This window comes from Medicago sativa, chromosome 6 (assembly GCF_051527215.1).
Source record: "Medicago sativa cultivar Bolivia chromosome 6, Bolivia_mono, whole genome shotgun sequence".
NCBI classification, from domain to species: domain Eukaryota; kingdom Viridiplantae; phylum Streptophyta; class Magnoliopsida; order Fabales; family Fabaceae; genus Medicago; species Medicago sativa.
Genome location: NC_140754.1, coordinates 49,322,880 through 49,394,968, shown reverse-complemented (window position 1 = coordinate 49,394,968; position 72,089 = coordinate 49,322,880). Strand labels below are relative to the sequence as shown.

General features: G+C 34.0%; 1 protein-coding gene and 1 pseudogene across 2 annotated transcripts; both read left to right on the top strand.

Annotated features, from left to right (window-relative positions):
* The first annotated feature begins 12,777 nt into the window (after positions 1-12,777).
* Positions 12,778-13,095, top strand: LOC146915522 (uncharacterized). The gene has a single exon (XM_085721368.1). The coding sequence runs from the start codon at positions 12,778-12,780 to the stop codon at positions 13,093-13,095; it is 318 nt and encodes a 105-aa protein (XP_085577494.1).
* Positions 13,096-15,956: 2,861 nt separating this feature from the next.
* On the top strand, positions 15,957-42,698 carry LOC146915521 (vacuolar protein sorting-associated protein 54, chloroplastic-like; annotated as a pseudogene). The gene is made up of 18 exons (XR_015016610.1): positions 15,957-17,265; positions 17,380-17,898; positions 22,943-23,676; positions 24,333-24,395; positions 25,110-25,226; positions 25,782-25,845; positions 26,439-26,570; positions 26,793-26,998; positions 29,721-29,877; positions 30,172-30,260; positions 38,779-39,035; positions 39,627-39,774; positions 39,862-39,945; positions 40,039-40,409; positions 40,963-41,116; positions 42,200-42,281; positions 42,393-42,472; positions 42,613-42,698. The product of XR_015016610.1 is annotated as a vacuolar protein sorting-associated protein 54, chloroplastic-like (transcript).
* The last annotated feature ends 29,391 nt before the right edge of the window (positions 42,699-72,089 follow it).

Sequence of the window (72,089 nt, the reverse complement as noted above, 5' to 3'; positions counted from 1 at the left end):
TAATTATTAATGCCCTTACTTTGTTACACCTGAGATGATGATTTTCATCTAATTAATTATTAACTAGTATGGATACCCGTGTCAAGCACGGGCTAGAATTCAACCATACTTAAGTGAAAAAATGTTGTATGTATCAAGTGTAAGTTACATTTCAACATTGAATAAAAGAGTGGAGGTTGGACAACATATAAATTGGAAGACTCATATACTTAATACCTTAAATATTCGATGAAAATGTAATATTATTCTCACTTGGATGATTGCTCTAGCTCCAATGGATCGATCCACACCACCGCGAGTTCCCCCATAAATTCCAACAGTCGTAACAAAACCCGGTTCGACTTTGTAGCAGAAGCGCGGGTGGGAGAGTTGTTATTGTGTCAAATGTGAGTAAAAGTTCAACATTGAATGCAAAAGTAGATGTTGAGCAACATAATATACCTAATGTCTTAAGATTTAGGGTGAAGATGTAGTGTCAATATCACTTATGTGGTTTCTTTTAGTCTAAAGTGATGATTAAACTAAATGTATGATCCCTGGTAGAAGAAAATTATGAACTATTTTTTTTTTAAGTTTTTAGATGTCATGTATTTCTTTCAAATAATTCTTAATTCATTCTTTCAAACCAGTGGCGGAGTCACACACACAAGGTTGTGTGGGCTCCTGTCTGCACAAATATATCTCCACCCACCATAATTGTAATATACCACTATTAGATTTTGCAGGTAAATTAAATATATGAATTGGAATACACCCCGTATAAATTTTCCACTCAATTTATTAACTTTATTTTGCAGTTTGCAGGCAATTTATCCACACAAACAAAACATGTTACACTCTCTCATATATTTAATTTTTTTAAGTTAAAATAAGTAGTTTTTATTATACCCCGTCTCACTATATGTTAAAATGTCTCACATCGGTTGAGAGATGATATGGATAAGTATTTAAAAGTGTGGGCGATATTCACATCACATCCGTTTTTGTGAGAATTTATTTCTAAACCCACCTATGATCATCTCTTTCTCTATTTCTCAATGAGAAAAATGAAAACTCTTCCTCCTTGTTTCATGGAACCGTAAAATCAACCACACCAACTTTTCCTCCCAACAAATTTCGTGTAATGGTGCCCCCGCTATTCAAAAGTTATGGCTCCGCTACTGTTTCAAACATTAATTTTAAATGAAACATGAATTAAATTTGTATGAATAAAAGCTCTCGCCAATTTGAAATTTTGAATGAGTCGCTTATACACATTAATCATTTATCTTTTAATAATAATACTCAATAAGAACGTAATTTCTTCAACAAATGAGTTCCACAAATAACTATATTTTTATATTCCAACAACACTTATTTATTTTAAAATAATTTATTTATTTAGATATGTATAAAAGTGAAGAGAGTCGTTTCATAAACATTATTCTCTATTAGGCCAACCACTGTTTATTATGGTGTTAACCCTATGGCTTTGAAGGTAAAGGGGTCCTAGTAATCTTAAGTTATGTCGGGAGGTTAATAAAGTTTGACCATTAACTGTTCCACCTAGAATCAAACTCATGTTCTCCATAATAATTCGTCGTTGATGGAGCTAATTAACCACATGAACAAAATTTATTGTTTTATTTATTTAATTTTTTAATTTAACTTCGTGGTGATTTTGTTTGAATCTACAACAATTACTAATCAACATTTATTTTTCCTCTAAAAAAATTAACATTTATTTATTCAATATTGGTATTAGCATTTTCTTTCTATTTTCATAAACTCCTAAAACATACAACACTCATGACATTCATATTTAAAAATGGTTTTTATAATATATTGTTTCCATTTTTTTTGGAGAGAATATCCTTTCCATTTATATAAATTAGAGCAATTAGAAAAATATACGCATGAGCTATTTTGTACTTTTTCTCTCAAGTACTCTAGCGGTTAAATTCACACAATGAGGGGTATAAGTTTGAACATTGACACATGCATATCAATATCAATGGAGCTTCCAACCGAGTTGCAATTATAGGATTGTAAAATTTATTTGAGCATTAATATGAATTATGAAATTAGAATTATTAGAAATATTTTTACTAAAAAAGCATTGATTGTAATGTGATCGAACTCAAGTGGTTAGTGAGTTCCAAATTAATCAGGAAACCTGAGTTTGATTTTTCAGTAGAACAATCTTTCGATCAAACTCCGGCATACAAAGAGTCTTTTACAACGAAAATATTTTTTTCACAAAGAAAAAAATTTCTATTTTGAGAGGTAAAAAATTAATTACTTCACAATTGTTTATAATTTAAATTTAATTTCAATTGAATACCGGTATTAATCTTATTTATGTGGTTAAAGGTCTGCATGAAATATATTAACAATATAATTATAAATTCCATATTAATAAAAAATGGGAATACAATCTTGGTTTAATTTAAAAGTAACTTTTTAAAAATTAGCAACAAATTTGCTTAATTTTTTTTTGTACCAATTCGCATGGTCCAAGACAAAAAATTGTAAATTATAATTAGTAATGATGGTGCTATGAATAAGAAATTTCTATAATAAGTTGAAAAAATTTAATGTATATAATATAATATTTAAGGCTTTAGTAAAAAAAATTAAGGCATTTTTTTTACAAAAGTTTAAGGCATTGTTGTATACTTAGAAATATTTTATCACAAATTAATTTTAGCATATGCGGTCATATCAATGAACAAAGTTCATTTGATTAAATGTCTTAATATTTTTAAATGAAATTCAAGATGATAAAAACAACAATTGGGACAAAGACTATCACTGAAATGAATAGAAAAGACAGTGCTGGCTCTTTTTTTGGATTCGATTTATGTCCCTAATTTTTTATCGGGTTAGATTTACGTCCCCTACTTATTTTTTCTCCATAAATTTTATTTTTATCTTAAAAAAACTTGTTAGTGTAGATCCTTAAAATGTCAATTATTTTCTATTTTTAATTTCCAAAATGTCTTTTTTTGAGAGAATTAGCAAAATGTCTTGAATACTATTTAAAATGAAAGACGTAAGATTTTATTGATTATCATAGTTTAAAAGTTATATATTTAATTAAGAAAAAAGATATCCTATAAAACAAATGTTTTTTTGATGTTAATTGTTAGTAATTAGTTGTTAGATTTTTTTCTTTCCCGAAACAAAATTAATTGTTTTCTTCTTCATCCAATTTTGTACCAAAAACCTATAACATCATGGAAAAACACATTCAAACGAAACCAATAAATACATTGAATTAGACAATTGATATAACATGAGTTTAATTAGAATACTCTGACAGTGTAAAACCACTTTACACTATCAACCAATTAAAATTACTCAATGAGACACATCGACATTTGTGTTAGAATCAGAAAAATAAAATAAAATCTTCTCTATTAACTGCCTCCCATATTTCCTATTATAAGTATATGTTTTTTCGATGCATTATACTTGTGATTGTAAGATGGAACTTTTCCTGATTTAATGATTTTTCTCTGTAATCAAGAGTTACTTGTGAAGAAAATAAAAAAAAAAATTGTGACGAAAACAACACCTGAAAGATTATAAGGGCATTAGACTGCATGTTTTTTTTTAGCATAATTTTGGTCATAGTTATAAGTGACCACATATTTTTTTATGACTATGAACACCTGAGAATTATTTGTCAGTAGATTATGCAATGGCTCCAATTTTTTATGTGAATTTTTCTTTTTTTTGTGTTACTTTTTATATGGCTCCAATTCATGCAATGGCGGCTATGAACATCATGAGAATTGTTTTCTTTATTAAAAAAAAAGAGAATTGTTTGTCAAATAATGTGCCTTAATTTTGTATGTGCTTGAAACATTTCTAAATAAATAACAATTGTGGCATGGATTTTAACAAACAATGGTATAAGGTAAATGAAATCAATTTGGACAAGTATTACATCTTTTTGACTTTATTTGTGCAATATTCTTTGTTTCTTTCTCTACCAGTGCAACCCCAGTTTTACTATGCATGCTAAATAGTGTTAGTATTTAATCAAGAAAAGAGCAACAAATTGAAAAGAAGAGTTGTATATATATCTGGGTTCATAGCTAGTGAAAAGAGGAAGGGGTGAAGAAGCATGAGGACAAGAGTTAAAACAAACGAGGAAGTAGGAGAGAAGAAAAAAGCATTAAGTAAATAGCTAACAAATCAGAAACATGGAAATAAGGCATTTATTAAAAAAGATTTGATTTGATTTTCTCTATTTTTGACACATATGCTGATGTGTCTAATTGAATGATTTTAATTGGTTGAAGGTGTAAAATTATTTTACACCGTCAGAGTATTCCAATCAAAACACCTATTAATACATTTAAAAGTTTCACACTGTAGAAACAAAATCAAGTACCATGGAATAAAGTTGATTATAATAATTGGAAAAGTTTTTAGTAGGGAGTGGCCCACTTAATCATCCTAATAGAGTCTATCTAAAGTGTATTATGATGCTGATTTTTTAATGGTTTAATAAGTAGGCTATACTGCTATAGTGGTAGCATAGTATCTATTGTCAAGAGAAGAAAGGTGGAGAGAGATGAGAAAAGAACTATGCAGAATGGATAAAAGAAGTCATCTTTTACAATGACAAAAATAATAAAATGTCATTCAAGAACATAGAGAATTGTTCAAAAAATTAGAATATAATAGAAGAAAAGGGAGGAAATGAGTATAAAAGAAAAGGGAATAGTTTAAATCTTAACATAGAAAATCAACAAAAAATATGTTGGTTAATTTTCCAACGCGGCTGGGTTGACCTCCGGCGTGGTGGTCCTCGATGAACATACTTTAATTAATATTTTTATTACAGAGTTTTGTTGAGAGCATCAAACTGTTATACTTCAGAACTTAGTTTTATCATGTAAGCTTGTGGTGGTCGAAAAATGAAGAAATTGACAGTCTTAAAAATGAACTTTGTAGAACTGAGAAATAAAGCTAACAATTTTATAGATGACAAAAGGTAGATCAAGATGATGGTTTTATTTTAGCATGAGGCGGTCGGAGTTGATGGAAAAAGAAGAGAGAATGTAGAGATAACAGTGGTAGAGAGGGTGCAGAAATCACATGTGTCCACGAAGCAAAAAATAATATGCCTTCTCTTTTCTTTTTATTTTTAATCTTGAAATATCCCTTTTATTTTCATTTCTTATTTGTTATGTTTATTTATTTATTTTTTAGGAATTTTTGTTATATTTATTTTGAGATATATTTTTTTTACGATTGAGATATATTTTTTTAATAGATTTTGAGATATAATATTATACTTACTAAATCATTTTTTTATCATGATAATGATACAAAGTTTTCACCGTCAATTAACAATGATTAATCTTTGTCGAAGAAACTCTGGAGCACACAAACTAGGTTGTCATCTCTTATTCAGATTTTTTTTCATATGCATAAGACAAAAATTAAACTTCTAACCACATACTTTAAGTGGTTCAAGTGATTTACCAATTGAACTAATCTATTGTTGGTTATTTACTAAATTATTAACGAAATTAAAGTATTGTTGGTTATTTACTAAATTATTAACGAAATTAAAGTAATAGTAAAAGGATCTCCATAAACTTAAGTCAAATGGTATAAATATTATAATATGGAGAGTGGTTTGATCATCTTAAAACAGGGTTGGCTGGCCCTGTGCAAGTGCATCAAGGCCCTTGGCACAGAGCCTCAAACTTGAAGGGGCCTCAAAATTTGAAAAAAAAGGAAAAGAATTGTGAACCTACGAACAAAATCCGTCATTAAATGTCATTTTTACGTAGGTAAAAGTCCAGAATCCAACTATTTTACTGTCAATTATACATTGTCCGCGAGTAAATATCTATTTGTCTGTGGGTAAAAGTTATGTTTAAATCATTGCTCATATATTTAAACAGAACGTAGATGTTTTTCACTTTAAGGGGTGTTAAAATTATCAAGATTACAACGGGGCCTCTGTATTGTCGGAGACGACCCTATCTTAAAAGATAAAATTTTGTCCACTAGACCAAAAGAAACAAAATAGTAAATGGTTAAATATATGAATTAAACTGAGTCAATTGTTAAAATATAAATTTTGGATACTTTTTTGAAATATTCATATTTTTATATTTTATTTAAAAATGCACTATAAAGTGATAAACTAATTTTATGATTTAATTTAACTTTTTTATATTCTTTTATGAATTACCTGTCATAACTCAATCATTATCCAATATGAACTAAATTTATGATCAGGTTGATTGGTTCTAATTGAAATAAGAAATTGAGTATTTTTTTGTAAAAAAAAAAAAATTTGAGTATTTTAATAAAGGCAAATTAATAAATTTTGATTGAATTAGGTAACGACCTTTGTCAAAACTTACCCAACTAAGCACTAAAAATTAGTTTGAAATCAAAGAAACAATTGTATCCTCAATATTAAACCGACCTTATATTATTGATTTTATATACCACACCAAAAATTGTGATGACGTGCTGAGATCCTTACATATTATTGCTTAAGGAGTAGCCAATATCAAGTGTCATTTTTTGGAAGTGATTGGATGGAGTTGTATTGTGAGATTGACTTTCAAGATCCTAATGTGTAGAGTTTCAATTCAATTTTTTTTTTTTTTGACGTTCAATTCAAAAGTTCATTTGTTGTGAACATTGACATTGTTATTATTGTCACTAAACATTAAAAAAATAGTAACAAAAATTAATTGTAGGTATGTGTGGAGATACTAAATTTATTTTTGTATTGTTGGTTGTTTGTTAAATTTCTATATGTTGTTGCATTATATATAGTTTCCATACTCAATCAATTGTTCAGTTTACACAAATGATTGAAATACTTTTTAACAAATTCATCAAACAAACCAAAAAAAAAAAATACTCATTTGCTCATCCAAAAAACTTTTTGACAAAACAATAGATTGATGTACAATTTGGTATAGCAGAGTTGAAAAGTATCGATTACTATAAGGTTCAAGTACTTATTAGATTGCATATTTTATTTAATGTATATATCAATTTTTAATTTTATTTATGTTATTATGTAAGAATTATATAAAAAACCTAACATAATTTTTTAATTGTAGTAATCGGTTCAAATGTGGTTCAACCACAGTTAAACTCTTGAACCTTATAATGGTGCCTTTACCGGTTCAATGATTGGTTGGGTTTTCTAAATATTGGTTAATCATGTTACATGTTCATCACTTAATTTATTACTTTTTCTATGCAAGAGTAAAATTATATTAAATAAAAAGTAAATGATACAATGATTGGGGGTATTATACTTGACACATGTATAACTTGAACGGGAAAGCATCATGATAAAACATACTAAGTGGACCAACTTTAATCTATCATAACAAAAATTCACTCATCACAGGTGCAACCCAGCAAACCTGCGTACGGCCGCGAAACGAGATTGTAAGAAATATGAAGAGTGAACATTTGGAAAGAACAATTAGAGTTAAAAAAATGGTGAATGGATCGACCGCCAACACAAGCAAATTTCAAGTGCCAACAACTTCCTGAACAAAGCAACAAGCATAAAAGCTCTTTCAAACATTAACAATCAATGAATAGTCACATGGACATCACAGATAACCAGTCGATACCAGAGTGAAGGCGAACATGATGCCTTGAAACCTGAAGATTTAAACAAATTTGGAACAACCGATAATCGAAGAGGTCAGACCACCAAACACAACATGCTTTAGTCGACGCATAAAAACATAGATCGAGCAAAGAGTCCAATATGTTAGTAATTAGACTCTTTCGAATTATTAGAACCAGAACTTTCTGGGTTTTTTAAACTAAACCACATCAAAAAGAGGCCATAAATCTTCTATCACTCAATCTCTGGTCCAAAATAGAAGCATAAAAACACATACCAAATAGTAGTAGACCCACGAAAACAAAAAAACACACCAACCACACACGAACACCACCAATGACCCATCTAGAACGAAACAAAACGCACCAAACCAACATTGGTGACAATACTGCCACCAACCTCGCTTAAGCAACGACTCTATCCACTAACAACCATCAACCTTCCGACACGTAGACCAACCTCAATCGAAACTAACCTTGTGAATGACGGATAATATCAAACTAAGGCACGGTGGATGCCAGTATGAAGTAGGAGACAAACTCCAAAACACACGTCGCAAAACCATAGGAACCAAATAAACTCATATCGTAGCACCAAAGGACTAGAAAAGGGTGGTGCAGAGAAGGAAATCTCTCATCGCACCACCGTTAGAAACTATTAAATCTTGGTGGGTGAGATTTAGATCCAAAGGGTAAGGCGGTGGAGGGGTTAGCTTAGAGAGAAGGAAGAGAAAGAAATGTCAAAGAGAAAGAGGAAGAAAAATGAAAAAATCATCACTTAATTTATTACTATTAGTATATCAATAAAAAAAATTATTATTGTTATTAACTACTTTTTACGTCCCTATAAAAAAAGATCTCACACCTACAAAAAAATTCAAGTAGTTAATATTCAATTAATATTAAGTAAAGAAAATCTAAATTTTTATGGAGGAAATTATTATAATGTTCTAAACATATATGTGAAAAAAACAATTCAAAATTTGAAACATAATTAAACATGTTTTGTTCCAATTGAGATTAAACCTACATGCAAGATGATTTTCTTAAGGTTTAAAAAATATGATTTTTTTTAAGATAAAACATGAACTTGATAATTTTACAGAGACAAATGATAAAGTAGGTTTGTTATCATTACTACTACTTTTTTGAGAAAAAAAATATTAATATAGATATTCCTATGGCTTCCTTTTAATATATACAACTTTTTTTATTGAGACAATTATAAGATTGTGTCATGCATTTTAATTTTTTTTAAGAGCAATTCAACCAGTGATTCGATCAACGACTCAACACTTTACCGAGTCAACGATCGAGATGATTTATAAAACATTAGACAAATATTTGTCACAGATAAATTAATAAAAAAACTCAAGTTAGGTATTTATCATTGATAAATATAATAAAAAAGGGGAAAATGTTTGCATTGATAAATATAAAGAAACATGGGATAAGTTTATGTGAATAGTAAATCCAAAAAAAAAATATGGGGCAAACATTTGTTATTAATAAACTATTTGTGAGTGTCTTGAATTTCTATTAAATATGAAAATTATGTCCATGATATTACATATATTAGTAGATTAATCTAACATTGTTGAATGTATTATAAATTTTTTTCTTATTGATTTTGGCATTACCAGGTCATTTTGTTGCGGGAACACTTTGTTCAACATCCAATACTTTGCACTGATAATATGAGCAAATTTTTTTTTTTTAATTCTATATAAGAAAAGTATGACATTTGAAATAGGTCTTTCGTAGGAAGATTTTTGTGCTTCAAATGATTTAAAAGCTCAGAACATTATTCGTTTTAAATTCACAATAAAAAATCCTCATTTGAGATGTAATGTTTTTAAAATCCCCAATTGCTTTGTATTTTCATCGACATCGTGTTTTTTTTTCCAAATTGATTTTAGTCCCTGCACGACTGGTGTTCAATTTCCTTGAACTTTTTATAAACCTGATGATAATTTTGCTCTTTATGAAAAACAAGAAAGACGAAAAGAAACAGAAACGTGACTCACGTGCCTTTCTTACGGGAAATTTATGAACCGTTGGATCAATTTCATTTAATGGTTAAGCTTTGGTATAAGTCTTTTTTCCTTACACCTTGTGTGGATCCTGACTCTTTAATTATAGCTATTTATATTATCATATTTTTATTATATGCTCTAATACGCCAAAAGTTATGTTGAATTGAGATGTGGCTTGATACTTAACCTCTCAACTATTATTTAACGTGGTCTTTTTTTGTGTGTTAACCATTTGGTTTTTAGGAGAATGGATCGTGGTAATTAGGCATGGCACCAAAACTCATATCTGTGGGTACCCGCCTAAACGCACCCCGATTGGACGGGGTTTCCCGCTTTGATTGGATTTAGATATGCGTTAGGCTTTTCCTCGATTTCAAAACATAGATGCGAGACATGTTACATGGATATATATATATATATACCCACTCGGAACCCATACCCAGACTCGTCATTCGGATGTTACAAATTACTATATTACTCTTTTATATAAATAAAATTTCAAATCCTAAACCATTTCACTCAATCAGTAAGAATGTCAGTGTGTCTGGACTCACTCGAGTTCTCTCTCTTCTTTTTCCACATCTCACACCCTCAGTCTCTCATTTCTACAATACAACATTGCTCTAGGGCTAGAGAAAGCTTCTTTTTATATTAAAAGAAATGATTTGCTTTGGGTGCAGGGATGAGATACCCGATCCCGTCGTAGACAAGGATGATATTCAATTTCTCTTCCATGTTGGACCTAAACGACATTATTTTTTACACTAAAAAAGTGATTTTTTATTTTTAGTTGTGTTAAAACATGTAATGTTTTTAGTTAAATGTTTATTCTATGTTGAACGTAGGTTTTGGATGTCATTTTTTTTTAGTATGATGTTTGTAATTTGTATTTCTATTCCAAAATTTCCGTTATTTCATTTGTTTTTGTTTTTATGTCTAACATATAATTTATCTTTCTTTTTATATATGAACTATTTTCTCTTTTTACATTTTTTTTGTGCAAATCAATATTCTATTTTTACATCTGTTTGGGCAAATCAATATTTATCACGGTATGCAGGTTGAAGGAAACCAAATGAGATCCGATTGAAGACAAATGAACAAATAAAATTTAACCGTGCGACGCACGGGTTAGATCACTAGTTAAACTCATAACATTAAATGCTTACATGATTTTGCATCTTTTGTAGAAAAATAAAAGAAAAAAAATGTCAACATGCTATGTTATGGTTGAAAGTTGAGTGGAAAAACATACATTTTGCTTGTTATAAGAATTATATTTGTTGGAAAAAATATTATATTTAGCTTATTGTTAAAAAATACGTGTATGATTGAAACCTTTCATGATTTTATTAAATCTAAATGGTCAAAAATTAAGACAAAGGGTGCATGAATCCATTTGATTGGTTGAAAAATCAAACAATGATAATAATTTGATGGTTGTCATTGAAACAATTTTTTTTTTTGAAGGGGCATAATGCCATTGAAAAATATTAATAGAAATAAAAAATTCATTTAGTTTTGTTATTATAAGACTTTTACAACTTTCCACTTATAAATAAGGTAATTAATAAAAATATTAATGCAGTTTTAAAGCATATGTGATTATTAATTTTAATAATAGAATGAATGATGGATACAAAAATATGACGTTGAATAAAACATTAATTTTTTTCACTTAAAAAACATAATAATTTAATAATCTTTAATTAGGATATTAATTTTAAAAATAGTATAAACTCATTTAAATATTTAATTAGGATGAAGGAAATAAAATATAAATGACTGTAAGGTTTACTATTTTTTTTTGAAAATTCACTTAAAATTTTCTAAACTCATTTAAATATTTAATTAGGATGAAGGAAATAAAATATAAATGATTGTAAGGTTTACTATTTTTTTGAAAATGCACTTAAAATTTTAGGGTAGCACCTTGCTCCCTTTTAGTTAAAGAAAAAGGAAAGTTTTGACTCAAAAAACAAAAATCAAAGGTGCCATAAAATCGATTTTCTATTATGTATTTCTTATCTTTTTCACTCCAAAGTTATCGATTCAATCCATTTTTTGAAAATAGGATGCATTTCTTCTTGTCTATCGACTGGTTTCCATCTCAAGCATAAAGTAGCAAAAAAAAAAACACCAAAATAACATATAAAAGAGCAAGATATTAAAAGTAAAATAACAACATAAAAAACATAAGAAAAATTAAACAAAAAAGAATAGATAGATAGAAAAAGTTGTGAGTATTGAGGGATTAAAATAAAACAAAAGGGGGATGAAAGTGATTATATTTGAATGTGGTAATAGAAATCCTTCGTATATATTCTAATTTATATGTGATACATTTCTTCTTTTCTCTTGATTGACTTCGATGTCCAAAATAAAGATCCAAACAAAAACAAAGAACATATAAACACCAAAACAAAATTGAAAAGAGAATATGAATAAGAAACATCAACCTAAGAAATCACATAAAAAGGAACATAACAATAAGAAATGTTAAAACAAAATAAAGTACAATTGCGGTAATTTGCGATTTGCGGTAATTTGCGATCATCGGTACACAAACAAAATCACAAGAGTGCGATTGCGATTAAACTAATGGTGTGATTGCGATTGCGGTAATTTGCAAAAGATCAATTATTCTCATAGATCAATTAAGGGTGGCTTCTTGATTGGTGAAGCATCTGGTGGACATAGGACATAACACAGTACAAGGTAATCTCTATTCTACCAAATTAATTACTCCTATAGTAGCACGTTAACATGGTTATCAAAATATGCAATTGCGATTATTGATTATTAGTAATTAGCGGTGGGAACTACTACAATTGTTAGCAACTTGCGATTGTGAATCTGAACTTGCGGCGACTGCGATACTGAAGATTTACGATACGATAATTTGCAAAAGTGATACGGTGACTTGTGATTGCTAGTGATTGATTACAAAATTGTGATTCCTATATGTGATTCCATCTATTTGCGTTTCCGGGTTTCTAAATTGCTCGGCTAGGGTTTTCGATTGCTGAAGGTTTTCTCTCCATATCGTTGTGAGAGCTTTTGTGTTTCTCTTCTTGTAAGAGTTTGTGGTGCTTGTATTATTTCATGTGTGGGCATGATGACAGAGGTGAATTTCGAGGACTTATCACTAAGTGACGATGAGGGACTGAGTTTCGACATTGAGGAAGAAGAGAGTTCTGAGCATGATCCTCGCCTATGTTTGGTCGGACGTTTTCTTGTCAACCGTCCTGTTCGGTTAAAGGAGATGAAGATACGGATGTCTGAGGTGTGGCGACCAGTGAAGGGGGTGGCGGTGAAGGAAGCACAATCAGGGTTATTCTTATTTCAATTCTTTCACAAATTGGATATGGAGGAAGTACTGAAGGGCGGTCCGTGGACATATGACAATCATTCTTTGGTTTTGGAAAAGTTGTGAATTGGGGTACCGTTGAAGGATATCCAGTTGAACTATATGAATCTCTGGATTAGAGTTTACAATTTGCCAACTGGTATGATGAAGGAGAAAGTCGGAATGGGGTTAGGGAACTATATTGGAGAATTTTTGGAGTATGATGGAAATAACAATTCTAGTTTCTGGCATGAATATATGAGGTTGAAGGTGAGGTTCGATATCAGGAAACCATTGAAGTTAGGGAAGAAGATCAAGGCGAATGGGGGAGAATGGTGTGTGGTGAATTTTAAGTATGAGAAGTTAGGAACCTTTTGTTTTGTGTGTGGGGTCCTAGGGCATAGCGAGAACAAGTGTGAGGTTAGGTTCTCTCAGCCAGATGTTGCGATTCCAAAACGGTGGTCAAACACTATTAGGGCAGATCTGTGGAAGTCAGGGAGAAGGACGTCATCACAGTGGTTGCGGGAGGATTGGGGATCTAAGGCTAATGTGGAGAAGGAGGGAGGGAGGGGAGCCGAAACAGATGGACATTCTGAGTATAGTAGACATCATACATCTCTGACTCCTGTGGAGAGGGTGACCACGTGTCAGGTACTTGAGGGCAAGCAAATTGGTTCTACGCTTGTGTCAAGTGGGATCATCACTGGTGTGAATGATTTAAGGCATGCAAATGCTCCTTTACTGACTTTTACTAAAGATATAAGGTCGGGTACATCATGTTCAGCCATTCCCTCGACTATTGATAACCAAAACCAGGTGCACAGTACTAGTGAGAAGGATAATAAAGCAGAGATGGAATATCAATTTCAGAGAAAGCGTATGCGAGAGGACAAACAACCTGTAGAGGAATCCACAAATCAGACTAACCAGCATTTTTTATCGGCAAGTCCTGGCAGCCAGGACTGCCGGGACCAATTATTATCTTGAGTTGGAACTGCCGGGGATTGGGCAGACCGAGTGCAGTTCCAAATCTTCAAAACCTGGCCCGGGGACACAAACCAGACATTCTTTTGCTATCTGAAACGTTGGCTAATAAACGAAGCATGGAAAATATTCGTGTCATGTTGGGATATGATTCATGTCTAGCAGTTGATGTGGATGGCAGGAGCGGTGGGCTGGCAGTGTTTTGGAAAGATGTTTCTAATTGTCGTGTGTTAAATTACTCTCGAAATTTCATGAATATGATTGTGGAGGATAGAGAAGCTGGTGATTGGAGATTAACTTGTTATTATGGCTATCCTGAACGTGCTCGTCGTCGTGATGCTTGGGATTTACTTCGAGAATTGCGGGATATGTCATCCCTTCCGTGGTGTATCATTTGGGACTTTAATGATTTGTTGTCTCAACAAGACAAAGCTGGTATTCACCCTCATCCTAATTGGTTGTGTATGGGTTTTCGTGAAGCGGTTGATGATTGTGCCTTATCCGATATTAAATTGCATGGTCACCCATTTACGTGGATCAAGAGCCCGGGTACCAATCGAGTGCTGGAAGAAAGATTGGATATGGCTATGGGAAGCTCTGAATGGCTGCAACGTTTTCCAGAAGTCAAACTTACAAACTTGCTTACTTCTCACTCAGATCACACTCCAATACTGCTTGATATTATACCTACGATTCGTCAAAGGTATAATTATTCTTTTAAATTTGAAAATAGTTGGCTTTTAGAGGATGATATTGAGGAGGTGGTGGTGGATGGTTGGCGTGGTGCAATGGGGTTGGAGCTTGGTGATAGGGTTGTGAATTGTTCTACGAAGTTGCAAAGTTGGGGTGGGAGGAAGAGAGTTCGGTTTAAGGAAGATATTGACCAATGTGTCCGTATTTTAGAGGAATTACGTGCCCAACCAAATGGAATGATGCGTCCGCAATATGTCGCATCCCGAGAGAAGCATGCTCGACTTCTTGTACAAGAGGAGGCCTTTTGGAAGCAGAGAGCGAAAATGCACTGGTTGAAGGAAGGGTTTATGAATACAAAGTTCTTTCATACATCTGCGGTAGCCCGCGACAAAGTGAAGAAGGTTAGTAAGCTCCGCACGGATGATGGGAGGACTGCTACATCGCAAGAGGATTTGTGTGCGGTGGCACAAGGTTATTTTGAGCAACTATTTGCTGCGAATGCGGGTGTTCATGAACCGGTATTGGATTTGATGAGCCAATGTGTTTCGATGGATGACAATATAATGCTTACGACACCTATTACAAAAGAAGAATTGCGTCAAGCCCTTTTTCAAATGCAACCGGACAAGTCCCCAGGTCCAGATGGTTTTAATCCGGCATTTTATCAGAGATTCTGGCATGTGTGTGGTGATGATATTTTTCAGGCAGTTGCTTCTTGGTTGGATCGCGGTTATTTCCCTTCAAACCTTACAGAAACAAATATTTGTTTGATCCCGAAGTGCGAGGAACCAGATAATATGAAGGATCTTAGGCATATATCTCTTTGTAATGTGTTGTATAAGATGGTGTCGAAGTTGCTCGCTAATCGACTGAAACGGTGTTTGGATAAATACGTGTCAGAGGAGCAGTCAGCGTTTGTCGAGGGTCGCTCTATACTGGACAACACGTTAATAGCTACCGAGATAATCCACTCGATGAAGAGGAAGACGAAGGGATGGAGAGGGGAATTGGCTCTCAAGATTGATATTAGCAAGGCTTATGACAGAGTGGATTGAGGGTTTCTTCGTGGTGTGCTTATGCGAATGGGATTCAATGAGAAATGGATCCAATGAATGATGATGTGTGTTAGTTCTGTTACTTATTCGGTGCTTATGAACTTTGACAGGGTGGGGCCTATTGTACCCGGCTGAGGGTTGCGCCAGGGTGACCCGTTATCACCGTATTTATTCATATTGGTGGCTGAAGGCCTCTCGACTCTAATACATAAGGCAATGAATAGAGGTTATATTCATGGGATACAAGTATGTCGTGGCGCACTAGTGGTTTCCCATTTGTTGTTTGCAGACGATTGTTTCTTGTTCTGCAGGGCCAATGTGGTGGAAGCACAACGTCTACTCACTATTCTTAAAACTTATGAGGCAGCATCTGGACAAGAAATTAACTTATCAAAGTCTGAGGTGTTTTTCAGTCGCAATATGAGTGGGGCAGCACAGGAGGATTTGTCACGCATTATTGGTGTCCGACATGTGATGGGTACTGGAAAGTATTTGGGATTACCTTCGATGATTGGTAGAGATAAGAGATCGGTTTTTTCGTTTATCAAGGATCGTATCTGGAAACGAATAAATGCCTGGAGGGGACGAGCATTATCGAAGGCGGGTAAGGAAGTTATGATCAAGTCTGTGTTACAATCTATTCCTTTATACATAATGAGTATTTATCTTCTGCCGAATTTAGTTATAGATGATATTGAGAAGATGATCAATGAGTTTTGGTGGGGAGGTAGGAGTAACAATCGTGGGATTAAATGGATGGCATGGGAACGTGTGGCATGCCCCAAAGAATTTGGTGGTATGGGGTTTAGGAATTTCAAAGCTTTTAATCTCGCCATGGTAGCTAAACAAGGATGGAGTTTTCTGTCTAAACCTGAATCTCTGGTTGCTAGAGTTTTTAAATCGAGGTATTTTCCCCGTTCATCATTTTTAGGTGCTAAACTCGGTTATAATCCGAGCTTTGCTTGGCGGAGTATTTGGAATTCGCGTCAGTTACTTTTATATGGATGTAGATGGACAATAGGAAATGGGCAGCAGGTTAGCGTGATGAATGATCCATGGGTTCGAGGTGCCCACGGAAGCTGGATTCAATCCCCACAAAGCCAAAGTGTTCATAGTTTGAGTGTGTCTGATTTGATAGCTACCGAGGAACGGGTTTCGGATATTAATAAGATTGAATCTTTGTTTCCAGATGATATGGTGCAGGCTATTCTCGACACACCACTATTTGAGGAAGTTCAAAATGATAGAATAGCGTGGATGATGGAACGACACGGGAGGTATACTGTTAAGACTGGTTATAAACTAGCTATGATGGAGTTGTTACATACTGATCGATTCCATGTTAAAGGAGAATGGCATAGAATCTGGAAAGTGAATTCCCTTCATAAAGCTCGTAATTTGTTATGGAGGATTTGTCGAGAGTGTGTTCCGACGCGCCTTCGATTACAATCACGACATGTAAAATGTGAGATGATATGTCCCTGGTGTGAAACGGCTGTTGAGGATGATTGGCATGCTTTTGTAGGTTGTACGGTGGTGCGTGAGAGTTGGTATTGGGCAGGGCTTGCGACTGTAATGCAACCGTGAGTTGGAACTGTGAGCAGTTTGGCAGACTTTATTTTTGATATATGTTGTTCAGAAAGTCGAGACATTGCTGGTCGGGTGGCTTTACTTCTTTGGCAAATTTGGGCTGCACGTAATGATGTCATTTGGAATGACGCTCATCATACATCAACGAGCATTGGGAGGACAGCACTAGATGCATGGCAGCAATGGCAAGATGTTCATAAACAGCCTTCACCACTGGTTGTACAACACGAGCAGAGTAGAGTGCAAGGTAACAATTCAGTTTGGGAGAAACCGAGCGAGACGTGGTTGAAGTTCAATGTAGATGCCTCGTTCCATGATCGTAGCCATATTACATCTTTTGCGTGTTGTGTTAGAGACTCCCGCGGGCAATTTATTCGGGCTAAAACAAAATGGAAGCGGGCAAATATGACAGTTTTGGAGGGGGAGGCATTAGCCTTACTCGAGGCCCTTCACTTTGCTGATGCGAACAGATGGGACCGGGTTGTGTTCGAGTCTGACTCATCTACTCTAGTGCAAGCTTTATCTTCTCCGGGCCATGGTGATTCGGAATTCTATGATATTGTTTCTAGTATTATTTATCAGTTATCTTTACATTCCAACTTCGAGGTGAAGTTTGTTAGGAGACAAGCGAACATGGTTGCTCATAGCTTAGCTAAGGCGGCCTGTTCTTGGGCTAGTCACCGTATTTTTTATTCTTATCCTTCTTGTATTGAACATTGGTTGATTAATGATAATAGTTAACTTTGTTTCTGTCAAAAAAAAAACAATAAGAAATGTTAAATAAACAATAAAACAATAAAAAATAAAAAAATAAAACAAAAAGATAATGAGGTTGAAAGCAATGATTTTTTATGGGAGGAAAGGTAGATGAAAATAATAAAAAATCAAATTGTCTATATATAGGGAAAAAAATCATATCATGATCAATTTTGATTGGTTGGTGAAAAATAAGTGAGTCATGATTCAATTTTGATTGGCTAATAGAAAATGAATGAGTCAAATCCATTTTGATTGGTTGATGAAAAAACATTAAATGAAATGGGGAGTATGAAGATGCCATGTGTACTATTGTTTTTAGATGTAAGCTTTTGTATTATATAAAGATAAAGATAAAGATAAAAATGTATCATATTTTCGTGACTAAAAATATGATTGTGATTGAAAATATGTATGGAAAAGAAGAAGGATAAAAAATATGTTCCGTTTTTCAAGTTTAACCATGAAACAAATTAAAAAAAAAACAATGAAAGTTAATAGCATTTACACGGCATTAAACTATTCATTTTTTAGTCACCATTTACGTTTCAATCACTAAAACAAAAGGAATATGCTTTGATGAGAGAAAAATGTTGTCATAAAATAATTAAATAAGTAATTGCATTTTTAAGTGGCATGTCTACTTTTGCTTCTATGCAAGCCACATCTATCTATATTATAAAGATAAATATTTAAGGTTGACCATTAAATGAGAGAAGCAATGAGAGGCCAAAGATTTGACCTTTGCTAAATATTTGAAATAGATACAATGTGTAAGTGTGAAATAGGAGAGGAGCGGAAAAATAATCATGAGAAAAAGAAGTAATATATATTTTTTCTTAAACAATACTTTTCGATACACAAATTTCATTTCAATTGAAAAGTGAACACTAAACTTAGTCAAATATAAATAACATACATATTCATGTAAGAAAAAATTGTGGGTCGTCATATAGGTGTTCGTGGTGCTGTTTTGATAAGTTGAGGTAAGAACTAATCAAATAATCAAATAAAAAAATGATCTGATCCGAGAAGGTTCCACAAAAGGACATTCAAACATATCCAATAATATTATATTGTGTGATTTTCAATTTTTTGTATCAATTAATGGTTTTGTTTTGAATCTTTTTAGACTTGAACACTCATATCTCGTCATTAAATTTGTTTCCATGATAAAAGTTAAGGGAAATGTTAACTTGTGCCCTCAAGGCACAAGTTAATGATTCAAATATAGAAAAAATTTATTGGAATGTGTGCATTGCATTTAATATTTAACTTTTTTATCATTTAAATGCACAAAATTTTAGAGAAAATTTCTTCTTTTAGGTTTCTTAACATGTGCCCTAAGGGCACAAGTTAACACTACCCAAAAGTTAAACATAATTTCACTAACAGTATGCAACTAATGCAAAAATCATATATTGTTCTGGACCGGCCAAAAGGATTCTTTGCCCATCCACTTAGGCCCAATATCACTCAAAGCCCAAACTCCACGTTTAGCATTATTGCTCGCAACTTACCCCCTCCCTGAGGGGGGTGCACGAAGCAAACGAGACTGGTTCAAACAAACCCCAACGTCTCTCTTGCACATTCTGCACGTTCCCGCAATAAACTCTCTGGCGGTTACACTTCCCACAATTTCGTAACCGCCAGAGCCAGGTGTGCCTCCTCAACGGCTCTGCAGCTCTCCACCTCTATAAATAGGGGACTCACTGCAGTCCCCAAGGTAGAACTTTTTTCTTCCTCTCAAACCCTCACTCTCTGATCTCTACTGACTTGAGCGTCGGAGTGCCTGCAGGTACACACCACCCATCCGCTCCAAGAAGCAGTATGACGTATTCCACCACCGTCACAACCACCGCATTCAAAGCACCGGCAGTCACCTTCTGATCAGGTACGATCATATACTAATATAACTTTTTTTTTTTACAGAAAATGTAAATAATAGTTTTTTAAAGGATATCCTTAAATCATGCAATTGTCTCTAGCAATACGAGAAGCATTTCATAGTCTTCGTGAACTAAACTCAGTTGGTAGGGACAATACATAATATATGCAAGGTTCGAGGTTTGAATCTCGGCCACCACCAAAAAAAGAAGCATTTCACAAAAAATGTATAATAATAGTTGAAAAAAATATTAGTTACGTAAATTTGAAAATTTGAATTTTCTATTATGTATTTTTTTCGTAAATTAAATTCAAAACATATTATAATTTATTTTCAGTTAAATGATTTTTAATATGAATATTTTAAATACCCGTGCAAATATTAGCTATATGATTTTTTTCAAATGCCTGTGATATGTTTGAATTTTAGCTATGTTTATTTTGTAATGAATAAGGTAAAATTAAAAACAACAATTAAGGAAGCAAATCAATAGAGATTTTCTTGCAACATATGGACATGATTACATTTTGGTGTGTATGTGAAAGAAAACATTAAATACACATTTCAATATAAGGTTGCCAAGTTTGCCACACGTACTATCAAAATAAAATAGGGGGTCCTCGTGAGCTTAGCTCAGTTGGTATGGACAATGCATAAAATATGTAAGGTCCGAGTTTCAAACCCCGGCCACCACCAAAAATAAAATAAAATAGGGGAAATGTTTATAATAAAGATGAGACAAAACAATTAAAGATTTTTAATTAATTTTGGTTGAGTTGAGATTTTAGGATGTGCTACAACTATTTGATTATCCTTCTATGCTAATTTCGATAGACTAGTTTGCCTTCTTACAAAGATATATTAATTAATTGTTTTTTAGGTATAAAGAATATTAATTAATTAATTAACTGGATATTAGAGAATTGTTTTTTTTTTGAGTGAGGGATTTGTTGTTTTTATAGGCAATTAATTGGGATATTTTATTCATAAAAAAGAATGGGTCTTGCTAACAAGTGCTCTAAGGACATTGTTTAAGGAACCCACAAAAAGAAACTATGTCTTGAAAATACAAGTCCAACACATATTAAAGTCATAATTGTACAATTTCCAATGCAAAAGTTGCTACTTTTAGATGCTTAAACAATGCCCTTAGGGCACTTGTTAGCATTTTCCAAAAAGAATTAATGCAAGAGATTTGAAGCCACACTGGCACACACTACGGTTAAACCATACCGGTTTAAACTCCCAATCCCAAACCCGGTTCAACCACCGGTTTTTTTTCCATACAAAGATCTTCTTCCTCCACTTCCACTACTCCATTTTCATTTCATTCCTCACTGCAAAACCAACCTCAACTCTCTCCTCTCTTCTTCCTCCAGATCCCAACCTTTTTCATTCACATTTCCCTTTCCTCTTACACCCCCCATCTCCCCTTAGGGTCCGTTTGGTTCGAGAGTTTTGGAGGGGAGGGGAGGGGAGGGAAGGGGATATTTTTAATTTGAAGTGTTTGGTTCAATTTTTAGAAGGGGAGGGGAGGGGAGGGGAGCAAATTTTATTGCACTGCCAAAATTATCCTTATATTAATTTAAAATCTCAATATTATCCGTATAACATTTATTATTATTAGGTTATATTATCCATGAAACAACTTTTATTATTATTAGGTTAGGTTATATTATCTTGTAACAACTTTTATTCCATATTATTAACAATTTTTTCTTGTAACAACTTTTATTCTATATTATTAACAACTTTTCCTTGTAACAACTTTTATTACTACTTGTAACAACCCTATTACTAATCCATTATTCCATCGTCTACATCGTGTTGTTATCGATTACATTGTTATTGTTTCGTTACTTTATTATCGTTATTTAATTAAGTTTATGGGTAAAACAGTAAAATAATTTTAAAATCCCTCCCCTTCCCTTGCGAACCAAACACACTTTTAATTAAAATATCTCCCCTCCCCACCCCTCCGTTAAAATTCTTCCCCTCCCCTCCCCTCCCCTCCTAATTCTCGAACCAAACGGACCCTTACACCCCCTCACACTAACTAAAATCCTCACTATAAAACCAATGTCCTCTAACTAACTCCCCCTCTATAATCCAAATGGATTCCCCACCTTCTCAACAACCGTCGTGGGGAAGATCACCGACCTTCTCCACCACCAGCGGCGAAGCTAGCAAAAAGTTTACGCAGGGGCCAGCTATAAAGAAAAAAATTTAAAACCAACATATTAAATTTAAAGATAAAATATGTTTTTAGTCTCATAGATTATAATTTTTAAGGTTTAGTCCTTACAAACATTTTATGCAATTTTTTTCTCGATTTTTTTAAATTTCACAAAAAAAATGTTTTTAGTCTTGTATTTAATTTCTATAACAAAAAATTAAGGACAAAAATTAAACAAAATTTTATGAACTTGACTTAAAAATTCAAGTATTGTAGAGACCAAAAAGAAATTTAATCTGTAAATTAACCAATACAAGACAAAAATCACAATAATTTTTACTTATACGAAATGTAAATTAAAGCAACAACAAAGGATAAAAATTGACGATAGCTATTAGAAAATTTGGACAAAATGCATTTCAAGAAACCAATTTTATCCATAATTGAGTGTTTACTAAATAGATTAATAATGTATCTTTCAATGTAAACTAATAGGTTATTTGCAAGAAACTTATTGTCTATTTAATTTGTTTATGACTATTGTCTTGATAATTTTTATTGTTGAAAAAGTTTTCTCTATAATTGTTAGAGACTGAAAGTATCAAACCAATATAAATAAATATTTCAATCATGTAGTAATATTTTTACTTTCTTAATTATCCTAATTTTCGACAACTGAACTTGATTGGGGTAGCTCAATGTTTATTATTTGAGGTAGCCGGATAAAATTACATACCCACCAATTGAAGAATATTTTTTCTTTTGGGGTAGCCAAGGCTACCCCTCCAACATGAAAGGAACCGCCCCTGTCCACCACCCATCTCACCCGCACAACCTCCACATCTTCCTCAACCTCTTCCCCATCTTTCTCCAAAGACTCTTCAACAATCCAATCTCTCTCCTCAATCCTCAACAACCCTCTCTCTTCCACCACAATCTCCTCTCCCGAATTCACCCCTTATCTCCTCCACCAAATCCACCTCCACTCTCACCCGATCCGATTTCCTTCCTTATCTCTCTTCCCTCTCCGATCCCTTCCATCGCTTCGACGAAATCCGCAAACACGCTAACAGCGAGATCTCAACTATCTCCGACGACGGCGGTGCCGGAGAAGCACTCGTCGCGTGTCTCCGTGAAGTTCCGTCTCTTTACTTCAAACAAGACTTTCATCTCGAAGAAGGCGCTACGTTCCGCGCGGCGTGTCCGTTCTCGACTTTTGCTGAGAACGCGGTTTTGCAGGAGAAGCTTTCGCAGTATCTTGATGTGGTTGAGCTTCATCTTGTGAAGGAGATCTCGTTGAGATCGTCGTCGTTCTTTGAAGCGCAGGTGAGTTGCAGGATCTTAATGGGAAGATCGTGGAAGGATGTGCAAGGATTCGTGAATTGAAGGATACGGTTAGGCTTATTGATTCCGATTTGGTTGAGTCTGCGAGGCAGCTTAATGGTACAAGGACGAATTTGTTGGCGCTTCAGCAGAAACTTAGGCTCATACTATATGTTAATCAAGCACTCTCTGCTCTCAAATTGGTTCGTTTTTTGAATTTTTGTGGCAAGATTCTATGTTAGTGTGTGTTAGATTTCGCTTTACAATCCTCATTTTTAGATTTTGAGTTTTTTGATTCAATTCATTGATTTTAGAGTGAAGTGTTTAGGATTTAGTGTTGTGAATGTTAGAAATTTTACTGAATAATGTTATTGAGAATTGCGGAACAATGACACGCCAACACTGATAACAATTACTGAAAATTGCATGATTGAACGTAATCACACATTTGTGTCGGACTCTGGACACGCCTTCGATTAGAAGTACTATCGGTACTGCAGATATTCCAGTTAATCTTATGCAGTTTTATTTCTGTTAGCTAGTGAATAATTCGGAGTTTTGAATTTCGAATGTTTTTATTATGAATCGTTGTAATGGAGAGGTGTTAGTGCTGTAAATGTGGAAGCTATACTGAATAGGATTAATGAATTATTGAGATTTGTGGGGAAACTATTTGCAGTTTTCTTTGGGTTGTTGTAGTAGCAGTTCTGTGAGCTTGTAATTAATCAATTTATGCAACAGGTTTCTTCGAAAATTAGTATGGCGATAATTTTGTTTGATTTTCCTATGTTTCCTTTATTATTTTAGTCGTTTTTATGAATGTTTGACAACTGGGTTGATATATTTTGCTGTGATACAGCTTGTTGCATCTGCAGATTGTGCTGGAGCACTGGATGTAACTGATGATTTGCAACATTTGCTGGTATACTTTAATTATTATATGATATTTTCTGAATATTATTCTTAACTACTACTTGTTTTCATGATCGTAGACTTAGTTTTGTTTATCTTTTCATCAGCACTATATGCGTTTGACCTATCATGACTAGGGATGTATCTTAAGTCTTGACTTATTATGATTTTTAGTTTAGTCAACTTAATAGAATATGATGGATAACTCAACATAAGTAATTCCTAAATTTTATTCAGTTCAAAAAATCCAAGGTACAATGTAGTTGGTATCCTCTACTTAGAATATATTTTCCCCTACAATTATAATTGCTTTGAAGCATTGAAATTAGAAAGAAGGTTTATGTTGATTCCATTATCCATATTGATCACGATATATTTACTTTGTGATATGCGGAGGTACTGCATTATGTTCCTTTTCTTTGCATAATCACTGAACATGTTTAGATGTTACCAGATCTTATCGTGGATGGGTAATGTCTTAGTAAATGTGTGTGTAGCTGATATCAATCAATGTTTGGGTAGCAGATACCAATCATAATATTGAATTGTGCCAGTTTCCTTTTAAGTTACAGCTGACATCAATTACTTACAGTGTCGAACTTACCTAGTTTCCTTTTTAGTCTGTTAATGGCACAGTCTATGTTTTAACATCAATGGGATTCCTGAAGGACGAGAAGAAAATTTATGCTAATTTTAGTCTTATTGTTTCCTGTAACTTTGGTAGGATGGAGACGAGCTCACTGGCTTGCATTGCTTTCGCCATCTTAGAGATCATGTGACAGGCTTTATAGAATCCATAAACAGGTACACCTTTTTTGATGTCCAGATCTATCAAGATTGTGTATTCCGTTAACCTGCATCTGCAAATTCATTTGACAGTGTTTTCTACTGCTTTTTGTGATTTTTGTTCCCCTGTAATAATGGGAAGAGAATAGGGTTGAATTATAAGGTTTCTTTGGATAGCTCTGTTTTTGCTTTTGATCTTTAGATGGTGATAGGGAAGTCTACACTCTGCTAATGGCTTTGATGGGTTGAAAAAATGTTTCGGGCTTGCATTGCACTTGGCCTATCTGTGAAATCTTTTGTTCTTATGGTAGAAAAATAAATTGTTTTGATAAAGAAGTAGGGGGATGCAACCATTGAAAATCAATATGCCATCCTAAAAGAAACAGAAGTGAAAAATAAGACAGTGGAGAAAGATGAATCCACATTTATCAAGTTTACCAATCTGACTTAAGCACCATCTAGAAGCCAAAAGCACCCATTTAAGAGTCAATATTTTTTTTTGTTTGAAAGAACAGTCAATATTTAAAAGTAGTGAATTTTAACTTAGGTTTATAAGAATTTGTATATAAATTCTTGCCTAGATTTTGAATATATAAATTTATAAGAATAGGTGCCTGTGGATACAAAACATTTGTACCACATGAATCTGGTTCAGTCAGCTGCTGATTATTCGGGTTGGTTTATCCAAGTAAAACACATCATTTTGATTGATAAGAAAGAAAAGAGAGATACAGAATAAGAGTAAATGCAGCTAATACTCACTGTTCTAAGCAAGCCAATTACAGTAGGGAGAAGACTATCTTTGAAATTGGTTGTTTCTTCTTCTAACTTTGCCTGGTTATGATTAGGTAGAGATTAGATCAAAATTTGCATCCTCAAAACTTCAAAACATCACAATTGAGAAATAATATTTATCAAAACACGGATGCACACCCAAGAAAATATAATAACAGAAAGAACATAATCCACGCAACATAACATTTTGAGATTTCAGCTTCTCAAACATTGGATTAAATGCTAGAGTACTCGATGAAAATATTTATCATTGTGCATTTGTGCTTAAGGTAGCAAGAATCAACAATACCTTCATTATTTATCCTGCTACTTATACTTATTTCAACTACTTAACTACTTCCAACAAAGAAGAGTTTAGACTTTGGATTCTTCAAGTGAATCACAAGTCAATCCCTAACAAACCTATTTGGAAGTCAAACACTCCTTTAAACTCATGTTTTTCGAACTTAATTTAAAACCTGATACTGCACAGGGCAAAGAGCTGAGTCTGAAAAGATCACTAATATGAAAATCCCTTTCACTATGGAGGACGGTTCTACCATGGTGGTTCCCCCTTTGCGATTCCGACCACCACGGAACCGCACCCATTCACTTACGGAGGCCGGTTCTACCATCGGATAATGGAGCCTCCATGGTTTCACCCTGTCCATGCCAATTTCAAGTCCTCTATCACAGATTCGATTCTCAACCCAGTCCTCACGAGTTCAAAGTTTCAAACCATTTGTGAGTCAACTCACCTTCTCTCTCCTTTGATCTCTGCACTTTGACTATCCATCTCTGTTTTTATCTCTGATGTCTTCCCTCTTTCCTTTCTCATTTCAATCAGAGTCACTTTCTGTTTCTGGTGTTTGTCCTTTTGTTCCTCTTGAACTTGAGAAAGAAAATCAAAAGGAAACATCATCAGATGAGCAACCTATTAGGTTTGTGGTTTATGTTTGGTTTGAAAGCAGAGCTGTGTTGGGAAGGGACCAAATGAGAGAGATTCAAAATGGGTTGATGAAAAGTGGACATAAATTTTTGTGGGTAGTTAAGGTAAGATTGTTGACAAAGAAGATGTATAACTGAGGTTAGATGAGGTATTGGGTGTTCAGTTGGTAGAGAGAATGAAGGAAAAGGGGTTGGTGGTGGTTGAGGAATGGGTGGATCAAAGTGAGATTTTGAGTCACAAAAGTGTGGGTGGGTTTATGAATCATTTGGAAAAAAAAAAGTTGTGGATGAGCTGGTGAACGTGTAGTGAAAGGGGATGAAATTGGAGAGTTGTGGCTTATGGTTGCTGCTATATTGATGGAGGTTAGGGAGAGGGTTGAGAGAGAGGAAAGGAGATGGTGAAGGAGAAAACACGTGCTCTCCCCTTTTTTCCTTTTCCATTTATTTTATTTCATCATTAATTATTATTTTTAATTCTATAAATACACACATGGCTTTTCCTTTTTTTAATTCAAAAAATACACAGATGGTGTGACACATAGTATTGACCAAGTCAAAATTAGTGTTTTGCAAAAGAGGCTAAATGAAGGGAGGGAGGGAGGAGGGGGGGCTTTGGCTATTTCTTTTAAAAGGGAGCCAATATCGCTACATTTTAAAAGTTAGGGGGTGAAATGTGCGTGTAACCCTTATTATGAATTTGTAATGTTGGATTATTGGCGTGTTAATGTGATTATATTGATTACACAAATTTTCAAAAAAAATTACCATTTAAAGGTCTTAAAGAGTGCCCCGGGGGAACTCGTTAACATTTCCCTTATATATATGTCGTGTAAAGGTTTTTAATATTATTTGTATATTAGGTATACTTTTTTTTTAACATCTTTTATATTAGGTATACTCTACGAATCAACGGAATCTCTGAGATTTTACCTACACTCTCGACTAGAGTTTGACAACCTGACAGTACAGTTCACTTTAAAATATGCCAACTACATTTTACATGAAGAAATCCCTGTGACAGTACCCTCTATATAACATAATAATGGTAAACAATTGACAGATCTCCAGCACAAGATTCATATAAAATAAAAGAGACAAAACAAAAAGAGGTGTTAAGGATAAAAGTAATTTAAGATACGATCTTACTTCATCATCTTTTCCGTTCATCAGCAGGGAAGCTCTTGATTTAGCTTTAGATAAAATTATCACATCTGATTCTGCAGCATCCGTTAAAGAAGATCGAATAAACTCTGCTGAAAGAATGCTACAAAAATAAAACAATACATTACTAAACATCCAATACATAACACAACTTGCGGTTTTTCTTCAAAAATATACAATTGTTTTTTACCACTATATCATTACCAAAACTCAAGATTTCAAAGTTACAAGCATTGATGGACAAAGAAAACATGTTTTAAATAAGCGTAAGTTTAAAACATTTTAAAATAAAGCAACGTGGATGAATTTAGTTCGAATCATATACGAAACCGAAATAAAAAGATAAGAATGTAGTTTGTTAAGACCAACCCTTAAACAAATTTAAAAGCGACAAGCAAAAAAATACACTCCTGAACTTTCCAGTTGATAATTAGGATTACTTGTTTCCAAGCCACAAAAAAACACAATAACAACCATCTTTTATCCAAATCAAGATAAAAAATTAATCCATTTGTTGATGATTTTTTGTTTACAGGCCACAATAAATCACAATATCTACCTCAATTGCTGCTTCGTTTCTATTAAAAATATTTGTTGTTTATGCTAGTTCAATTTCTATATCATGTCATGGGAGTTTGAATAATACCTTTGGTTGATGAAAAATCTTCACTAAGATCCATGCAACTAGTTATTCTTTTGTATTTTTGAGGATATGCTGTTCCTTTTATCCTTCATAGTGATTTGTAAACGCTTGGCAGTTGGTAACAGATATATGAGGATAAGATAAGAGACAGAAAAAATCGTCTGAGATCTGGTACCATAAAAATAATTGATGAACTATGTTGCACACAAAGAAACATCACCTTGAAAGTTTCATCTTTATGCTTCCAATGTAATTCTCCTGAAACTCCTCGCGATTCATTCTAATTGTGCTATGTGAGGCATGGAATCTGAAAACCTTGGAGTGGCAGAGCCGCAGAGGTAGTCTTGGCAACAAGTTATTTTATGTGGAGTTGGGAATACTAACACCGCACAATTACAGTCCATTAATTAGGTGGTGGCTGTTTGTTGTTTCCCCATGCCATCTATACTTTCATCTTATTAACTGAAATTTTCCTCGAAGCCCTTTTTGTAGTACAGACCACAGAGCAGTAAACTATGTATATGATACAATAACAACCAAGTTTTATCCATCTAGGTGGTGTAAGGGATATAAATGAATTGGACAACTGTCCCTAACATGCACATGCACTATTTCAAAAATAATAATTGTACATTTGACTGCCATTCATTGATGCGTCTCTTTCTTGGAGGGAATTTGTTGACCTGGAATCAAAATAAATTTGCCCATGAAGATTTAAGTTTAACTTGTCTACAAAGTATTCCAAATTCCCCGGTCTCCCTAACATTCGTAATTTAGGATATTAAGATTTCACATGTTTTGTGGGGAGAGACCTATAAGATATGTTTACGATTCCTAAAGCTTTTCAGTTTATTTTTTGAAATTTATTCCTTGTTCTTTTAGCTTCTAGAAATGCACACTATGCTCCTTTCTTGAATGAGTCTTGGGATTGTTAGATGATATTATACTATTTTCCCCAGGTAGTCGAAAACTTGGTTTTCTGGAATTTAGCTTGTTTTGGTTTTATGGTTTTCTTATTCTCAGGCTAAACTTCCCTCTGTTCTGAGGATCTATCGAGACACACTGACTGCTGATATGAAGAGTGCTATTAAAACTGCCGTTGCTGAGTTGCTTCCAGTTATTGCTGCTCGAGCTTCAGAATCGGAGTTCTTTTCTGGAGACAGAGCTGTAGAGGCAGATGGTGAGAATTTCTATAGCATAACTATTGATATTTGGCTATCAGAAATTAAATCTTATATATGGGTTGGGGGTTAAATTATTATTTTCACTGTTACATTAATAACTCAAACATAATTTTTGTGTGGATCGAACCATTGAACAGTAACAATTTGTTGCATTGTTTATTTATGTCACATCTCATAAAATGTAAATAGGTTTGTAATCAGACTGTTATATATATATATATATATATATATACCTTTCTTTTATAAGCACTTTTCTACTTTCAACTTTCTAATGTTTAATAGTGACTCAGGTGGTGGTGCTTCACTTGCTAGCAAGTTAAAGAGTCTGTCATCTGATTGCTTTGTCCATCTTTTGAGTGCTGTTTTCATGATTGTACAGGTAATTTGTACTTGACTTTTGTTGTGTCCATCTAGACTATAATTCTTGTATATTTTGAAATGTATTTAGTCTTAATAATATAGACAACACACATTAATGATATCTTGCCGGCATTGCTGAGATGCACAGACACTAATACACAATACACAGACTCTGCAATTAAGGAAAATTTGAAAATGTCACCTTTGCTTTATAAACCATCTGTTTTTTCTTCTTGCTTGGCTGTATTATTGTTAATTCGCTTACTGGACTCATTGTTTTCTACCAATTTAAATAGGGTGCTTTATTGATAGTAACGAAAATGGTGAAATAGTAGTAGAGAGAGTTTCTCTAACTACTCCCTGAGCAAAGCTCCGACACAACTCAGAGAGGAATCCTACTCTGGCCCTAACAGAAAACTTATTCTGTCATCTCTTAAACTCCTAAGAATTCCCCTGTACATACAGATAAAGAGAACATTCTATTATTTAACCCTAATGGGCCTCTTATTATTTAATCCTAATGGACCACTTACTAATAATCAACTTAAACCTAATTAATCACCTACTAATTTCTTAAAACATCCTCTCATATGTCCTAACAACATGCATAGTCAGAAACATTTTCTTTTCCCATAATTTTCCTGATAATGCCGAGTAAAGTTGCATAAAAAATCAATTTCGCTACTATTTAGAAGTATGTTGTAAGTTTTAGCAGATATGAGTGATAGTTTGCAATTCCACTCCATTTCATTCTTTGTTTTTTAAGTTACGGAACAATCGTAAACTCCAAGAAAATTTGATCTTGGACACTAGAAATTGTGGATATGAGTGTTGTAGTGTAAGGAAGAAAAAGGTCAGACATGGTAAAGCATTAAAAGAGAAGTCTTGTACCTAATGGTCCTCCCATATTATTCATAATTAGGGAACATTACTTAGGAAACACCTATATGGAAAGTAAGTACCTAAAGGTAGCATTTCCACGTTGAAGAAACTTCCATTGGAGATTAGAAGCATTGATTGTTCCCAAGTGTTGAGATATTGTAAAATAGTCTTGGTACCAGTTTAGATATTATCCTATTGTATTCCTGGGATTCTTTGCTATTTTCTCCTTTTAGTTGATTATCTTCCCTAATCTTTCGCGATTAATTAGGTTAGCCTCATCTATATGTGTGTGTGTGTTTGCGTTTTTTTGTTTAATGGCAAATATTAGTCGCTAGTTGTTAGATTAGTTTTTCTCCTTCGTCCGGGTTTGAACCCAAGTCCTCCAACTCCTTATCTCTTAGTTCAAACCAGTTGAGCTATCCAACACCTTTTGTGTGTGTATTACAAAAGTCACTAATGGATTGAAAGTTTATATGATATAAATCATTTTTATAAGTGTTTATCTAAATCTAAAGTCATTTGATTTGACATTCCGAATCACATATCAAATTATATTAGATTTACAAAAACGCAATTGCAGAAAAAATCTATACGATATAAGCTTTGAATCCAACAATAAATTTTGTTTTATAAGTATTTGATAAAAATTTATTGAGAACTGTAACACTATCCAATTGTTACACTGGTGTAATGTGATTCCTCCTCATCTCTCAACATATATATATATATATATATATATATATATATATATATATATATATATATATATATATATATATATATATATATATATGTCCATTATTATATGGTCCTTTTGCAATTTTCACATATATTAAAAAAATAAAAAAAGTGGGTAGTTCCCTCGAAACAAAACAAAAGTGGGTAGTGTTGTACCAAAATAAAAAAAAAAGTGGGTATTGTATTCAATGTATCTATTTTGTGTATAGATGTTCCTAAAATACCATTTTGTTTATGGATGTGTTCAACTCTGACACCTCATCTCCCAAAACATTTAGTAGTATTAATTGTGTGTATTTGAAAAAAATAAATAAATGTATCTAGTAATTTGAAATGGGGATTATATTTACGGACACTTTTTTTTTTTGTCTGGAAAAAAAGGAGCTTATATTGAGGAACAAAGGTAGTAATGTATATAGAACATTCTCTTTCCATTGATACATGAAAATACAGTTTATTTTCAATTACTATTGGTATTCATAGCAAGGTTCTTAAGCCCTATTCTTTGTGTCCTCAAGGGTAACCTAGTTTTTAGTTCGGTGATGCCCAAAGAGAAACCTTGCTATAGATATCATTTTGAATATAAATATTTCTCATTAACTGTGAAAAGGGCTGAACAAATATTTTTATACACGTGAGATGGAATCTAAATAGGAATATTATCCTATCATTAATCCTACTACTAGCAAATCTTGATATAATCAATCTTAATATCTCAACACATATGATGTATATGCTTCACCTTAAGGGGCATGTCGGGATATTGTAACATTATGTTCAGATAATATCCTGATTGTGTTTCTGGTATTATTTCCCAAGTGTCCTTTTTAGTTATTTTTTATTCCTTAACCGGTAGGGATTGATCAGGTTAACTTCTTGTATACATGTTGTACATTCTCCTTTCCTTGATACAAGAAAATACAATATATTTTCAATCTGAAGTCCGATCATTATGCTCTATGCTATCTTTGAAGTGATCGTGATCTTCATGTAACTCCTTGAGTGTTTAGTTTTGTTTCTTTATATATGTGAGAATCTGAAATCTGAGTTATATCAAATCTTGAATAAGAGAGAAAAGAGAGACATATGATGAAAACTGTGCGTCTGAATAGCACTACGGAAGATTTATTATATAGGAGTTAAGTAACTTAGAGACTAAGCTAGGATATATTTACAGAAGGAATATTCTAAATAATATTCTATGCTAAGTAACTTAGAGAGTAAGGTAAAATGTAACAGTGTTGGAAAAAATGGAAGCAATTTAAATGATAATTGGATTGATAATAAAAGAAGGATCACTTTCCTAAAAGAAAGGATCTGAGCAATACAATAAGAACAGAAGGTACAGAGAGAATAACAGAATTTCAGAGAGAGAGAAGTGACTTAATTCACCAATTTCCTAATTCACTTCCTATCTTTTACACCTATTATATAGTCCTTTAGCCTAGTATTAGCTACACGTGTCCTGCTTCCTTTCCTCACCCCTTCCTCATGTGCTGAGTCACCTATTATTCTCTTGTTGTCCACGTTACCCTTCATAACAATGCCTCCCCCTTTGAATTCGACCTTGTCCTCAAGGTTCAGAAACGGATACTTGTCGTGGATTTCATTGAAATCTTCCCACTTAACTTCTGCACCAGCAGCATTACCCCACTGAATGAGAACTTGAGGAATCTCTGTATTGTTTTTGCGCAGCATCCGAGTGTCCAGCACAGCTGTAGGTTGGAAGGTGGGGCCTAACTCTGCAGTTGTAAGTGGTAAGGGAATGTATGGTTCATCATTACTGCCTTTGAATTCCTTCAGCTGAGAGACATGGAAAACGGGGTGGATTTTTGCAGTGGCTGGTAGTTCTAGCTTATAAGCAACTTCTCCCACTTTGGCAATGACTTTGAAGGGACCAAAATACCTCATAGAAAGTTTGTGATTCTTCCGGAGAGCTACTGAATGTTGTCTGTAAGGTTGCAGGCGGACTAGAACCTTATCTCCTAGCTTGAATCTAGCATCTGATCGCTTTTTATCTGCTTGCACTTTCATCCTCTGTTGAGCCCTCAGCAATTGAGTCTTCAGCTGTGTTATTACTGCATCCCTCTGAGTTAATTGTTCTTTCACATCAGGTGGGTCTGTTGGTTGTGCCTGGTATCTGATCAGACCCGGAGCTTCTCTACCATACAAGGCTTTGAAGGGTGTCATACCTGCACTTGTCTGGAAAGCAGTGTTGTACCAATATTCAGCCATTGGGAGCACCTTGTACCAACCTTTGGGATTCTGGAATGTAAAACAGCGTAGATACATTTCCAGGCATTTGTTGAGGGCCTCAGACTGTCCATCCGTTTGTGGATGATAGGCAGTACTCATGGCTAGTGAAGTCCCTTGTAATTTGAACAAGTGTTGCCAGAACCCACTAGTAAAAACCTTATCTCTATCAGAGATAATGGACTTCGGAATGCCATGTAATTTCACAATATGGGACATAAAAGCTTCAGCTACTGAGTGACTAGTATAATCTGATTTTTGTGCTATGAAATGACTATACTTGGTCAATCTATCAACAACCACCATAATGACTGTGAACCCAAAAGATTTTGGTAACCCGGTGATAAAATCCATTGCTATATCCTCCCACACTTGCGTAGGAATAGGTAATGGCTGCAGCAATCCCGCTGGTAATGTATTAAGTGCCTTGGCTTGTTGACAGATAGTGCATTGCTGAACATATACTTTGACATCTTCTCTCATTTTCTTCCAATAAAACTGAGCATGTATGCGTGCCAAAGTCCGTGTGATTCCTGCGTGACCCCCAATAGAAGATGAATGGTATTCAGTTAATATTTTCTGAATCAAAGCAGGATTATTAGGAATGACTAATTTATCTTTCCACAACAATAACCCGTCACGCACAGAATACATAGAATCCCCAGCTCCTAGTTGTTGACAATTACGCATAAGCTGTTGCAGTTCCGAATCTGATTGTAATGCCAATTGTAATTCATGTAGGAACTGACTCTTGGGTTCGGACCATGCGAGCATAAACATACGGGACAAGGAATCAGCAGCTAAATTTTCCTTACCAGGTCGGTACTCGATTTGAAAATCAAATCCTACAAACTTATGCAGCCATGCCTGCTGTTCAGGGGTTTGTAGAGATTGATCCAGAAGACTACGCAAGCTCTTTTGATCTGTCTTGATCACAAACTTATGTCCCAATAGATAATGTCTGAACTTTGCTAATGCTTCTGTAATGGCCAACAACTCTCTGATGTAAGCAGACTGTTTTTGGCGTCGAAGGGATAGTTTCTTGGAAAAATAAGCAATAGGGTGACCCTCCTGTCCTAGGACTGCTCCCACACCTGTACCAGATGCATCAGTCTCCAAGGTGAAAGGTTTGGAAAAATCCGGAAGCTTAAGTACCGGTGCAGTTGTGATTGCTTTTTTAAGCTTCTGAAAAGCTGTTTCCGCTTCTAAACTCCAGCCAAATGCATCTTTTTTCAACAAATCTGTCAACGGTCCTGCCAATTGAGCATACAACTTGATGAAGCGACGATAGTATCCGGTTAATCCCAGAAACCCCCTGAGTTGTTTCACATTAATTGGTGTAGGCCAAGCCAATACGTCCCTGATTTTACTAGCATCCATTGAGACTCCTGTTCCAGAAACTATATGCCCCAAGTAATCTATCTCTCTTTGTCCAAAAGAGCATTTGGACATTTTTGCAAACAATTGATGGTGCTCTAGCACTTGCAGCACCCATTCCAAATGAGTCAAATGAGACTGCCATGATGGACTATAGATCAAGATATCGTCGAAGAATACAAGTACAAATTTCCTCAGAGCAGTTTGGAAAATTTTATTCATAAGACTTTGAAATGTGGCAGGAGCGTTTGTTAATCCAAATGGCATTACTAACCACTCGTAGTGACCATGGTGAGTGCGAAACGCTGTCTTGTAACGATCCTCAGTTTTGAGCAATATTTGATGGTACCCAGAGCGTAAATCCAACTTGGAAAAAAATTGTGCGCCGTGCAGCTCATCCAACAATTCATCGACAGTAGGCATGGGAAAACTGTCCTTGATGGTTACGTTGTTAAGTGCCCGATAATCAGTGCAGAAACGCCAACTTCCATCTTTTTTCTTCACCAAAATGATTGGGGAGGAAAACGGACTGTTGCTGGGTGTAATGATACCCTGATGAAGCATGTCTTGAACCATGTGTTCTATCTGTTCCTTTTGGCTGTGCGGGTACCTATAGGGTTTCACCTTCACTGGTTTGGTACCTTCCTGTAAGGGAATAGCATGGTCATGATCGCGGGGTGGTGGAAGGCCGGAGGGAGCTTGAAACACGCCACTGTAAGACTCCAACAACTTGGTTAATTCAGGCTCCAAATTGGTGGGGATTGTTGATGACCCTGTGTGTGTCTGCTCATCAGTCACCATGTGAATAGTAAAACATTCTGCAATGGATTTAGTGCTCTGCATTCTACGCATCTGATGCAATTGAGAAGGTTGAGGTCCACCCTGGCGCTCTCCTTGTAGGGTGATAAACTTGCCATCCTGATAAAACTTCAAGGTGAGGGTAGCATAATCTGCAATATGGGGTCCTAGTGTTGCCAACCACGATGAACCCAGAATGATATCTGCTCCAGAAATTGGTAACAAGTACGCCGGAACTGTCAATTCATGCCCCTGTACTTGTAAGTGTAGTTGACGCACCATCCCTTCCACTATCATACTTTGCCCATTTCCTACCAAAACATGAAAATTTGGTGATGTTTCAATAGGCACTTTCAGAAATTGTGCAATGCGTGGTTGAAGGTATGAGTCTGAGCTACCACCATCGACCAGTACTTGTACATCTATGTTCCCTACTCGTCCGGTGAATCGAATTGTTCCCACACCATTGTTCCCCTTCATCGCATTCAATGATAAATGGTGTTGGTTGTCATCATCGGCGAAGCCTTGGTTCAAGTCATCAGGAGGATCCGGATCTTGTGTTGCTTCTTCATCCTCCTCTGTTAACTGTAACATCATCAGTCGGCGGTTTGGGCATCGGTGAGCATGAGAGAATTTTTCATCACAAAAATAACAGAGACCCTTATCTCTTCGAATCTGCATTTCTGCGGGAGAAATATTTTTTATAGACATGGGTTTTTGGTTGGGTGTGGGTAGTAGGGGAGGTAATGAGGTTTTGGATGGATGAGTATTTGTGGGTGGGTCGGTTTTGCAGGTAGTTGGGTTGTTTCTGGATGGGTAAACGGAGTTCGGGTTTGGGCCTTTGTAAGAGTGTTGTGGATATTTGATTTTTGGCTGGGCTGCATATTTTTCTTCAAAAAGCTTTGCCAGAGCTACAGCTTTTTGGATATTTGTGGGTGATAGTGCCATCACGTCCCTTTTGATATCAATTTGAAGGCCACTTAGGAAACAATCAAGGAAAGCTTCAGTACTCACCCCATACACCCTGTTGGCAAGAGAAGTGAACTCACGATAATACTCCGTCACCGTACCTGTCTGTTGAAGCTTGAACAAAGTAGATCTGGGACAGTCATACGCTGATGGACCATAATCGAGTTCCAATGCGCGTGTAAATTCTTGCCAGGAACGGAATGGATGAGTTCGTTGAATCATTTGGAACCACGGAATAACATCGTGATCCAAGTGAACCGATGCTATCACCAATCTATCCACATCTGGTGTGTTGTGGTATTCAAAAAATTGCTCCGCCTTAAAAATCCAATCCATAACATTCTTGCCATCAAATCTCGGAAAATCGAGTTTCACAGCACGTACCTGAAATGGTTGTTTACTCGAGTTCGCCGCACCATGGGAAGACTCTGATGATGACTGTTTGAGGAGAAGGGCATCGAGAGCTTCATGAAGGAGGTGAAAACGCTCAGCGTTGGAGGTTTCGGCACGCCGGAACTGAGCCTGCATCTCCGATTGGATCTGATCGATTGCTTCGGCGTTCCGTTGAATGTCATTTTGAAGCTCTTTGATGCGGGGGTTTTGGTCTGCCATGATGAGAATGAAAGCACCAATGTAACAGTGTTGGAAAAAATGGAAGCAATTTAAATGATAATTGGATTGATAATAAAAGAAGGATCACTTTCCTAAAAGAAAGGATCTGAGCAATACAATAAGAACAGAAGGTACAGAGAGAATAACAGAATTTCAGAGAGAGAGAAGTGACTTAATTCACCAATTTCCTAATTCACTTCCTATCTTTTACACCTATTATATAGTCCTTTAGCCTAGTATTAGCTACACGTGTCCTGCTTCCTTTCCTCACCCCTTCCTCATGTGCTGAGTCACCTATTATTCTCTTGTTGTCCACGTTACCCTTCATAACATAAAATATATTTACAATGTAAATATAATTATCTACTATTTATTTAAATATCAACATCAACAAATATCACATGTACATGAATCAAAATGCTCCCTGGTTTAGAAATTCTTTGTCTTGACAATCTTGTGGTGTTTCCTTAACTTTTATAATACTTAGAACAGTGAAACCTAAAGACATTTTATTCATGGCAGACAAGGTTTGCATCCACGAATTCTGCAATCACAGGACTTGAACTTTTCCATATGTTAGATTGGTTTTAATAGCATTAGAATATATTGTATGCTGTATAGTTTTTACTGCATAATTTTGTCTCTTGGTACATTAAACCTTCATTATCAATGGCTATTGCCCAAGAAAGGGATTATTGACTATTATGCCAACTTGTAATGTTAAAAACTTACATGTTTTATCTTCCTAGGGAGACTCTATGTATTGGCTATATTTCATGTACAAGAATAGGTATTATGTGTCTAGGGTTACAGCCATGTTACTGAAATTTACCTTTCCAATGGTTTGCACTTTATCAGCTTTTGTAAGAGTGATGTAATAAGATTTTTTTTCTTTTTAGTGATTGCAGGCACATTTAGTGCGGGCGGCTGAAGTGAAAAAAGCCATTGAATGGATTTTGAGCAACTGTGATGGTCATTATGCTTCTGATTCAGTTGCTGCAGCAATTGCGCATGGTGCTGCAGCTGCAGAAATATCCCAAGAAAGTGAGGTTCATGGTACCACAGTTTTGCCATATTCACCTCAAAAGAATGTTGCCAAGGGTCCATCTTTTCACGGAAAAGCAATAGATGCTGTGAGCTTCTCAAATATGTCAAAAAATTTCAGGTTAAATATAGGCTCTTTGTTCTAATACACTTGTAATGGAAAGTTTTTCTGGATTCTTTTGTGTTTAGATTGGAAGAAGCATGTAATTTATGATGTAGGAGCTAATTTTCCTCTCACAGAAACACCTAAACTATCTAATGGAGTATAGAAATGAAATACTAGTTTTAAAATGATACTTTATTGAATGGTGACAAATGTAATATATTGAACGAGGACTATTCCTTTATAGAATCCTTATTCGTAGGAACTCTTTTTAAACACCAGAACACTATTTATATGTCAAAAGCCAGTTAACTCGAAAGTTCAATCTGATAGGTGAAGAAGGTACACAAAGTTTTACACTAAAAGCATTATGGATCTGTCCCATCATTTTAAAAACCAGGCTACAAAAAACGAAATTGGACAGAATTGTGAGAGGAAAATTAAAAGAAAAATGAGCTAGAATATTGTTAAGTGCCACTACTTTCTGTTCCCTTAAGACTTGAGTGGTTTGCCACATGACTTCAGCTGTAGTAGCTTTCTGCCATTACTTTTGTGTTTTAATTGATGCCCAATTTATTTCATGTTCTCAAAAAATCTGGTCCTAAACAGAGCTGATGTATTGCGAGAAAACGCAGAAGCTCATGTAAGATGGGCAAAGCTTCTGGGGGTCCGTGCTACTCTCCATCCTAGGTTGAAACTGCAGGAGTTTCTAACTGTTTACAACATCACCCATGAGTTCATTACAGCTACAGAAAAAGTACATATTTTCATTTTGGTTTAAAGTTTAAATTTCAAATTATGTGGTTTTAGTTCCCTGATTGAACTCCCAAATTAAAACTAACAGATTGGTGGAAGATTGGGATACAACATCCGTGGGATACTGCATTCACAGGCCAAGGCTTTTATTGATTGTCAGCATGATTCTCGGGTCAGTTTAAATTTGGTGCTTTCCGTTGTGTTTTATATATTATTTCCTCAAAAAACTGTTCATCTCTATTAATATCCCTTGCTTTGCATTTAGGTGTCAAAAATTATGGCAGTGCTTGACCAGGAAACATGGGTGGAGATAGATGTTCCTGATGAATTTCAATCCATTATCAATACGCTTTTTCCATTGGATGCATTGTCTTCTGGGGACCCTAATGGTGTTGAAGAAGATAATTCAAACAGTTACCATGATTTGGCGACTAACAATGATGCTCGGCCGATGGCAGACACTGGACAGTCAAATGCTGAACAGAATGTTGAGCAGACTGATTCCACCGATGAATCTAAGAAACCAAATAGAGGTCATAGTAAATCGTTAGAGAGTATCAGCACTGAGAAAGATCAGAAAAAATCTGCATCTCAACCTCTTTTCTACAAAGGTGTTGGTTATCACATGGTAAACTGGTTGGTCATCTGGACTGAACTTTGTTTTCTTTTTGCCCCCTATTGTATGCAACTTCTATTCATTGTGTCTTCTTTTCCTCTCTCTCTCTCTCTCTCTCTCTCTCTCTCTCTCTCTCTCTCTCTCTCTCTCTCTCTTAATATGCTTGTGTAGGCATACTCAAGTATTTTTTATTATTATTATTATTATTATTATTATTATTATTATTATTATTATTATTATTATTATTATTATTATTATTATTATTATTAGTCCTTCTGTTCCATAATAATTGTTACATTTGCGAAAATGAATTTGCCCCCAAAATTGTTATTTTTCAGTTTTCAATGTAACATTAATTACTTTTTTCCAATTATGCCCTCTAATTAGTATCGTGTGTATCGCTCCCAAGTTATTATTTTCAACTTTGGGTTTACGATAATGAGAATCAACCAATAGTTAATACGGTTAATTTGATAAAATTGTTCTCTTTTCATCATTTATAATTTCTCCCATTTTAGCCCTCAGCTGTGAGAATGCATTTAAAGTACTTCAATATCTTCTGTTTGCTTCCAGTGGCTTGATATTGCTCAAGATGTTGTCAGAATACATTGATATGAACAACCTTTTGCCAGCACTATCTTCAGAAGTTGTTCTCCGTGTGGTAGAAATCTTGAAGTGTTTCAACACAAGAACATGTCAACTTGTGCTTGGGGCTAAAGCAATGCAGGTAGTACTTGTATTGTTCTCTGAATTTTTGGATCCTTTTAGATATAAAAACTATTTTTATAAATAAGATGCATATATCTAGAGCAACGTCCAAGTGATTTCTGCAAAAGAATTTAGGTATTCCTCTATCTCTTTTAGTTTGACCATTATCCATCTCATCACTCATTATCATTTCCAATACAATAAATTTTTCTCTTGTTAACCTTCACTGCCCAACATTCAACACCATAGGGAAAAATGGTCTTATAAGCTCATAAATACAATTGTTTGACTCAATAAGTTAGAATCAATTTTCAGGGGCTGCTCCTTACTTTCATCCTGTTCCAATCTTCTCATCCATGCTTCCATTTCGTTTTTTTTTTTTAAATAAATATTAGAAGCTCCAAGGATCTGAGCTCTTTGATGCCAATTTGATAAAAACCTAATATATTCATATCTGAAATAGAAAATAATGGAGCTCTGCAATTTACAATCTGAGGCGTATCCCTCTGTAACTGTACAACAGAAAGCAAAATATAGAAATGTAGAAACGAAGAAGACAGTTGGATTAGTATCCTTCCTCAAGCCAAAATATTTCCAATAAAACCATTCTATTACCAAGAAAAAAGATGATAGGTTGCCATAACCGTTACCCAAAATATTTTCATACCCCCTCATACTGTTACCCCCCCTCCAAAACTCATACAGAATTCTCACATTCTCTCTCTTTAATCCCCTTACCCCACGTGCCCCATTCTGTTATTTCTCCCCCCACATTAATAATGGACCTTTCATTAATAGTGACCCTATCAGATTTCAACTAATGTGTTAATGAAACCCAGCTTGGGGAGCATATATTGAGTCATTTCATATCAGCTTATATATTGTCCTGCACTGGAAAAAAACCGCAGGACAATGCTGAGTTAAAAAATTCACGGCTTTCAAACAGTGTGCATCATTTCGTTAAACTATATCCTAAGTAAATGCTGCAGCTGTTGATTTTTTCGGCTTTCGAACAGTTTTGCTTAACGAACTTGATCCCATTTCAATTAACTTAGAGTTTTGTCATTCTTTTGGTTTCTAATTTTTTCTAAATTGTGTTCAGGTGTCTGGTTTGAAGTCCATCACCTCTAAACACCTGGCGCTGGCAAGTCAAGTCATTAGTTTCATACATGCTATTATTCCTGGTACAAATTCGCACACAAGTTTTTTGAATGTGTTTGTATCACAAGAGTTTATGAAATTGTTGTTACACGGTCGAATTAAATTATAACTTTGTTCTTCATTTCTGGTGTAAGAAATTCGGCAGATTCTTTTTCTGAAAGTTCCAGAGAATAGAAAATTGCTATTGCTTTCAGACATTGATCGAGTCGCGCAGGTACATACCTAATCCCTTTTTCGCCTTCCTCCATCTGATAGAGTAGACTTATGCAGATGCTGTTTGATTTTAGTTGCATTTTTCAATGAATATCTTTGCTGGAAGTATTATCTTTTCTTTCTTTCTTTTCCTTCTTATAGGGGATGAATATTTATGATTTACAATTCCTCATATAAGGTGAAAATTTACATAGCAGTGTATTAATTGGAAATAGATTTTCCATGTAGTCTCCCTTGCAATGATTCTCCAATCCCTCTACTTTTCCTTTGAGTGGAAAAAGAAATATTGTAATAGAGGAAGGGGCAAATTAATAGATATTATGTTAGGAACCCGAATTAAAGAGAAACAAAAGAAATAGTATTATTGATTGAAAAGAAAATATTACAGAAGATCAACCCTCTGTAATCCTAGAGCAAAAGCTCCTCAGAGAAGAGACATCTCTCTCTGCCCAAAAACCAATAAGGTTCCTAACTGAATAATTCTCAATCTCCCTACTGTTGTTGCCAAATGGTCTTATTTATATAAACTAAGGGCATAAACTGCCTGTAACCACTCCTAATCAATACAAATTACTGCATAAACTGCCTAACTGCTCCTAATGAATACAAATATTGCATATTATACAAAATGCTAACTGCTCCTAAATAACTATATATTGAAATAACTGACTGCATCAGCAGTTACCCTATCAATACCACCCGATACCTAACAGATTATTTGAGTTTGTAAAGTCTAAAGTGCTGAGTAACTGAAGGAAATGACAAAATGTGATAGAAAATGGAAGTGAACATAAATATATAAAATAGACAGAAGTCTGTGAAGCTTACAATTAAATGCGATGACATGTATTCTACAGAGTGCAAGTGTTGCACAAGAAATTATATCTTTTAACAACATGGGTGCATTTAAGCTGAAGGTCAATAGTTCGGATTTTGTAGCCTTTGTTCAATTTTTGGGTTTAAACAAAATGTTTGGGAACCGGAACAAGGACAGGCAAGGAACTTGTATATCCACTAGATAATTTTTTTTAGAAACTTCTTTTCTATACTGATTTCATCATGTTCAAACTCATTAATGTCATCATCTATGAAATTCAACACCCTTTATGATGGCTTTTACTTGTTTCTGCATGTTCGTACCAGTTGAGTAGAGTTTAGAATGATCAACTTGTATTACACAAAGGGGATGAACAAATATATACACAAGAGAGAATCTCTCAAAACAAGGAAAAATAATAATCTATGGACACAGTATAAAAAAATATTAATATTATAGTCATGACTATAATCAACTGTATCAAATGTCATTTTTCCCCTCAAATATTTTTTCTTCCTTTACTCCCATTTTAATAGCGAAAATGAAATGTTAGCCTATGTGGTTAGAAGTTTGATAAACAGTGAACTTGTCCCTCGATGTCCCTTGATGCGAAACATGATATGTGAACCTATTTGGTTTTATATTCGGAAAAATGCAAGTATTGGAATGACTTTGTCGCGAAAATGAGATTTTAGTCTATATGGTTAGAAGTTTGATAAAGGTTGAACTTGTCCCTCGATCTCCCTTGATACGAAACATGATATGTGAACCTATTTGGTTTTATATTCGGCAAAATGAAATTATTTGAATGACCATTGTCCCAAAAATGAGATTTTAGCCTATATGGTTAAAAGTTTGATAAATATTAATGTTGAATTTGTCCCTCGATGTCCTTTATTGCGTAACATAATATTTGAACCAATTTCGTTTTAAAATTGGTAAATAGACGATAATGAGATGACCCTTATCGCGAAAACGAGATTTTAGCTTATATTGTTACATTTCTGTTAAATATGAAGGTTGAACATGTCCCTCGATGTCCCTTGATGCGAAACATGATATGTGAACATATTTGGTTTGAATTTCGGTAAAATGAAAGTATTGAAATGACCCTTGTTGCGAAAATGAAATGTTAGCCTATGTGGTTAGAAGTTTGATAAACAGTGAGCTTGTCCCTCGATGTCCCTTGATGCGAAACATGATATGTGAACCTATTTGGTTTCATATTCGGAAAAATGAAAGTATTGGAATGACTTTGTCGCGAAAATGAGATTTTAGCCTATATGGTTAGAAGTTTGATAAAGGTTGAACTTGTCCCTCGATCTCCCTTGATATAAAACATGATATGTGAACCTATTTGGTTTTGTATTCGGCAAAATGAAATTATTTGAATGACCATTTTCCCAAAAATGAGATTTTAGCCTATATGGTTAAAAGTTTGATAAATATTAATGTTGAATTTGTCCCTCGATGTCCTTTATTGCGTACCATAATATTTGAACCACTTTCGTTTTAAATTTGGTAAATAGAAAGTAATGAGATGACCTTTATCGCGAAAACGAGATTTTAGCTTATATTGTTACATTTCTGTTAAATATGAAGGTTGAACATGTCCCTCGATGTCCCTTGATGCGAAACATGATATGTGAACCTATTTGGTTTGATATTCGGTAAAATGAAAGTATTGAAATGACTTTTGTTGCGAAAATGAAATGTTAGCCTATGTGGTTAGAAGTTTGATAAACAGTGAACTTGTCCCTCGATGTCCCTTGATGCGAAACATGATATGTGAACCTATTTGGTTTCATATTCGGAAAAATGAAAGTATTGGAATGACTTTGTCGCGAAAATGAGACCGCAAAAACGAGATTTTAGCTTATATTATTACATGTTTGTTAAATATGAAGGTTGAACATGTCCCTCGATGTCCCTTGATGCGAAACACATGTCCCTCGATGTCCCTTGATGCGAAACATGATATGTGAACCTATTTGGTTTGAATTTCGGTAAAATGAAAGTATTGAAATGACCCTTGTCGCGAAAATGAAATGTTAGCCTATGTGGTTAGAAGTTTGATAAACAGCGAGCTTGTCCCTCGATGTCCCTTGATGCGAAACATGATATGTGAACCTATTTGGTTTCATATTCGGAAAAATGAAAGTATTGGAATGATTTGTCGCGAAAATGAGATTTTAGCCTATATGGTTAGAAGTTTGATAAAGGTTGAACTTGTCCCACGATCTCCCTTGATACGAAACATGATATGTGAACCTATTTGGTTTTGTATTCGGCAAAATGAAATTATTTGAATGACCATTGTCCCAAAAATGAGATTTTAGCCTATATGGTTAAAAGTTTGATTAATATTAATGTTGAATTTGTCCCTCGTTGTCCTTTATTGCGTAACATAATATTTGAACCAATTTCGTTTTAAATTTGGTAAATAGAAAGTCATGAGATGACCCTTATCACGAAAACGAGATTTTAGCTTATATTGTTACATGTTTGTTAAAGTTGTAGGTTGAACATGTCCCTCGATGTCCCTTGATGCGAAACATGATATGTGAACATATTTGATTTGATATTCGGAAAAATGAAAGTATTGGAATGACTTTGTCGCGAAAATGAGATTTTAGCCTATTTTAGCCTATATGGTTAGAAGTTTGATAAAGGTTGAACTTGTCCCTCGATCTCCCTTGATACGAAACATGATATGTGAACCTATTTGGTTTTGTATTCGGCAAAATGAAATTATTTGAATGACCATTTTCCCAAAAATGAGATTTTAGCCTATATGGTTAAAAGTTTGATAAATATTAATGTTGAATTTGTCCCTCGATGTCCTTTATTGCGTACCATAATATTTGAACCACTTTCGTTTTAAATTTGGTAAATAGAAAGTAATGAGATGACCTTTATCGCGAAAACGAGATTTTAGCTTATATTGTTACATTTCTGTTAAATATGAAGGTTGAACATGTCCCTCGATGTCCCTTGATGCGAAACATGATATGTGAACCTATTTGGTTTGATATTCGGTAAAATGAAAGTATTGAAATGACTTTTGTTGCGAAAATGAAATGTTAGCCTATGTGGTTAGAAGTTTGATAAACAGTGAACTTGTCCCTCGATGTCCCTTGATGCGAAACATGATATGTGAACCTATTTGGTTTCATATTCGGAAAAATGAAAGTATTGGAATGACTTTGTCGCGAAAATGAGACCGCAAAAACGAGATTTTAGCTTATATTATTACATGTTTGTTAAATATGAAGGTTGAACATGTCCCTCGATGTCCCTTGATGCGAAACACATGTCCCTCGATGTCCCTTGATGCGAAACATGATATGTGAACCTATTTGGTTTGAATTTCGGTAAAATGAAAGTATTGAAATGACCCTTGTCGCGAAAATGAAATGTTAGCCTATGTGGTTAGAAGTTTGATAAACAGCGAGCTTGTCCCTCGATGTCCCTTGATGCGAAACATGATATGTGAACCTATTTGGTTTCATATTCGGAAAAATGAAAGTATTGGAATGATTTGTCGCGAAAATGAGATTTTAGCCTATATGGTTAGAAGTTTGATAAAGGTTGAACTTGTCCCACGATCTCCCTTGATACGAAACATGATATGTGAACCTATTTGGTTTTGTATTCGGCAAAATGAAATTATTTGAATGACCATTGTCCCAAAAATGAGATTTTAGCCTATATGGTTAAAAGTTTGATTAATATTAATGTTGAATTTGTCCCTCGTTGTCCTTTATTGCGTAACATAATATTTGAACCAATTTCGTTTTAAATTTGGTAAATAGAAAGTCATGAGATGACCCTTATCACGAAAACGAGATTTTAGCTTATATTGTTACATGTTTGTTAAAGTTGTAGGTTGAACATGTCCCTCGATGTCCCTTGATGCGAAACATGATATGTGAACATATTTGATTTGATATTCGGAAAAATGAAGGTATTGGAATGACTTTGTCGCGAAAGTGAGTTTATTGCCTATATGGTTAGAAGTTTGATGACGGTTGAACTTGTCCCTCGATCTCCCTTGATACGAAACATGATATGTGAACCTATTTGGTTTTGTATTCGGCAAAATGAAATTATTTGAATGACCATTGTCCCAAAAATGAGATTTTAGCCTATATGGTTAAAAGTTTGATAAATATTAATGTTGAATTTGTCCCTCGATGTCCTTTATTGCGTAACATAATATTTGAACCAATTTCGTTTTAAATTTGGTAAATAGAAACTAATGAGATGACCCTTATCGCGAAAACGAGATTTTAGCTTATATTGTTACATGTTTGTTAAATATGAAGGTTGAACATGTCCCTCGATGTCCCTTGGTGCGAAACATGATATGTGAAACTATTTGGTTTGAAATTCGGTAAAATGAAAGTATTGAAATGACCCTTGTCGCGAAAATGAAAGGTTAGCCTATGTGGTTAGAAGTTTGATAAACAGTGAACTTGTCCCTCGATGTCCCTTGATGCGAAACATGATATGTGAACCTATTTGGTTTTATATTCGGAAAAATGAAAGTGTTGGAATGACTTTGTCTCGAAAATGAGATTTTAACCTATATGGTTAGAAGTTTGATAAAGGTTGAACTTGTACCTCGATCACCCTTGATACGAAACATGATATGTGAACCTCTTTGGTTTTGTATTCGGCAAAATGAAATTATTTGAATGACCATTTTCCCAAAAATGAGATTTTAGCCTATATGGTTAAAAGTTTGATAAATATTAATGTTGAATTTGTCCCTCGATGTCCTTTATTGCGTACCATAATATTTGAACCAATTTCGTTTTAAATTTGGTAAATAGAAAGTAATGAGATGACCCTTATCGCGAAAATGAGATTTTAGCTTATATTGTTACATGTCTGTTAAATATAAAGGTTGAACATGTCCCCCGATGTCCCTTGATGCGAAACATGATATGTGAACCTATTTGGTTTGATATTCGGTAAAATGAAAGTATTGAAATGACTTTTGTCGCGAAAATGAAATGTTAGCCTATGTGGTTAGAAGTTTGATAAACAGTGAACTTGTCCCTCGATGTCCCTTGATGCGAAACATGATATGTGAACCTCTATTTGGTTTTGTATTCGGCAAAATGAAATTATTTGAATGACCATTGACCCAAAAATGAGATTTTAGCCTATATGGTTAAAATTTTGATAAATATTAATGTTGAATTTGTCTCTCGATGTCCTTTATTGCGAAACATAATATTTGAACCAATTTCGTTTTAAATTTGGTAAATAGAAAGTAATGAGATGACCCTTATCACGAAAACGAGATTTTAGCTTATATTGTTACATTTCTGTTAAATATGAAGGTTGAACATGTCCCTCGATGTCCCTTGATGTGAAACATGATATGTGAACATATTTGGTTTGAATTTCGGTAAAATGAAAGTATTGAAATGACCCTTGTTGCGAAAATGAAATGTTAGCCTATGTGGTTAGAAGTTTGATAAACAGTGAGCTTGTCCCTCGATGTCCCTTGATGCGAAACATGATATGTGAACCTATTTGGTTTCATATTCGGAAAAATGAAAGTATTGGAATGACTTTGTCGCGAAAATGAGATTTTAGCCTATATGGTTAGAAGTTTGATAAAGGTTGAACTTGTCCCTCGATCTCCCTTGATACGAAACATGATATGTGAACCTATTTGGTTTTGTATTCGGCAAAATGAAATTATTTGAATGACCATTTTCCCAAAAATGAGATTTTAGCCTATATGGTTAAAAGTTTGATAAATATTAATGTTGAATTTGTCCCTCGATGTCCTTTATTGCGTACCATAATATTTGAACCACTTTCGTTTTAAATTTGGTAAATAGAAAGTAATGAGATGACCTTTATCGCGAAAACGAGATTTTAGCTTATATTGTTACATTTCTGTTAAATATGAAGGTTGAACATGTCCCTCGATGTCCCTTGATGCGAAACATGATATGTGAACCTATTTGGTTTGATATTCGGTAAAATGAAAGTATTGAAATGACTTTTGTTGCGAAAATGAAATGTTAGCCTATGTGGTTAGAAGTTTGATAAACAGTGAACTTGTCCCTCGATGTCCCTTGATGCGAAACATGATATGTGAACCTATTTGGTTTCATATTCGGAAAAATGAAAGTATTGGAATGACTTTGTCGCGAAAATGAGACCGCGAAAACGAGATTTTAGCTTATATTATTACATGTTTGTTAAATATGAAGGTTGAACATGTCCCTTGATGTCCCTTGATGCGAAACACATGTCCCTCGATGTCCCTTGATGCGAAACATGATATGTGAACCTATTTGGTTTGAATTTCGGTAAAATGAAAGTATTGAAATGACCCTTGTCGCGAAAATGAAATGTTAGCCTATGTGGTTAGAAGTTTGATAAACAGCGAGCTTGTCCCTCGATGTCCCTTGATGCGAAACATGATATGTGAACCTATTTGGTTTCATATTCGGAAAAATGAAAGTATTGGAATGATTTATCGCGAAAATGAGATTTTAGCCTATATGGTTAGAAGTTTGATAAAGGTTGAACTTGTCCCACGATCTCCCTTGATACGAAACATGATATGTGAACCTATTTGGTTTTGTATTCGGCAAAATGAAATTATTTGAATGACCATTGTCCCAAAAATGAGATTTTAGCCTATATGGTTAAAAGTTTGATTAATATTAATGTTGAATTTGTCCCTCGTTGTCCTTTATTGCGTAACATAATATTTGAACCAATTTCGTTTTAAATTTGGTAAATAGAAAGTCATGAGATGACCCTTATCACGAAAACGAGATTTTAGCTTATATTGTTACATGTTTGTTAAAGTTGTAGGTTGAACATGTCCCTCGATGTCCCTTGATGCGAAACATGATATGTGAACATATTTGATTTTATATTCGGAAAAATGAAGGTATTGGAATGACTTTGTCGCGAAAGTGAGTTTATTGCCTATATGGTTAGAAGTTTGATAACGGTTGAACTTGTCCCTCGATCTCCCTTGATACGAAACATGATATGTGAACCTATTTGGTTTTGTATTCGGCAAAATGAAATTATTTGAATGACCATTGTCCCAAAAATGAGATTTTAGCCTATATGGTTAAAAGTTTGATAAATATTAATGTTGAATTTGTCCCTCGATGTCCTTTATTGCGTAACATAATATTTGAACCAATTTCGTTTTAAATTTGGTAAATAGAAACTAATGAGATGACCCTTATCGCGAAAACGAGATTTTAGCTTATATTGTTACATGTTTGTTAAATATGAAGGTTGAACATGTCCCTCGATGTCCCTTGGTGCGAAACATGATATGTGAAACTATTTGGTTTGAAATTCGGTAAAATGAAAGTATTGAAATGACCCTTGTCGCGAAAATGAAATGTTAGCCTATGTGGTTAGAAGTTTGATAAACAGTGAACTTGTCCCTCGATGTCCCTTGATGCGAAACATGATATGTGAACCTATTTGGTTTTATATTCGGAAAAATGAAAGTGTTGGAATGACTTTGTCTCGAAAATGAGATTTTAACCTATATGGTTAGAAGTTTGATAAAGGTTGAACTTGTACCTCGATCACCCTTGATACGAAACATGATATGTGAACCTCTTTGGTTTTGTATTCGGCAAAATGAAATTATTTGAATGACCATTTTCCCAAAAATGAGATTTTAGCCTATATGGTTAAAAGTTTGATAAATATTAATGTTGAATTTGTCCCTCGATGTCCTTTATTGCGTACCATAATATTTGAACCAATTTCGTTTTAAATTTGGTAAATAGAAAGTAATGAGATGACCCTTATCGCGAAAATGAGATTTTAGCTTATATTGTTACATGTCTGTTAAATATAAAGGTTGAACATGTCCCCCGATGTCCCTTGATGCGAAACATGATATGTGAACCTATTTGGTTTGATATTCGGTAAAATGAAAGTATTGAAATGACTTTTGTCGCGAAAATGAAATGTTAGCCTATGTGGTTAGAAGTTTGATAAACAGTGAACTTGTCCCTCGATGTCCCTTGATGCGAAACATGATATGTGAACCTCTATTTGGTTTTGTATTCGGCAAAATGAAATTATTTGAATGACCATTGACCCAAAAATGAGATTTTAGCCTATATGGTTAAAATTTTGATAAATATTAATGTTGAATTTGTCTCTCGATGTCCTTTATTGCGAAACATAATATTTGAACCAATTTCGTTTTAAATTTGGTAAATAGAAAGTAATGAGATGACCCTTATCACGAAAACGAGATTTTAGCTTATATTGTTACATGTTTGTTAAATATGAAGGTTGAACATGTCCCTCGATGTCCCTTGATGCGAAACATGATATGTGAACATATTTGGTTTGAATTTCGGTAAAATGAAAGTATTGAAATGACCCTTGTCGCGAAAATGAAATGTTAGCCTATGTGGTTAGAAGTTTGATAAACTGTGAGCTTGTCCGTCGATGTCCCTTGATGCGAAACATGATATGTGAACCTATTTGGTTTCATATTCGGAAAAATGAAAGTATTGGAATGACTTTGTCGCGAAAATGAGATTTTAGCCTATATGGTTAGAAGTTTGATAAAGGTTGAACTTGTCCCTCGATCTCCCTTGATACGAAACATGATATGTGAAACTCTTTGGTTTTGTATTCGGCAAAATGAAATTATTTGAATGACCATTTTCCCAAAAATGAGATTTTAGCCTATATGGTTAAAAGTTTGATAAATATTAATGTTGAATTTGTCCCTCGATGTCCTTTATTGCGTACCATAATATTTGAACCAATTTCGTTTTAAATTTGGTAAATATAAAGTAATGAGATGACCCTTATCGCGAAAATGAGATTTTAGCTTATATTGTTACATGTCTGTTAAATATGAAGGTTGAACATGTCCCCCGATGTCCCTTGATGCGAAACATGATATGTGAACCTATTTGGTTTGATATTCGGTAAAATGAAAGTATTGAAATGACTTTTGTCGCGAAAATGAAATGTTAGCCTATGTGGTTAGAAGTTTGATAAACAGTGAACTTGTCCCTCGATGTCCCTTGATGCGAAACATGAAATGTGAACCTCTATTTGGTTTTGTATTCGGCAAAATGAAATTATTTGAATGACCATTGACCCAAAAATGAGATTTTAGCCTATATGGTTAAAATTTTGATAAATATTAATGTTGAATTTGTCTCTCGATGTCCTTTATTGCGAAACATAATATTTGAACCAATTTCGTTTTAAATTTGGTAAATAGAAAGTAATGAGATGACCCTTATCACGAAAACGAGATTTTAGCTTATATTGTTACATGTTTGTTAAATATGAAGGTTGAACATGTCCCTCGATGTCCCTTGATGCGAAACATGATATGTGAACATATTTGGTTTGAATTTCGGTAAAATGAAAGTATTGAAATGACCCTTGTCGCGAAAATGAAATGTTAGCCTATGTGGTTAGAAGTTTGATAAACTGTGAGCTTGTCCGTCGATGTCCCTTGATGCGAAACATGATATGTGAACCTATTTGGTTTCATATTCGGAAAAATGAAAGTATTGGAATGACTTTGTCGCGAAAATGAGATTTTAGCCTATATGGTTAGAAGTTTGATAAAGGTTGAACTTGTCCCTCGATCTCCCTTGATACGAAACATGATATGTGAAACTCTTTGGTTTTGTATTCGGCAAAATGAAATTATTTGAATGACCATTTTCCCAAAAATGAGATTTTAGCCTATATGGTTAAAAGTTTGATAAATATTAATGTTGAATTTGTCCCTCGATGTCCTTTATTGCGTACCATAATATTTGAACCAATTTCGTTTTAAATTTGGTAAATATAAAGTAATGAGATGACCCTTATCGCGAAAATGAGATTTTAGCTTATATTGTTACATGTCTGTTAAATATGAAGGTTGAACATGTCCCCCGATGTCCCTTGATGCGAAACATGATATGTGAACCTATTTGGTTTGATATTCGGTAAAATGAAAGTATTGAAATGACTTTTGTCGCGAAAATGAAATGTTAGCCTATGTGGTTAGAAGTTTGATAAACAGTGAACTTGTCCCTCGATGTCCCTTGATGCGAAACATGAAATGTGAACCTCTATTTGGTTTTGTATTCGGCAAAATGAAATTATTTGAATGACCATTGACCCAAAAATGAGATTTTAGCCTATATGGTTAAAATTTTGATAAATATTAATGTTGAATTTGTCTCTCGATGTCCTTTATTGCGAAACATAATATTTGAACCAATTTCGTTTTAAATTTGGTAAATAGAAAGTAATGAGATGACCCTTATCACGAAAACGAGATTTTAGCTTATATTGTTACATGTTTGTTAAATATGAAGGTTGAACATGTCCCTCGATGTCCCTTGATGCGAAACATGATATGTGAACATATTTGGTTTGAATTTCGGTAAAATGAAAGTATTGAAATGACCCTTGTCGCGAAAATGAAATGTTAGCCTATGTGGTTAGAAGTTTGATAAACTGTGAGCTTGTCCGTCGATGTCCCTTGATGCGAAACATGATATGTGAACCTATTTGGTTTCATATTCGGAAAAATGAAAGTATTGGAATGACTTTGTCGCGAAAATGAGATTTTAGCCTATATGGTTAGAAGTTTGATAAAGGTTGAACTTGTCCCTCGATCTCCCTTGATACGAAACATGATATGTGAAACTCTTTGGTTTTGTATTCGGCAAAATGAAATTATTTGAATGACCATTTTCCCAAAAATGAGATTTTAGCCTATATGGTTAAAAGTTTGATAAATATTAATGTTGAATTTGTCCCTCGATGTCCTTTATTGCGTACCATAATATTTGAACCAATTTCGTTTTAAATTTGGTAAATAGAAAGTAATGAGATGACCCTTATCGCGAAAATGAGATTTTAGCTTATATTGTTACATGTCTGTTAAATATGAAGGTTGAACATGTCCTCCGATGTCCTTTGATGCGAAACATGATATGTGAACCTATTTGGTTTGATATTCGGTAAAATGAAAGGATTGAAATGACTTTTGTCGCGAAAATGAAATGTTAGCCTATGTGGTTAGAAGTTTGATAAACAGTGAACTTGTCCCTCGATGTCCCTTGATGCGAAACATGATATGTAAACCTCTATTTGGTTTTGTATTCGGCAAAATGAAATTATTTGAATGACCATTGACCCAAAAATGAGATTTTAGCCTATATAGTTAAAATTTTGATAAATATTAATGTTGAATTTGTCTCTCGATGTCCTTTATTGCGAAACATAATATTTGAACCAATTTCGTTTTAAATTTGGTAAATAGAAAGTAATGAGATGACCCTTATCACGAAAACGAGATTTTAGCTTATATTGTTACATGTTTGTTAAATATGAAGGTTGAACATGTCCCTCGATGTCCCTTGATGCGAAACATGATATGTGATTATATTTGGTTTGAATTTCGGTAAAATGAAAGTATTGAAATGACCCTTGTCGCGAAAATGAAATGTTAGCCTATGTGGTTAGAAGTTTGATAAACTGTGAGCTTGTCCGTCGATGTCCCTTGATGCGAAACATGATATGTGAACCTATTTGGTTTCATATTCGGAAAAATGAAAGTATTGGAATGACTTTGTCGCGAAAATGAGATTTTAGCCTATATGGTTAGAAGTTTGATAAAGGTTGAACTTGTCCCTCGATCTCCCTTGATACGAAACATGATATGTGAAACTCTTTGGTTTTGTATTCGGCAAAATGAAATTATTTGAATGACCATTTTCCCAAAAATGAGATTTTAGCCTATATGGTTAAAAGTTTGATAAATATTAATGTTGAATTTGTCCCTCGATGTCCTTTATTGCGTACCATAATATTTGAACCAATTTCGTTTTAAATTTGGTAAATAGAAAGTAATGAGATGACCCTTATCGCGAAAATGAGATTTTAGCTTATATTGTTACATGTCTGTTAAATATGAAGGTTGAACATGTCCCCCGATGTCCCTTGATGCGAAACATGATATGTGAACCTATTTGGTTTGATATTCGGTAAAATGAAAGTATTGAAATGACTTTTGTCGCGAAAATGAAATGTTAGCCTATGTGGTTAGAAGTTTGATAAACAGTGAACTTGTCCCTCGATGTCCCTTGATGCGAAACATGATATGTGAACCTCTATTTGGTTTTGTATTCGGCAAAATGAAATTATTTGAATGACCATTGACCCAAAAATGAGATTTTAGCCTATATGGTTAAAATTTTGATAAATATTAATGTTGAATTTGTCTCTCGATGTCCTTTATTGCGAAACATAATATTTGAACCAATTTCGTTTTAAATTTGGTAAATAGAAAGTAATGAGATGACCCTTATCACGAAAACGAGATTTTAGCTTATATTGTTACATGTTTGTTAAATATGAAGGTTGAACATGTCCCTCGATGTCCCTTGATGCGAAACATGATATGTGAACATATTTGGTTTGAATTTCGGTAAAATGAAAGTATTGAAATGACCCTTGTCGCGAAAATGAAATGTTAGCCTATGTGGTTAGAAGTTTGATAAACTGTGAGCTTGTCCGTCGATGTCCCTTGATGCGAAACATGATATGTGAACCTATTTGGTTTCATATTCGGAAAAATGAAAGTATTGGAATGACTTTGTCGCGAAAATGAGATTTTAGCCTATATGGTTAGAAGTTTGATAAAGGTTGAACTTGTCCCTCGATCTCCCTTGATACGAAACATGATATGTGAAACTCTTTGGTTTTGTATTCGGCAAAATGAAATTATTTGAATGACCATTTTCCCAAAAATGAGATTTTAGCCTATATGGTTAAAAGTTTGATAAATATTAATGTTGAATTTGTCCCTCGATGTCCTTTATTGCGTACCATAATATTTGAACCAATTTCGTTTTAAATTTGGTAAATAGAAAGTAATGAGATGACCCTTATCGCGAAAATGAGATTTTAGCTTATGTTGTTACATGTCTGTTAAATATGAAGGTTGAACAGGTCCTCCGATGTCCTTTGATGCGAAACATGATATGTGAACCTATTTGGTTTGATATTCGGTAAAATGAAAGGATTGAAATGACTTTTGTCGCGAAAATGAAATGTTAGCCTATGTGGTTAGAAGTTTGATAAACAGTGAACTTGTCCCTCGATGTCCCTTGATGCGAAACATGATATGTAAACCTCTATTTGGTTTTGTATTCGGCAAAATGAAATTATTTGAATGACCATTGACCCAAAAATGAGATTTTAGCCTATATAGTTAAAATTTTGATAAATATTAATGTTGAATTTGTCTCTCGATGTCCTTTATTGCGAAACATAATATTTGAACCAATTTCGTTTTAAATTTGGTAAATAGAAAGTAATGAGATGACCCTTATCACGAAAACGAGATTTTAGCTTATATTGTTACATGTTTGTTAAATATGAAGGTTGAACATGTCCCTCGATGTCCCTTGATGCGAAACATGATATGTGATTATATTTGGTTTGAATTTCGGTAAAATGAAAGTATTGAAATGACCCTTGTCGCGAAAATGAAATGTTAGCCTATGTGGTTAGAAGTTTGATAAACAGTGAGCTTTTCCCTCGATGTCCTTGATGCGAAACATGATATGTGAACCTATTTGGTTTCATATTCGGAAAAATGAAAGTATTGGAATGACTTTGTCGTGAAAATGAGATTTTAGCCTATATGGTTAGAAGTTTGATAAAGGTTGAACTTGTCCCTCGATCTCCCTTGATACGAAACATGATATGTGAACCTATTTGGTTTTGTATTCGGCAAAATGAAATTATTTGAATGACCATTGTCCCAAAAATTAGATTTTAGCCTATATGGTTAAAAGTTTGATAAATATTAATGTTGAATTTGTCCCTCGATGTCCCTTGATGCGGAACATGATATGTGAACATATTTGGTTTGAATTTCGGTAAAATGAAAGTATTGAAATGACCCTTGTCGCGAAAATGAAATGTTAGCCTATGTGGTTAGAAGTTTGATAAACAGTGAGCTTGTCCGTCGATGTCCCTTGATGCGAAACATGATATGTGAACCTATTTGGTTTCATATTCGGAAAAATGAAAGTATTGGAATGACTTTGTCGCAAAAATGAGATTTTAGCCTATATGGTTAGAAGTTTGATAAAGGTTGAACTTGTCCCTCGATCTCCCTTGATACGAAACATGATATGTGAACCTATTTGATTTTGTATTCGGCAAAATGAAATTATTTGAATGACCATTGTCCCAAAAATTAGATTTTAGCCTATATGGTTAAAAGTTTGATAAATATTAATGTTGAATTCGTCCCTCGATGTCCTTTATTGCGAAACATAATATTTGAACCAATTTCGTTTTAAATTTGGTAAATAGAAAGTAATGAGATGGCCCTTATAACGAAAACGAGATTTTAGCTTATATTGTTACATGTTTGTTAAATATGAAGGTTGAACATGTCCCTCGATGTCCCTTGATGCGAAACATGATATGTGAACATATTTGGTTTGAATTTCGGTAAAATGAAAGTATTGAAATGACCCTTGTCGCGAAAATGAAATGTTAGCCTATGTGGTTAGAAGTTTGATAAATAGTGAGCTTGTCCCTCGATGTCCCTTGATGCGAAACATGATATGTGACCCTATTTGGTTTCATATTCGGAAAAATGAAAGTATTGGAATGACTTTGTCGCGAAAATGAGATTTTAGCCTATATGGTTAGAAGTTTGATAAAGGTTGAACTTGTCCCTCGATCTCCCTTGATACGAAACATGATATGTGAACCTATTTGGTTTTGTATTCGGCAAAATGAAATTATTTGAATGACCATTGTCCCAAAAATGAGATTTTAGCCTATATGGTTAAAAGTTTGATAAATATTAATGTTGAATTTGTCCCTCGATGTCCTTTATTGCGTAACATAATATTTGAACCAATTTCGTTTTAAATTTGGTAAATAGAAAGTCATGAGATGACCCTTATCGCAAAAACGAGATTTTAGCTTATATTGTTACATGTTTGTTAAATATGAAGGTTGAACATGTCCCTCGATGTCCCTTGATGCGAAACATGATATGTGAACCTATTTGGTTTGAAATTCGGTAAAATGAAAGTATTAAAATGACCCTTGTCGCGAAAATGAAATGTTAGCCTATGTGGTTAGAAGTTTGATAAACATTGAACTTGTCCCTCGATGTCCCTTGATGTGAAACATGATATGTGAACCTATTTGGTTTTATATTCGGAAAAATGAAAGTATTGGAATGACTTTGAGTTTATTGCCTATATGGTTAGAAGTTTGATAAAGGTTGAACTTGTCCCTCGATCTCCCTTGATACGAAACATGATATGTGAACCTATTTGGTTTTGTATTCGGCAAAATGAAATTATTTGAATGACCATTGTCCCAAAAATGAGATTTTAGCCTATATGGTTAAAATTTTGATAAATATTAATGTTGAATTTGTCTCTCGATGTCCTTTATTGCGAAACATAATATTTGAACCAATTTCGTTTTAAATTTGGTAAATAGAAAGTAATGAGATGACCCTTATCACGAAAACGAGATTTTAGCTTATATTGTTACATATTTGTTAAATATGAAGGTTGAACATGTCCCTCGATGTCCCTTGATGCGAAACATGATATGTGAACATATTTGGTTTGAATTTCGGTAAAATGAAAGTATTGAAATGACCCTTGTCGCGAAAATGAAATGTTAGCCTATGCGGTTAGAAGTTTGATAAACTGTGAGCTTGTCCGTCGATGTCCCTTGATGCGAAACATGATATGTGAACCTATTTGGTTTCATATTCGGAAAAATGAAAGTATTGGAATGACTTTGTCGCGAAAATGAGATTTTAGCCTATATGGTTAGAAGTTTGATAAAGGTTGAACTTGTCCCTCGATCTCCCTTGATACGAAACATGATATGTGAAACTCTTTGGTTTTGTATTCGGCAAAATGAAATTATTTGAATGACCATTGACCCAAAAATGAGATTTTAGCCTATATAGTTAAAATTTTGATAAATATTAATGTTGAATTTGTCTCTCGATGTCCTTTATTGCGAAACATAATATTTGAACCAATTTCGTTTTAAATTTGGTAAATAGAAAGTAATGAGATGACCCTTATCACGAAAACGAGATTTTAGCTTATATTGTTACATGTTTGTTAAATATGAAGGTTGAACATGTCCCTCGATGTCCCTTGATGCGAAACATGATATGTGATTATATTTGGTTTGAATTTCGGTAAAATGAAAGTATTGAAATGACCCTTGTCGCGAAAATGAAATGTTAGCCTATGTGGTTAGAAGTTTGATAAACAGTGAGCTTTTCCCTCGATGTCCTTGATGCGAAACATGATATGTGAACCTATTTGGTTTCATATTCGGAAAAATGAAAGTATTGGAATGACTTTGTCGTGAAAATGAGATTTTAGCCTATATGGTTAGAAGTTTGATAAAGGTTGAACTTGTCCCTCGATCTCCCTTGATACGAAACATGATATGTGAACCTATTTGGTTTTGTATTCGGCAAAATGAAATTATTTGAATGACCATTGTCCCAAAAATTAGATTTTAGCCTATATGGTTAAAAGTTTGATAAATATTAATGTTGAATTTGTCCCTCGATGTCCCTTGATGCGGAACATGATATGTGAACATATTTGGTTTGAATTTCGGTAAAATGAAAGTATTGAAATGACCCTTGTCGCGAAAATGAAATGTTAGCCTATGTGGTTAGAAGTTTGATAAACAGTGAGCTTGTCCGTCGATGTCCCTTGATGCGAAACATGATATGTGAACCTATTTGGTTTCATATTCGGAAAAATGAAAGTATTGGAATGACTTTGTCGCGAAAATGAGATTTTAGCCTATATGGTTAGAAGTTTGATAAAGGTTGAACTTGTCCCTCGATCTCCCTTGATACGAAACATGATATGTGAACCTATTTGATTTTGTATTCGGCAAAATGAAATTATTTGAATGACCATTGTCCCAAAAATTAGATTTTAGCCTATATGGTTAAAAGTTTGATAAATATTAATGTTGAATTCGTCCCTCGATGTCCTTTATTGCGAAACATAATATTTGAACCAATTTCGTTTTAAATTTGGTAAATAGAAAGTAATGAGATGGCCCTTATAACGAAAACGAGATTTTAGCTTATATTGTTACATGTTTGTTAAATATGAAGGTTGAACATGTCCCTCGATGTCCCTTGATGCGAAACATGATATGTGAACATATTTGGTTTGAATTTCGGTAAAATGAAAGTATTGAAATGACCCTTGTCGCGAAAATGAAATGTTAGCCTATGTGGTTAGAAGTTTGATAAATAGTGAGCTTGTCCCTCGATGTCCCTTGATGCGAAACATGATATGTGACCCTATTTGGTTTCATATTCGGAAAAATGAAAGTATTGGAATGACTTTGTCGCGAAAATGAGATTTTAGCCTATATGGTTAGAAGTTTGATAAAGGTTGAACTTGTCCCTCGATCTCCCTTGATACGAAACATGATATGTGAACCTATTTGGTTTTGTATTCGGCAAAATGAAATTATTTGAATGACCATTGTCCCAAAAATGAGATTTTAGCCTATATGGTTAAAAGTTTGATAAATATTAATGTTGAATTTGTCCCTCGATGTCCTTTATTGCGTAACATAATATTTGAACCAATTTCGTTTTAAATTTGGTAAATAGAAAGTCATGAGATGACCCTTATCGCAAAAACGAGATTTTAGCTTATATTGTTACATGTTTGTTAAATATGAAGGTTGAACATGTCCCTCGATGTCCCTTGATGCGAAACATGATATGTGAACCTATTTGGTTTGAAATTCGGTAAAATGAAAGTATTAAAATGACCCTTGTCGCGAAAATGAAATGTTAGCCTATGTGGTTAGAAGTTTGATAAACATTGAACTTGTCCCTCGATGTCCCTTGATGTGAAACATGATATGTGAACCTATTTGGTTTTATATTCGGAAAAATGAAAGTATTGGAATGACTTTGAGTTTATTGCCTATATGGTTAGAAGTTTGATAAAGGTTGAACTTGTCCCTCGATCTCCCTTGATACGAAACATGATATGTGAACCTATTTGGTTTTGTATTCGGCAAAATGAAATTATTTGAATGACCATTGTCCCAAAAATGAGATTTTAGCCTATATGGTTAAAATTTTGATAAATATTAATGTTGAATTTGTCTCTCGATGTCCTTTATTGCGAAACATAATATTTGAACCAATTTCGTTTTAAATTTGGTAAATAGAAAGTAATGAGATGACCCGTATCACGAAAACGAGATTTTAGCTTATATTGTTACATATTTGTTAAATATGAAGGTTGAACATGTCCCTCGATGTCCCTTGATGCGAAACATGATATGTGAACATATTTGGTTTGAATTTCGGTAAAATGAAAGTATTGAAATGACCCTTGTCGCGAAAATGAAATGTTAGCCTATGCGGTTAGAAGTTTGATAAACTGTGAGCTTGTCCGTCGATGTCCCTTGATGCGAAACATGATATGTGAACCTATTTGGTTTCATATTCGGAAAAATGAAAGTATTGGAATGACTTTGTCGCGAAAATGAGATTTTAGCCTATATGGTTAGAAGTTTGATAAAGGTTGAACTTGTCCCTCGATCTCCCTTGATACGAAACATGATATGTGAAACTCTTTGGTTTTGTATTCGGCAAAATGAAATTATTTGAATGACCATTTTCCCAAAAATGAGATTTTAGCCTATATGGTTAAAAGTTTGATAAATATTAATGTTGAATTTGTCCCTCGATGTCCTTTATTGCGTACCATAATATTTGAACCAATTTCGTTTTAAATTTGGTAAATAGAAAGTAATGAGATGACCCTTATCGCGAAAATGAGATTTTAGCTTATATTGTTACATGTCTGTTAAATATGAAGGTTGAACATGTCCTCCGATGTCTTTTGATGCGAAACATGATATGTGAACCTATTTGGTTTGATATTCGGTAAAATGAAAGTATTGAAATGACTTTTGTCGCGAAAATGAAATGTTAGCCTATGTCGTTAGAAGTTTGATAAACAGTGAACTTGTCCCTCGATGTCCCTTGATGCGAAACATGATATGTGAACCTCTATTTGGTTTTGTATTCGGCAAAATGAAATTATTTGAATGACCATTGACCCAAAAATGAGATTTTAGCCTATATGGTTAAAATTTTGATAAATATTAATGTTGAATTTGTCTCTCGATGTCCTTTATTGCGAAACATAATATTTGAACCAATTTCGTTTTAAATTTGGTAAATAGAAAGTAATGAGATGACCCTTATCACGAAAACGAGATTTTAGCTTATATTGTTACATGTTTGTTAAATATGAAGGTTGAACATGTCCCTCGATGTCCCTTGATGCGAAACATGATATGTGAACATATTTGGTTTGAATTTCGGTAAAATGAAAGTATTGAAATGACCCTTGTCGCGAAAATGAAATGTTAGCCTATGTGGTTAGAAGTTTGATAAACAGTGAGCTTTTCCCTCGATGTCCTTGATGCTAAACATGATATGTGAACCTATTTGGTTTCATATTCGGAAAAATGAAAGTATTGGAATGACTTTGTCGTGAAAATGAGATTTTAGCCTATATGGTTAGAAGTTTGATAAAGGTTGAACTTGTCCCTCGATCTCCCTTGATACGAAACATGATATGTGAACCTATTTGGTTTTGTATTCGGCAAAATGAAATTATTTGAATGACCATTGTCCCAAAAATTAGATTTTAGCCTATATGGTTAAAAGTTTGATAAATATTAATGTTGAATTTGTCCCTCGATGTACCTTGATGCGGAACATGATATGTGAACATATTTGGTTTGAATTTCGGTAAAATGAAAGTATTGAAATGACCCTTGTCGCGAAAATGAAATGTTAGCCTATGTGGTTAGAAGTTTGATAAACAGTGAGCTTGTCCGTCGATGTCCCTTGATGCGAAACATGATATGTGAACCTATTTGGTTTCATATTCAGAAAAATGAAAGTATTGGAATGACTTTGTCGCGAAAATGAGATTTTAGCCTATATGGTTAGAAGTTTGATAAAGGTTGAACTTGTCCCTCGATCTCCCTTGATACGAAACATGATATGTGAACCTATTTGATTTTGTATTCAGCAAAATGAAATTATTTGAATGACCATTGTCCCAAAAATTAGATTTTAGCCTATATGGTTAAAAGTTTGATAAATATTAATGTTGAATTCGTCCCTCGATGTCCTTTATTGCGAAACATAATATTTGAACCAATTTCGTTTTAAATTTGGTAAATAGAAAGTAATGAGATGGCCCTTATAACGAAAACGAGATTTTAGCTTATATTGTTACATGTTTGTTAAATATGAAGGTTGAACATGTCCCTCGATGTCCCTTGATGCGAAACATGATATGTGAACATATTTGGTTTGAATTTCGGTAAAATGAAAGTATTGAAATGACCCTTGTCGCGAAAATGAAATGTTAGCCTATGTGGTTAGAAGTTTGATAAATAGTGAGCTTGTCCCTCGATGTCCCTTGATGCGAAACATGATATGTGACCCTATTTGGTTTCATATTCGGAAAAATGAAAGTATTGGAATGACTTTGTCGCGAAAATGAGATTTTAGCCTATATGGTTAGAAGTTTGATAAAGGTTGAACTTGTCCCTCGATCTCCCTTGATACGAAACATGATATGTGAACCTATTTGGTTTTGTATTCGGCAAAATGAAATTATTTGAATGACCATTGTCCCAAAAATGAGATTTTAGCCTATATGGTTAAAAGTTTGATAAATATTAATGTTGAATTTGTCCCTCGATGTCCTTTATTGCGTAACATAATATTTGAACCAATTTCGTTTTAAATTTGGTAAATAGAAAGTCATGAGATGACCCTTATCGCGAAAACGAGATTTTAGCTTATATTGTTACATGTTTGTTAAATATGAAGGTTGAACATGTCCCTCGATGTCCCTTGATGCGAAACATGATATGTGAACCTATTTGGTTTGAAATTCGGTAAAATGAAAGTATTAAAATGACCCTTGTCGCGAAAATGAAATGTTAGCCTATGTGGTTAGAAGTTTGATAAACATTGAACTTGTCCCTCGATGTCCCTTGATGTGAAACATGATATGTGAACCTATTTGGTTTTATATTCGGAAAAATGAAAGTATTGGAATGACTTTGAATTTATTGCCTATATGGTTAGAAGTTTGATAAAGGTTGAACTTGTCCCTCGATCTCCCTTGATACGAAACATGATATGTGAACCTATTTGGTTTTGTATTCGGCAAAATGAAATTATTTGAATGACCATTGTCCCAAAAATGAGATTTTAGCCTATATGGTTAAAAGTTTGATAAATATTAATGTTGAATTTGTCCCTCGATGTCCTTTATTGCGTAACATAATATTTGAACCAATTTCGTTTTAAATTTAGTAAATAGAAAGTAATGAGATGACCCTTATCACGAAAACGAGATTTTAGCTTATATTGTTACATGTTTGTTAAATATGAAGGTTGAATGTCCCTCGATGTCCCTTGATGCGAAACATGATATGTGAACATATTTGGTTTGAATTTTGGTAAAATGAAAGTATTGAAATGACCCTTGTCGCGAAAATGAAATGTTAGCCTATGTGGTTAGAAGTTTGATAAACAGTGAGCTTTTCCCTCGATGTCCTTGATGCGAAACATGATATGTGAACCTATTTGGTTTCATATTCGGAAAAATGAAAGTATTGGAATGACTTTGTCGTGAAAATGAGATTTTAGCCTATATGGTTAGAAGTTTGATAAAGGTTGAACTTGTCCCTCGATCTCCCTTGATACGAAACATGATATGTGAACCTATTTGGTTTTGTATTCGGCAAAATGAAATTATTTGAATGACCATTGTCCCAAAAATTAGATTTTAGCCTATATGGTTAAAAGTTTGATAAATATTAATGTTGAATTTGTCCCTCGATGTCCCTTGATGCGGAACATGATATGTGAACATATTTGGTTTGAATTTCGGTAAAATGAAAGTATTGAAATGACCCTTGTCGCGAAAATGAAATGTTAGCCTATGTGGTTAGAAGTTTGATAAACAGTGAGCTTGTCCGTCGATGTCCCTTGATGCGAAACATGATATGTGAACCTATTTGGTTTCATATTCGGAAAAATGAAAGTATTGGAATGACTTTGTCGCGAAAATGAGATTTTAGCCTATATGGTTAGAAGTTTGATAAAGGTTGAACTTGTCCCTCGATCTCCCTTGATACGAAACATGATATGTGAACCTATTTGATTTTGTATTCGACAAAATGAAATTATTTGAATGACCATTGTCCCAAAAATTAGATTTTAGCCTATATGGTTAAAAGTTTGATAAATATTAATGTTGAATTCGTCCCTCGATGTCCTTTATTGCGAAACATAATATTTGAACCAATTTCGTTTTAAATTTGGTAAATAGAAAGTAATGAGATGGCCCTTATAACGAAAACGAGATTTTAGCTTATATTGTTACATGTTTGTTAAATATGAAGGTTGAACATGTCCCTCGATGTCCCTTGATGCGAAACATGATATGTGAACATATTTGGTTTGAATTTCGGTAAAATGAAAGTATTGAAATGACCCTTGTCGCGAAAATGAAATGTTAGCCTATGTGGTTAGAAGTTTGATAAATAGTGAGCTTGTCCCTCGATGTCCCTTGATGCGAAACATGATATGTGACCCTATTTGGTTTCATATTTGGAATGACTTTGTCGCGAAAATGAGATTTTAGCCTATATGGTTAGAAGTTTGATAAAGGTTGAACTTGTCTCTCGATCTCCCTTGATACGAAACATGATATGTGAACCTATTTGGTTTTGTATTCGGCAAAATGAAATTATTTGAATGACCATTGTCCCAAAAATGAGATTTTAGCCTATATGGTTAAAAGTTTGATAAATATTAATGTTGAATTTGTCCCTCGATGTCCTTTATTGCGTAACATAATATTTGAACCAATTTCGTTTTAAATTTGGTAAATAGAAAGTCATGAGATGACCCTTATCGCGAAAACGAGATTTTAGCTTATATTGTTACATGTTTGTTAAATATGAAGGTTGAACATGTCCCTCGATGTCCCTTGATGCGAAACATGATATGTGAACCTATTTGGTTTGAAATTCGGTAAAATGAAAGTATTAAAATGACCCTTGTCGCGAAAATGAAATGTTAGCCTATGTGGTTAGAAGTTTGATAAACATTGAACTTGTCCCTCGATGTCCCTTGATGTGAAACATGATATGTGAACCTATTTGGTTTTATATTCGGAAAAATGAAAGTATTGGAATGACTTTGAGTTTATTGCCTATATGGTTAGAAGTTTGATAAAGGTTGAACTTGTCCCTCGATCTCCCTTGAGACGAAACATGATATGTGAACCTATTTGGTTTTGTATTCGGCAAAATGAAATTATTTGAATGACCATTGTCCCAAAAATGAGATTTTAGCCTATATGGTTAAAAGTTTGATAAATATTAATGTTGCATTTGTCCCTCGATGTCCTTTATTGCGTAACATAATATTTGAACCAATTTCGTTTTAAATTTAGTAAATAGAAAGTAATGAGATGACCCTTATCACGAAAACGAGATTTTAGCTTATATTGTTACACGTTTGTTAAATATGAAGGTTGAATGTCCCTCGATGTCCCTTGATGCGAAACATGATATGTGAACATATTTGGTTTGAATTTCGGTAAAATGAAAGTATTGAAATGACCCTTGTCGCGAAAATGAAATGTTAGCCTATGTGGTTAGAAGTTTGATAAACAGTGAGCTTTTCCCTCGATGTCCTTGATGCGAAACATGATATGTGAACCTATTTGGTTTCATATTCGGAAAAATGAAAGTATTGGAATGACTTTGTCGTGAAAATGAGATTTTAGCCTATATGGTTAGAAGTTTGATAAAGGTTGAACTTGTCCCTCGATCTCCCTTGATACGAAACATGATATGTGAACCTATTTGGTTTTGTATTCGGCAAAATGAAATTATTTGAATGACCATTGTCCCAAAAATTAGATTTTAGCCTATATGGTTAAAAGTTTGATAAATATTAATGTTGAATTTGTCCCTCGATGTCCCTTGATGCGGAACATGATATGTGAACATATTTGGTTTGAATTTCGGTAAAATGAAAGTATTGAAATGACCCTTGTCGCGAAAATGAAATGTTAGCCTATGTGGTTAGAAGTTTGATAAACAGTGAGCTTGTCCGTCGATGTCCCTTGATGCGAAACATGATATGTGAACCTATTTGGTTTCATATTCGGAAAAATGAAAGTATTGGAATGACTTTGTCGCGAAAATGAGATTTTAGCCTATATGGTTAGAAGTTTGATAAAGGTTGAACTTGTCCCTCGATCTCCCTTGATACGAAACATGATATGTGAACCTATTTGATTTTGTATTCGACAAAATGAAATTATTTGAATGACCATTGTCCCAAAAATTAGATTTTAGCCTATATGGTTAAAAGTTTGATAAATATTAATGTTGAATTCGTCCCTCGATGTCCTTTATTGCGAAACATAATATTTGAACCAATTTCGTTTTAAATTTGGTAAATAGAAAGTAATGAGATGGCCCTTATAACGAAAACGAGATTTTAGCTTATATTGTTACATGTTTGTTAAATATGAAGGTTGAACATGTCCCTCGATGTCCCTTGATGCGAAACATGATATGTGAACATATTTGGTTTGAATTTCGGTAAAATGAAAGTATTGAAATGACCCTTGTCGCGAAAATGAAATGTTAGCCTATGTGGTTAGAAGTTTGATAAATAGTGAGCTTGTCCCTCGATGTCCCTTGATGCGAAACATGATATGTGACCCTATTTGGTTTCATATTTGGAATGACTTTGTCGCGAAAATGAGATTTTAGCCTATATGGTTAGAAGTTTGATAAAGGTTGAACTTGTCCCTCGATCTCCCTTGATACGAAACCTGATATGTGAACCTATTTGGTTTTGTATTCGGCAAAATGAAATTATTTGAATGACCATTGTCCCAAAAATGAGATTTTAGCCTATATGGTTAAAAGTTTGATAAATATTAATGTTGAATTTGTCCCTCGATGTCCTTTATTGCGTAACATAATATTTGAACCAATTTCGTTTTAAATTTGGTAAATAGAAAGTCATGAGATGACCCTTATCGCGAAAACGAGATTTTAGCTTATATTGTTACATGTTTGTTAAATATGAAGGTTGAACATGTCCCTCGATGTCCCTTGATGCGAAACATGATATGTGAACCTATTTGGTTTGAAATTCGGTAAAATGAAAGTATTAAAATGACCCTTGTCGCGAAAATGAAATGTTAGCCTATGTGGTTAGAAGTTTGATAAACATTGAACTTGTCCCTCGATGTCCCTTGATGTGAAACATGATATGTGAACCTATTTGGTTTTATATTCGGAAAAATGAAAGTATTGGAATGACTTTGAGTTTATTGCCTATATGGTTAGAAGTTTGATAAAGGTTGAACTTGTCCCTCGATCTCCCTTGAGACGAAACATGATATGTGAACCTATTTGGTTTTGTATTCGGCAAAATGAAATTATTTGAATGACCATTGTCCCAAAAATGAGATTTTAGCCTATATGGTTAAAAGTTTGATAAATATTAATGTTGCATTTGTCCCTCGATGTCCTTTATTGCGTAACATAATATTTGAACCAATTTCGTTTTAAATTTAGTAAATAGAAAGTAATGAGATGACCCTTATCACGAAAACGAGATTTTAGCTTATATTGTTACACGTTTGTTAAATATGAAGGTTGAATGTCCCTCGATGTCCCTTGATGCGAAACATGATATGTGAACATATTTGGTTTGAATTTCGGTAAAATGAAAGTATTGAAATGACCCTTGTCGCGAAAATGAAATGTTAGCCTATGTGGTTAGAAGTTTGATAAACAGTGAGCTTTTCCCTCGATGTCCTTGATGCGAAACATGATATGTGAACCTATTTGGTTTCATATTCGGAAAAATGAAAGTATTGGAATGACTTTGTCGTGAAAATGAGATTTTAGCCTATATGGTTAGAAGTTTGATAAAGGTTGAACTTGTCCCTCGATCTCCCTTGATACGAAACATGATATGTGAACCTATTTGGTTTTGTATTCGGCAAAATGAAATTATTTGAATGACCATTGTCCCAAAAATTAGATTTTAGCCTATATGGTTAAAAGTTTGATAAATATTAATGTTGAATTTGTCCCTCGATGTCCCTTGATGCGGAACATGATATGTGAACATATTTGGTTTGAATTTCGGTAAAATGAAAGTATTGAAATGACCCTTGTCGCGAAAATGAAATGTTAGCCTATGTGGTTAGAAGTTTGATAAACAGTGAGCTTGTCCGTCGATGTCCCTTGATGCGAAACATGATATGTGAACCTATTTGGTTTCATATTCGGAAAAATGAAAGTATTGGAATGACTTTGTCGCGAAAATGAGATTTTAGCCTATATGGTTAGAAGTTTGATAAAGGTTGAACTTGTCCCTCGATCTCCCTTGATACGAAACATGATATGTGAACCTATTTGATTTTGTATTCGGCAAAATGAAATTATTTGAATGACCATTGTCCCAAAAATTAGATTTTAGCCTATATGGTTAAAAGTTTGATAAATATTAATGTTGAATTCGTCCCTCGATGTCCTTTATTGCGAAACATAATATTTGAACCAATTTCGTTTTAAATTTGGTAAATAGAAAGTAATGAGATGGCCCTTATAACGAAAACGAGATTTTAGCTTATATTGTTACATGTTTGTTAAATATGAAGGTTGAACATGTCCCTCGATGTCCCTTGATGCGAAACATGATATGTGAACATATTTGGTTTGAATTTCGGTAAAATGAAAGTATTGAAATGACCCTTGTCGCGAAAATGAAATGTTAGCCTATGTGGTTAGAAGTTTGATAAATAGTGAGCTTGTCCCTCGATGTCCCTTGATGCGAAACATGATATGTGACCCTATTTGGTTTCATATTTGGAATGACTTTGTCGCGAAAATGAGATTTTAGCCTATATGGTTAGAAGTTTGATAAAGGTTGAACTTGTCCCTCGATCTCCCTTGATACGAAACATGATATGTGAACCTATTTGGTTTTGTATTCGGCAAAATGAAATTATTTGAATGACCATTGTCCCAAAAATGAGATTTTAGCCTATATGGTTAAAAGTTTGATAAATATTAATGTTGAATTTGTCCCTCGATGTCCTTTATTGCGTAACATAATATTTGAACCAATTTCGTATTAAATTTGGTAAATAGAAAGTCATGAGATGACCCTTATCGCGAAAACGAGATTTTAGCTTATATTGTTACATGTTTGTTAAATATGAAGGTTGAACATGTCCCTCGATGTCCCTTGATGCGAAACATGATATGTGAACCTATTTAGTTTGAAATTCGGTAAAATGAAAGTATTAAAATGACCCTTGTCGCGAAAATGAAATGTTAGCCTATGTGGTTAGAAGTTTGATAAACATTGAACTTGTCCCTCGATGTCCCTTGATGTGAAACATGATATGTGAACCTATTTGGTTTTATATTCGGAAAAATGAAAGTATTGGAATGACTTTGAGTTTATTGCCTATATGGTTAGAAGTTTGATAAAGGTTGAACTTGTCCCTCGATCTCCCTTGATATGAAACATGATATGTGAACCTATTAGGTTTTGTATTCGGCAAAATGAAATTATTTGAATGACCATTGTCCCAAAAATGAGATTTTAGCCTATATGGTTAAAAGTTTGATAAATATTAATGTTGAATTTGTCCCTCGATGTCCTTTATTGCGTAACATAATATTTGAACCAATTTCGTTTTAAATTTAGTAAATAGAAAGTAATGAGATGACCCTTATCACGAAAACGAGATTTTAGCTTATATTGTTACATGTTTGTTAAATATGAAGGTTGAATGTCCCTCGATGTCCCTTGATGCGAAACATGATATGTGAACATATTTGGTTTGAATTTCGGTAAAATGAAAGTATTGAAATGACCCTTGTCGCGAAAATGAAATGTTAGCCTATGTGGTTAGAAGTTTGATAAACAGTGAGCTTTTCCCTCGATGTCCTTGATGCGAAGCATGATATGTGAACCTATTTGGTTTCATATTCGGAAAAATGAAAGTATTGGAATGACTTTGTCGTGAAAATGAGATTTTAGCCTATATGGTTAGAAGTTTGATAAAGGTTGAACTTGTCCCTCGATCTCCCTTGATACGAAACATGATATGTGAAACTCTTTGGTTTTGTATTCGGCAAAATGAAATTATTTGAATGACCATTTTCCCAAAAATGAGATTTTAGCCTATATGGTTAAAAGTTTGATAAATATTAATGTTGAATTTGTCCCTCAATGTCCTTTATTGCGTACCATAATATTTGAACCAATTTCGTTTTAAATTTGGTAAATAGAAAGTAATGAGATGACCCTTATCGCGAAAATGAGATTTTAGCTTATATTGTTACATGTCTGTTAAATATGAAGGTTGAACATGTCCTCCGATGTCTTTTGATGCGAAACATGATATGTGAACCTATTTGGTTTGATATTCGGTAAAATGAAAGTATTGAAATGACTTTTGTCGCGAAAATGAAATGTTAGCCTATGTGGTTAGAAGTTTGATAAACAGTGAACTTGTCCCTCGATGTCCCTTGATGCGAAACATGATATGTGAAC

Excerpts from the sequence above, each read along its gene's own strand:
- LOC146915522 (XM_085721368.1), top strand. The coding sequence starts at position 12,778 with ATGACAGAGGTGAATTTCGAGGACTTATCACTAAGTGACGATGAGGGA.